General features: G+C 39.1%; 3 protein-coding genes across 3 annotated transcripts in view; all 3 read right to left on the bottom strand.

Moving 5' to 3' along the window:
* Positions 1-447, bottom strand: part of rraga (Ras-related GTP binding A) — a 7,914-nt gene extending 7,467 nt beyond the window's left edge. The window contains exon 1 of the mRNA XM_063000385.1: positions 368-447. The gene's annotated coding sequence lies outside the window, so the exon portion shown is untranslated. The remainder of the gene's footprint in view (positions 1-367) is intronic.
* A 4,925-nt stretch (positions 448-5,372) lies between these two features.
* Positions 5,373-37,417, bottom strand: LOC134319297 (fibronectin type-III domain-containing protein 3A-like). Its single transcript, XM_063000386.1, has 26 exons — positions 37,260-37,417; positions 29,943-30,072; positions 18,721-18,796; positions 18,528-18,604; positions 17,850-18,054; positions 17,504-17,737; positions 17,253-17,317; positions 16,996-17,162; positions 15,790-15,849; positions 15,525-15,663; positions 15,009-15,062; positions 14,731-14,855; positions 14,140-14,323; positions 13,966-14,052; positions 13,732-13,870; positions 13,026-13,088; positions 12,800-12,918; positions 12,595-12,700; positions 11,541-11,716; positions 11,056-11,169; positions 10,802-10,951; positions 9,984-10,270; positions 9,691-9,894; positions 8,641-8,807; positions 8,269-8,390; positions 5,373-8,174 (listed from the first exon to the last, which is right to left on the bottom strand). Exons 2-26 carry the CDS (start codon positions 30,039-30,041, stop codon positions 7,863-7,865), a joined length of 3,531 nt encoding a protein of 1,176 aa, XP_062856456.1. The 5' UTR covers positions 30,042-30,072; positions 37,260-37,417; the 3' UTR covers positions 5,373-7,862.
* Positions 37,418-42,121: 4,704 nt separating this feature from the next.
* On the bottom strand, positions 42,122-46,939 carry cysltr1 (cysteinyl leukotriene receptor 1). The gene is made up of 2 exons (XM_062999711.1): positions 46,840-46,939; positions 42,122-43,338 (listed from the first exon to the last, which is right to left on the bottom strand). Exon 2 carries the CDS (start codon positions 43,336-43,338, stop codon positions 42,319-42,321), a length of 1,020 nt encoding a protein of 339 aa, XP_062855781.1. The 5' UTR covers positions 46,840-46,939; the 3' UTR covers positions 42,122-42,318.
* Between the last annotated feature and the right edge of the window lie 25,150 nt (positions 46,940-72,089).

Below are 72,089 nucleotides of genomic sequence, written 5' to 3' on the forward strand. Positions count from 1 at the left end.
GTTTACCTTAGTAGCTGACAAGCTAGCTGTTTCATTAGCGTCTTGCTAACGACAAGTATTAACTGGTCACGTCTTACTTATTATATGTGTAAGTATTATATGTTGTCTTGCGACGAGTAACTTACTATCGAGGAAGAAACTAACTTTATTATTATTATTTTCTAATTTAAATTAAAGGCATTAAAGCAGTATTATTGAACAGGCTGTGTGTTTAATGCTAGTTAGCATAAGCTTCTGTAAGGAAACTACAGCGAGTTTAATGCAGCAATAAAAAAACACTCGAACTAAATAATTTCGCAATTGACATACAATCGTTTACATTTCTACAATATGAAACAAACCGATAGAGAAAATAAAAATATATAACCTTAGAGAAAAGCAGATCCGAGTCTCATTATCAGCTCAGTGCAAAATTCCTTCTAAAATACAGCAGCATGTGACCCGCTGTAAACATGAGGGTTGTTCGAGCAGACTAATGCTGCGTTCAAAACACGCAAAGCTGCGCAGATTGTATCATGGTCAGAGCAGGAGCTTAAACAGATCAACACACTCATACATTCACTCGCAGATTTACAGCGAGAAGCAATCGGTTAATGTAATGCATGTTTTGTGAGGTGGATGAAAATCAGTATATTCAAGGAAACCCATGCAGACACTAGAAGAACATACAAAACTCTCCACAAACCTTGATCAAATGCAAGAATTAAACCCAGCTCCTAAGGACACATGCTGTGCCGCTGCATCAGTGCTGAACAATATTTGAAACAGTGGAATGTTTTCAACATAAGAAGTGGTAACGTTAGTATCAAGACACTCTTAAATGTTTGCTTCTTATTTTCACTCAGAAATAGTAATCATATGAATCTGTGTTTAATCAATGTAGCAATCAGCAATAATAATGTTTAAAATAGATTTTTAGTACAAAGTTACACACTGATCTCCTTTATTCCCTATCTCTGTGCAGGCACCATCAACCAGCCATCAGAGGTTATTACTGCAGCAGTGATGAAGAATTCCTTTGGTCCAAACACCTTGCAGACGTTATGCAATCATGTCTGCGGCATACATTAGTAAATCATGTCTGCATGTAGACACTTGGCTGGCGGGTTGCAGAGCTAAGATTGTAACTCACGAGCGCGAGATCTCAGCACTGAAGCATCAGATGGATTGGTATATAGCACACCACCACTGGACTCTAGAGCAGAGAAAACGTTCTGTGGAATTATGAATCATGCTTCTCTATCTGGTAGTCTGATGGATGAGTCTGGGTTAGGAAAATGCCTGGAGAGTGTTACCAGCCTGAATGCATTGTGCCAAATGTAAAGTTTGCTAGAGAAGGAATACGGTTGCTATAGGGTTGTTTCTCAACCTAGGCACCTTAGTTCCAATGAAGAAATATGCCAAGCATACCAAGACATTTTGGAAAAGCCATTTTCTTGTCCAGCATGACTCCAAAGTGCCCCAGTGCACAAAGCAAGGTCCATAAAGGGATGGTTGGATGAGGTTGGTGTGGAAGAACACAGAGCCCTGACCTCAACCCCATCAAACACCTTTAGGATAAAGGCAGGCCTACTCATTTAACATCAGTGACTGACCTCACAATTGCTCCTGTGGATGAATGAGCACAAAATCCTACAGACATACTCCAAAATGTTGTACAAAGCCTTCCTAGAAGAGTGGAAGCTGGTATAGCTACAAAGAAGTAGGAAGGCAACTTCATATTAATGCCTGTGGACTGAAATGTAGGTGTAATGTGTAGGTGTCCCAATACTAAACTGTTGCTAAGATCAGTGATCAAGACTGTACTATATGAAATTAGATTTTTGGGAGAATAGCAAGAAGCCAACCACTGTTAACCAAAAGAAACACCAGTGCTCATTTCACATTTGTTATAAAAACATCCAAACAATCAACTGGTGTTTTAGGATAATGCTCTATGGACAAACATAATAAAATCTCATTATATCTGGTGAAAAGCAAATCTAACATTTTATAATAATAGCATTATAACATCAGTCAAACATAGTGGTGGTAGTGTGTGTTTTTTGGAAGGGGGGTGCTTCATCAGACAAAAACACAGAAAAACAACCACAGGAGTCAAGAGTTAATACACAGAATGACTATAATTTATTTACCATATTAAATATATTATCTATGATTGTTACAAGTCAGTTATAACATGGTGCATGGCAGTCCTTAATGTGAGGTGTTTTTATACAAAATAACAAGACAAACGGAAGCTAATAAATATCTTTTGGAATGTACTGTATGAGTTTGTATTTCAAAATAAAATGATATTCTGTATAAAAGAGTGTGGTGTAAAAATACTGGCAGGATAAAATGATCTGGCGCTTGTAGATGATTACACACATGGAATAACTGCTACTTGATCTATTAACCAGGCGTCAGTCTATGGATGCATCTAAAACACAGAAATCAACCAGGGCTTATACTGAAAAAACTAATGAATGCTTCATGGTGTACATTCTCAGTTAGTTTTTAGCAGCTAGCCACAGCCAGATGGACCAGGCTTCTCTTTATGGCTTTTTACACTTTACAACAGTCAGTTTTTTTTTTTTATCATGATGTCAAAATAAAAATGAAAACGAGAAGCTGAGTATGAGCACAGTAAACGCGGTGCGTAACAGTCTGTACCAGCTTTGGTTACATTTTCAGAACATGGAGACTGTTTGAAATCATAAACAAGGAGATTAATTACAGATTTAAAGCACAAAAGTCCCAAATATTGAGCTAGAAACATAAATGCTACAAGTATTCAGCATATCATATTGAGAGTTGTTTACAAACAGTCCTGGAACATGGCGGCCTCGAGTTAAAGCAGTTTTATGTCCAGGATTTACAAAATTTGCACAGTAGACTCAACAACAGAGTCAACATTAACACATTGGGCTTTGTTTCAATCAGGTGCACAAATAATACCGGTGTATTGCTAATGTAGTTGGGTGTACAACAGCTGACTATATATTATTATTATTTAATATCCAATTAGGTTGGCTCGGTGGGTAGCACTGTCGCCTCACAGCAAGAAGGTCCTGGGTTCGATCCCCAGGCGGGGCGGTCCGGGTCCTTTCTGTGCAGAATTTGCATGTTCTCCTTGTGTCTGTGTGGGTTTCCTCCGGGAGCTCGGGTTTCCTCCCACATTCCAAAAAACATGCAGTCAGGTTAATTGGAGACACTAAATTGCCCTATAGGTGAATGGGTGTGTCTGCCCTGCGATGAATTGGCGCCCCGTCCAGGGTGTTACTGTGTGCCTTGCGGCCATTGAAAAGCTGGGATAGGCTCCAGCACCCCCCATGACCCTAACTGGATAAGCGGTTAAGAAAGTGAGTGAGAGAGTGAGTGATATCCAATTAGATCATTTATAATTTGCCAATAAATTCATTAAAAGACTCACCTAAATGTTTTACCGTTGCATAAATAACTGGCTTACTGACACAATTCCATGTTTAATGTTTACTTTTGATCAGCGTGAACCTTCTGATTTTCTTTTTCATTTTTTATTGTATATTACGCAAAATTAGGCAATTTCCAAAGAAATGAGCAATACTAGTGTAATACCAGCATATTATTGTTGTTGCCTTGTGAAGACAAAGTCCATAATGCCCTACACCTTAGAGAAACTTTCGTCAGCAGCCAGTCTTAATATATTTAGTGTTTTTAAATGACATTCAACATGACCGATAGATACCTTGAGATAAAAGCCCTAACGCTAAAGCCAAGCATGATGAAGAAATACTCTGAATGGCCGGGTGACTAACTGATGAAAATCAACAAAAAATGCTAATAAAAAACTGGCTTTTGCACCATGACATGGGTATAAAGAAGCAAGTATACACAAGTTTAAAACACAAAAAACCCTTAAAAATATAATAAAATGCTAGCAGCTCTATAAAGACATCTATATCTTATACAGAAGCATCATAGAACGTGCGCTGGTCCAGGATCAGCTCTACTCTGAGATTACAGTCATTAGAAGTCAAAAAGCAAAATGCAATGACAGAGTGACAGAATTCAAATATACGAAGCCTCAGCATATTTGATGCATTTCAATGCTGCATAAAATGATATTTTACTATACTTTATATTTAGCATTTTTACTTAAAAGAGCACTGTTAGTTATGTCTGTAGAAAATGAAGCTTCTCTGTAAGACGGAATAATGTGAATTGGACGTGGGTTTGACAATTTTCCTTCCATTTGGATTAATTTGAATTAATTTCATGACTTACTGACTAGCAAACAACATTAACTGTACTAAAGGCTTGGGTTGTGTAGCGGTCAAATGCAGTAGGTTGCCGCAGTGCCACCAGCCTGATAAGGAGCTCTACACACAGTGACCACCTTTAGGAAAGAGAAGGCCCCCTCAAAGAATCACCTACTACTGTCTGACCGAGGAGCCGACACTTGTGGTGGAGGTACAGAAAGAGCATAGTGTGTTCCTCCAAACAAACTTTCAGTAGGAATTCTCCACTGTTATATTCAGATTTGACAAAAAATGCTAGTCTGCTGCTAACAAGCCAGTTTGTGAGTGCAATGGGGAATCTGATGTCTAAACAGGAAAAAGGAGAAAATGCCCCTCAAAAAAAACCCAAAAAAAAAACCAAAACCCAACAAATATAAAAACAAAACCAACCAAAACATGTAGTTATTATTTGGCAGTAGAAAATAAGTAAAAATGAAAAAAAAAAAATATAAATAAAAATGAAAATAAATAAATAAATGCATGCTGTAGCACCCAAACTAATTTAGGAATATGCCCCCCCGTCACTGGCACCGCCGTTTAGCAAAAGCCTTTGATATTTTCCAGCATGTTTGAAATGTTTAGTCATGTATTGTCACCGCACACAGCCAATGAGTTAAACAGCCAATCAAAGCAAGAAAAAATAAATCTGAAAACAATTAAAGTATGTTTAGCATGTAATTTTTCCAGCATTAAACATTTTCTAAACGAGCTGTATCAGGCTGCACGTGGGGCAGAGGGTAGCGAAGACAGGGCTACTACTTAAAGCAGAGTATGTGGTAAACAGTATGTTGTTTAGTACACAGCCCTCGAGCTCAGCAGCTGAAGCAGCATCTTTGTCCTGCTCTGTGAGGAGCAGGATGGGAAATTAGATTCAAACATGTTATACTGAGCGATAACACGCACCATGTGAAACAGCCCTCATTGAGTCGTGTAGTGTGCACTGTGTAACATATCACAAAGGTAGTAGACAGAGTTAAAACTCCTAAGTGTTTGGTTTGGTTGGTTTTAAAGGTGTCTGTGCTAGCTTATAGACGAAACAGCTAAAGTAACGAGTCTTAATATTGAGATGAGAAAATAGTGTTGAAAGAAACTGAAAAAATAAAACTCTTTATAAAAAGCTTTACTGATGGGACTACACTGCTCAGTTTGAGCTAAATAAAGACATTTATAACAAATGCATATCATTAATATATAGAAGGCTTTCGGTCTAACTCAATACTGCAGTATCTGTACACACAAAAACACAGCTAATGGTTGTTTACTCAATCACACAGGAACACGCTGAATGTTCCTGAATGTTAAAATCGAGCTCTCCCAGTGTCTTGAATAAATGAGTAATTATATATGATGTGGTTATGACGTTATGAAGTTGTAAAACATGAAAACATATCTTATGCTGAAGTTTTGTACAAAGTTTGTATGGTATGTATGAAAAATTTGGCACCGTCATCCTTTTTAACACTTGCTGATTAAACCCGGAACACTGCCAGTAAATGAGATGAGAAATTATTTTGTTCTAGGCAGTACAAAGCACCCCGGCCATGAATTGCACTTTATAAATCAACTTCTTTTTCCATTTCTATTTTCCACTGTAGTGCTGAAGGCAGTAACACAGAATCAGACTTTTTTCTTACTAGATTAAAGTTTGGAGAATCTGGTGAAGGATTTTGGCTTAAAGGTGGGTAGGAACAAAGAGAAGATAAATAAGTTCAAATCTGAGGTCAAATTAAGGATGGTGACTAAAAGCATGCAGAAGGTGGATTTGCTGCTCCAAAATGAGTGCATCCATGCAGAACTGTTACTCATTATACACTTAGAATTCTTTGGCACTACAGTGGAAAAAAGGCCATGATGAAATGAGAACGTCGTATGATTTCCAAATCAGAAAAAGGTCTCTGTGTATCAAATACCAGTCGAGCTCAGTAAAGCCACTGGCTTTAGTTATGAGAAGCTTCCATTACTTAAATCTGAACTGAATATAGAGTGATGTGAAAAGTATTTGCCCCCTTCATTTTGCCTGTTATTGCATATTTGCTATACTTATGGATTTCAGAGCTTCTGCTACACAAACTGGACTTTAGTTTAAACACAATTTGGAACACATCATTTTATTTGTTTAAGAATTATAGTCTATCATCCCCTATATCACCCTTGTGGAAAAAAGGGTTAGTTGCTTTATTCGGCCACAGACTGAAAGTGAAAATGAAATATAATAAACTCTTGTTCAAAAACTCTAACTTTTGTTAGAAATAATAAAAGTATTTATACATATCTGGTCTATTTCATCAACTGTACTGAACTTAATTAACCTCAAGGCCACCCAAGGAGAATAGGTTCTGTTGAGCCTGCATGGTTCCTCTTAAGGTTTCTGTCTTGTACCTGTTAGGAGGTTTCCCATTGCCAGTGTTGACCAATTAAAAATAGAACTTATTGGACAATAAGTGTCTTCTTATGTCTGCTTAAAAAAAGTGTTACAATAGATGTTTTGTTAGATCATGAACCAGACAACTTGTTGTTATTAGAAGTGTTATTTATTCCACTATTTATGAGAAATTCTTTGTTTCTATTTTATTTATGCATTTTCTCACAATTTATTTTTATTTATTTTATTTAACCAGGAAATTAATGTAATTAATTTAGCGTAGTCAATTTGTCTTCCACATAGTCCGGTCATACCGCCCTAGCACAACTGTGTCTGTTGCAGGCACTGCCAATTATGGCCGCTAGATGGTGCCCAGCCGACCGGTGGCAACGCAGAGTTTTGAACCAAGGAGTACTAGCGAAATATCCTGCTGCGCCACCTGGGCACCTCACAAGAAAATTCTTGAGGGAAATGTAAGGTCATCTGGCTGTGAGCTGAAGCTGAGGTGTTATTGAATTACGCAGGAGATCAACAATCCAAAACAAATGAATCCGAATGGCTGAAAAGAACGAAAACAAAATGAACATTTTGAAGTGACCAAGTGAAAGTTCTGATCTGAGCCAATAGAGATGCCATGGTGAGACGTGAAACAAGCAGCTCATGCCTGATAACCAGCAGTGTGTCTGATATCAAGCAGTTCTGTTCAGTGACACTAGGATTCCTCCAAAGTTATGTAAAATATTAATATTAAATTATAGAAGGTCACAGTCATTTTTACTAAAGGTGGCACAGCCAGTTCATTTCAGGGTGATAAAGGTGTTGGATAGCTTTGTCTCTTAAATACATATAATTTAACAAAATGTGTTGATTCTCTTTCAGTCGTATCATGTTTAAGTTAGTGAGCCGAAATCATTTAGTGTAACAGCTATGCAATAAAAAGGCAATCAGGCAGACTTTTTCACAACACTGTATGTATACGAGATGGCACATGGGTGGCATTCTGTCCAATTTGTCACAGTTTGCAGTTAAAGTACCTGCTGATGCCAAATATAAATCCTTCCTTCCATGTAATAATGCTAATAATAATAAAAAATTATAAAATATATATATATATACGTATATGTTGGGCATGTGTGCTAATCAGTGCGGCAGTGTGCTACGAGGCCTGCTCTGCTCTATCACGCCGCTTCCTCTTTCTTTCTATTTTTCCTTTTTTACTCTCTATTTTCTCTTCCTCCTCACTGCACCTCGATGATGAAGTACTGAATGAGCACAGCGAACAAGATGGCCAGTACGACGAAACCCAGCAGCAACACAGTGGCAAACGGCTCATCGGCGAGTGTCCAGCCCTTCTTTAACTGAAGACTGTGTGAGTTGGAGGACTTGGGCTCTCTGGATGGCTCGGTGGTGGGTAGGGCTGTGCTGAGGCTGGTCTGACCCCAAAATTCGCTGCCATCCTGAATCCGACGGCCAGCACAGACCCGCAAACGACACATAGCGCTCACTGTGGAGTTCTGCCATATGTATGAGGTCGCGGAACCTTTGTACAGCTGGAAAAGAGAAGAACATGTAAAATTATGTAAAATACTACGATTCTCTGAACCTCTGCGGTATATGTAGGTCATGTTTAGGTCATTTTCATACCTGCTCCACCTCTCGGCCCCTCAGCAGTTGCAGGTTGTACACCATCGGATCTCCTTTCATCGTCTGCAGAGTCTCCCATGTTACTGCATATTTATTCCACTCCAGAAGTTCCACCTTCGGGGCTGTCAAACAAAAGTTTAAACATCAGATTGTAACAAAGGACGAAGCTGGTAGTTTTTAATTCATAGGGTGGATAAAAGAATGGAAATGTATAACAATACACAACATTTTGTAAAAGCTAATAATAATTAAGACAATTCTTTATCACCTGATCAGTTTTAATTCTTTTTTAACTGCTCTCATACAAGTCTACACTCAAAACCGCCTAAGCACACTGAGCAATTTGTGAGGTAAAGTAAAATAGAAGCTTACGTCTGAGCTGGGGTGGAGGAGATCGAGTGGTACTGAAGGTGTAGGGTGGAGAGAGAGGACCCATACCCGCCTCACTGTGAGCCTGAATACAGAACTGGTACTCTGTAGCCTCACACAGTCTCTGTACTTTAAATGTATGACAGGGGCCGCTGTAGATGCACACTGACCTGCAACACAGGAGATAATAGGTGGTGTAAAAAAGTATCTGCCTCCTGTCTGGTTGCATTTGTTAATGCATAGTCATCCCATTGAATAATTTCGAATACATCAAACAAAAAGAGCATGACTATAAACGTTATATAGCACCCATATCACCAAGCCCTCTCAATTTAATACTTGACCGCAGCACTAATGTCAGCAATGACTGCAATTGAACACTTTTTAAAGTAAATTATTATTCTTTTAATCATTTTGGTGGAATCTAAGCTCCACTTGTTTACAGAACTGATTTCAATCAGACACAATAATGTTTTTAGCCATGAACTGCTTCTCTACTGGGTTCTAATCAGAACTTCGAGTAGGCCTCTTCAACATTTTACTTCCATGTACTTTCAGCCATTCATATCCATACTTGCTTGTATTTCGAATCGTTGCCATACTGCACAAACCCATTACACCTCAGCTACAGCTCATGTACAGATGACCATGAAGTCTCCTCAATAATTTTATGACAGAGTGGATATCATTGTCTCCTCAATAACAGCAGCAAAGCATCATAACACCATCACAATCTATCAATTGTTGGATTTGCTTTTCACCAGCATTTTGCAGGCTTTGCCACCTTTAGGTGATTCCCTATTGTTCTGAGTTTCCTTTTATTTGGAGATAATGGCTTCAATTGTGGTTTTGTAGGAAACCTAGAGTCTGAGCTTTGCAACCTTGCATTTCCCTAAAAGCTTTGTTTAAAGATCTGAAATCATTCAGTGTAAAATCATTCAATACGCAACTTTTATACACCACTGTGTATCTTAACGACCAACAACATTAAATTTACTTTATTAATTTCTCTTTCATTCTGCTCGATTTGAAAGTGAGTAACTAGGCAATTACCTATCAGTGCCAGTCTGCATATGCAAACAGTATTGCTTGCCGTGGCCATTCTGGATCCGGTCTGCCCATTTTAGCTTTAAGCTCTGAGGTCCTGCCACCACACACTCCAGCGCAGGGGGGTCCGGCGGCAGCGCCCGCGTCCTCAACTTCAGCACAGAGCTGAAGGGTCCAACGCCCACACTGTTCACCGCCTGCACTCGGATCCTGTACCACAAAACATTGTATAATCACAGATTTATTTTGGTTTATATATATTATAAAATACATTTAGAATTAATTCTTCATCCTGGTACCTGTAGGTGGTGTTGGGCTGGAGCTTATCCAGTAGGTGGTAATTGGTCCTCCCGACAGACAGAGGGTGCTCTTCGCCAATGTCGATGTTATAGCTGGTGATTTCTGCTCCGTGACATGGAGGTTCACTCCAACGTACAGCCACGCTGGTGGTTGCGCTACATGACGAGTAATCAAACTGGGGCTCGGTCCTGACCTCCTGCAAACGCTCAACTGCAGCGGGGACTGAGGCAGGGGTCGTTACCATGGCAACATCACTTAAAAGGCCTGCCCCAACAGCATTGACTGCCTGAATGTTTAATCAAGACATCATGTTAGTCACTTTATTACCCATTCTTTTCTGTTCATATACTAAATGGTTAAAAGTATGTGGACACCCCATTTCATAATAATAACAAGTGTATGAAAATAATTACATAAACAGTTTGGGGAAGTTTTGGGTTCTGCTTCAATAGGGCAAATGCAAGGTCTGTAAAACATGGTTTAAAAGGTTTGGTATGGAGAAACTCTGAACTCAACCACATTAAACACATTGGGAAGACTTGGAACCTCAATTGTGAAAAATGGCCTTCTTGTCCAACATCTGTGCCTAACTTGCAAATGCTCTTTTAGCTGAATGGGCACAAATGATCATGGACACAGTCAAAAACCCTCTGGAAAGCCTTCATAGTAGAATATCAATGATTTATAATTAGGATATTGTGCATTTTCATGCTTTGGTGTCCACATACTTTTGCCATATAACATATAAAGAGCATGAAGCGACGATGAACAAGAAGACACATGAATCATTCAGCTCTAATCTGTGAGATGTTCCTACCTGGACTCTGCAGTAGTACTGGGTGCCTGGCCGCAGATCTCTGACTTCATACTGACACGAGGAACCACAGTACAGTACCTCCAGATCACCTTCATCCAACCCCCACTGCATCCGAAACTCACACACCTCCACCCCGTTACATTCTGGAACCTGTAGAAACAATAATAGAAAAATGTATTTTGTATGTTTTGATTCTTAGAAGATATGCTGGATCATTTGAAAGGAAAAATAAGTGGTGTGTAAGTCCTGCTCACCTCCCAGGTAGCCAGCACACTGGTACTGGTGTCTAATGTGAGATTTGGGATGCTGCACTGCTTGGGGGGTCCTGCGGCTGTAGAGGCCTGGCACATTTCAGAAAGAAGTCCCCACTATAGATGAAGAACACACACAAAAGAAGGGAGTACATTTAAGATAAAAGTATATACCGTACATGTAAAAAAAAAACATTTGCACTGGCCAAAAATTTGTGGACACCTAACTAAGAGCTTATGCATATCCCATGGACAATCTAAAATCATGGTCACTATTATGTCCACCTTATTAGTGGCTTTTACAGACTTTTCTGGGGAAGGCTTTGGAGTGTGCCTGTGGAAATTTGTGCCTTTTCATTTGTAAGATACATTTGTGAGATAAAAAACAAAAATGAGACAAGAAAGCCTGGCTCCAAATCTGCATCTTCTATTCCTGCTGTCTACATGGGAACGTTTTAAATCTTGTTTTTAGAATTAAGAAGACGTACCCCTGCTGCATTGCAGGCCTTCACCCAGAAGAGGTAGGTAGTACCAGGATTAAGCTGGTTCACAGTGCAGAATGGTTCTGAACCCTGGAACACCTCGTGATGGGAACCATCCACTGATTCAGCCATTTCCACACAGTACTGAGTCACGACTGCACCCCCATCACACCTCGGGGGATCTAGAAAATGAACAAAGGAATAATATTAAGAAAATTAAACAAGTTGATCAGTATTTACAGTTAAGACCATGTACATGTACATGCTCAGCCTTGAGATTTCAATGCGGTTTTTCATGCCCACCCTCCAATATTATGATTTGCTTTGAGTAATGTTATGATCTGTCAGTGTTACCAGCAGTTGTTGATGTGGCAAGAATGTTTTACAACGGCAGAGAACCCTCCTCCGCACCACCACGCACCCAGTAGGTTTGATCCCCCGCAATGTTCAATTCAAGGCTTTAACATTGCTTCTGGTTACAGACTTGATTTTTCAACCTAACCAAACAAAGTATGAGCTATCTAGTTTGCAGGAATGTGTCTGTATTGCTTCTCAACAGACCAGGACTTGGATTTGTGCTTGCGGAATAAAAGAAGTAATTAAAGCAAGAATGAAATTATAACCAAGAGTGGCTTATTAGTATGAACTAATAAATTGTGATTGTTTACTTATTTATTAACATCATGTTTTACACACATTGGTTACATTCATTGTACTTCTTTTTGTAAGGTGACAGTGCTACCCACTGAGCCACCATGCCACCCAATTGTAAAACTCTTGTATAACAGCATTATCACATTTAAGGTCCTGATGTTATACAAAATATCAGCACATTGTGAATGTGAACAGCACTCAGCTCTCCCTCTCATGTGATATTGCTAACTTCACCACATTAATCATGTAATTGCTGTATTTATACTTTTGATCCAGCAGGTTTCGTCATACAATAAAAGACAGTTGCAGATATGACTAAAGTCTTAGGACATTATATAAATTCATGTTTGTTAATGCTACCGTGTTAACATGCTCTGCAGTAACAATGCACGGAAACGTCTCTTACCCCACGATAGTGAGATCTCTGTGGACGTGGCTTCCCCTGCAGGGTGAAGCATTTGACACGGTCCAGGAGGCAGAGGAGCTATCTGCACTGAAAGGATCTCTGATGTCTGAGTGAAAAAAAAACCCATTTATTTAAACATATTCCATTATACTGTAGAGTTTTGTAATTTGCAAAACTTCAGAGCCCCTTTTACTTGTTCCCTTACCTCACTTTGTCCTCCCAAACTCTCACAGTACACCCTCAGTTGGTACCATGACCCCTCCAGCAGATCCTCACAAATGTGCTGTCTGACAGGACCACGGTACACCACGTCCCACTGGTGTTCTGCACCCACATTCAAATTAAAGTGATGTCATTAGATAAAAACCACATGCTGGCTTTAATATCATAAACCAGAAATTATGTAGCGATGATCAGTAAACATCTCTCACCATTCTGACTGAGTTCCAGTATATACTGAGTGACGGGAGAACCTCCATCATTCTCTGGTGCTTCTGATATACAAACAATTGAAGAACCACAAGACATTAACAGCCTGATCATTTGTTTTTAATTTTTTAGCTTTTTACAGAGACTAGCTCTGTTTCTACACATACTGGTCATATACTATTGGAGAGTATTCTTTAAATAAATCAGTTAACCAGTCATGTGGCAGAAGCACAGTGTATAAAATTATAGACATGTTTAAAGAGCTTCAGTTCATATTCACATCAAACTTCAAAACAAAACAATATGTGATCTGGTAAGATTTTTTGGGATTTTTTCCCCCCAAAAGTCTCTAGACGAGCCAAAAAAAATGGGTCGCAAGAAAAATAACAATAACAAAAATAAACTTGTATGGGAACGCCCCCTTGTGGAGACTTTATGTTACATCTTGTAAATCACAGTGGGACAGGGTTGTGCAGAGAGAGTAAGATGCATTGTTTGTGTTGCCTGGGTCACGTAAAAAATCATGGACAAAATGTGGGCCGTTTAAAAAACGCTGCTCTAGACTTTGGATAGGATAGTGTAAAGATTAAAAAAACATCCAGTGAGCAGCAGTTCAGACCACTTCAAGCTGTCAGTAAGGCAACTTAACACAAAGGCTATGGTAATACCACTCTTCACAACCTTATAAACTAATATACTGGTTCTTACCCCAAACAACATGCAGGCTGTGTGGTTGTGCTGTATTATGTAAAGAAGGTTTTCCTGGCCTGCCTGGTCGATCTGGTTGAGTTCTGTACTCCACCTCTGCACTCGGAGCACTGTGACCCTCCTGTCCAGCTACTGATACCTGTTTACACCACAAGAACCATTAAGCAATTAGAGAAATATAAAACACACATTGTGACAATAAGTTATGCATTAAAGTCTCCACTGTTTACTCACCCTGAATCTGTAGACTGTGAATGGTCTAAGCTCTCTCACTGTACACGACTGTTCCTCTCCTCTATACTTCAACTGAAACCCACAGCCCTGCACAGAAAAAAATCGGATTTAGCACAGGATATACTGTATATATATATATTGGTGTTATGGTAGTGTGTGGTGCTGGTCACTCACCTTTCCAGTCTCTTCCATCTCCAGGATGTAAAAGAGTGAATCTTGGCCGACTGACCCATAAGGGGAGCTCCACTCTAAATTTAGCCACGTTACACCTGCCTTCACCAGCATAGGGGGAAGTGGAGGGGCAGAGGGTGACACCACACAGCTCATCGTGCAGCAGCTCAGTACAGAACTGAAGGCACTGGATAAAAGAAATTCATGTAAATGGCACTTCACACCCGAAAACAAGCAAAATGTACACAACAAACCGAATATACAGTACATCTAATACTATGGGTGCACCTAAAATGATCAGAACGAGTAAAGAAATCAATTAACTAGGTTTATTTGCATGAGTGTCGACAATACAGAGTTGGCAAAGCATTAGAAAATACGTGAGGAAATATATTTATGGTGGGGATGTATACAAGTATTTGGTATGGAAGGGAGCTCAGTATTGTGATGGTGAGGTTGGGGGGTTAGGATGGTTACCCACTGTCTCTGAGGCTGTTGACATATTGTTATAAACAATAACAATTGCTGTATATTTCAGTAATCGTTGCTGTGTGTCCTGACCTGAGGAGGATTTGTAGTTTTTCTACCACTTACCTCTTTCCTACTTCATTTTTAGCAGCAAGTCTGAAGGCATATTTCGTTGAAGGCAGCAGGCGTGCCACTTTATACTGCTTGGCGAGGCCACTGTAAATTTCCTTAAATGCACTTTGTTTTCCCTGCTGATCAGAGCAAATCCAAAAAAAAAAAAAAAACTAAACAAATGCAATTCAAATGGTCACAAAACGTATCAACAACATTAAAATACCATCCAGCACTGAGAAGATAATTAAATATAAACAATGCGAATGTATATTCACATTGCAGATAGTTACCTCATGATATTCTAAACTGAAGCCGGTGATTTTTGAGCCGTTGTCATTGGGGGACTAAGGATGAAGAAAGCATAATAATTAATTAATTATAATAAATAATTCAAAGTATCTGGACACCTGACTTTGAGCTTGCTGAACATCCAATTCTGAAACCTGGGCATTGATATAGAGTTGCCACCTCTTTGTTGATATAACAATGGTCACTCTTCTGGGAAGGTCACTGTACAGGCCAGTTAAGTTCCCCTACACCAAACTTCTCATATGCGGAAATGCTCCTAGAGATGGAAAAGGAAAGGCACTTTCCCGAATTGTTGCTTCAAAGTCCCTAATTTATTTTCTAGAATTTATTTTATAAACCTGTGAGAAATGAGGGTGGCAGAATCACTCAAACTTGAGTAATTTAAACAGTAATTAGAAAAGGTGTCTACATACTTTTGGTGAGTCAACATTAGATTTGGAGTAAAATGTTCTCAGACTGTTATGTGTAATAGATGATACTGTGTGTGGTATCATTACCCTCCACTGAAGGCTGATGGAGGTGTGGGTTCGCTGGATCAGTCGGGGTGCTGCAGGGGTATCGGGTACACCGCCCAATGTAATAAACGTTACACTCTCTGACGGGGCACCCTTCATCGAACTGCATGCCACACACACCCTAAAACACAGTCAGGTCAGATCAAGTAGTTTTATTTATCATGTGCCTGTCAGGCCAGAGACATTTGTAGATTGAAATGTTTGTGATAAGACATAAATACGATATTTGAAAATGTGTGTGTCTAACCTGGCGTAATAATGTGTAGCAGGTCTGAGGTCACCCACCATGTATGTAGTTTCTTTCCCTCTGGAAAAGACAAAATCAGCTTTACACATCCATTAAATATTCAAACAAACACAGCCAAGGTGCTCACAAATAAGACTCAGGACTGTTGGTAAAAAGCTTTTTTTGTATTGTGTCTAATGGATATTTTAAATGCACAAAAACTAGGATGTCGGTGCAGAAATACGTGTAGAAATACAGCGGATGCAACTCAACACTCAGTCAGTGTAATTCACTAAATATTGTGCATTAAGTAAAAAACATTTTGTGCCTATTTTATTTCACCACCCAAACGTAAAATCAGATGTAATTAATCTTCTGACATGCTTCTGAAAGCAGCTTTCAGTCTGAATTAATCCTGATAACCACAGACACATTATATATATATATATATACTGTATATATATATATATATATATATATATATATATGTATATATATATATATATACATAAGCATTTTACATACATTAAATTAAGTCTAGAATAAAATAGGTCACTAGCAATCAAGTCTCCTCTGATACATTCCCATTTGAATTTCTCTTTATGCTCCTGAATTAATGTGAACTATACAGCCAAAAATATGTGAACACCTATAATTAGTTTCATAGACATTCATCTACAAAACTATTGACATTAATATGGAGCTACCCCCACCATTCAACGTGTACCCACGTGTGAGAATTTGTGAAATAAGACAGTGATGTTGGACAAAGGAGCCTGGCCTGAAATTGAGATTTCAGTTCATCCCAAAGGGGGTTGAGTGTGCCACAAAAAGTTTCTCCCAAACTCATCAAACCAAATCTTTATGGACCTTGCTTTAGACACTGAATTGGAATCAAATACGGCTTTTTATATAATTAATTTCATAAACCTCTTGGTGAAATGTGTAGCTAAAACACCTGAACTCAGTAATCAAGAGGGGTGTCCACAATCTGCTGGCTATAAAGCCTAAAACAGTATAATATAAAACATACACAAAATAATAATAATAACCTAAAGTGGTATAAATCTGTTTCAAATGTCAAAGCAGTATAAATTTCTATTATTTATTAGCTTATTTACAGTTTTATTATTTCCTTATTATATTATAATTATAAGTTATTTATAAGTTATTTTACATATACTTCAATGCTGATTACCAATTGAGGAAGAAGAAATAAATCCTTACTGGTAGACGAGTTTAAAATCTGCATCGGTGCCGCTCTGGGACAAGGCCAGCTCGTAGCTGAGCGGAAGGACAGACTGTGTATGCGAGTGTAAGTGTGTCTCTGTTTCCGAAATCAGGGGAGGTGGAGGCCAGGACAGAACTGCAGAATGTGACGTGATGTTGCTCACCTTATCAACAGTGAAAAAAGGTATCAATTAAGACTTTGTACCTAAAATAACCGGTACCTGGTATGACATGTAGAAGTGTTCAACACTTACTGTTGGTTTGCTGATGGTGGACAGAAGCTCCTGCACTCGCCTCATTTCCTCCTCAGGATCCACAACTTTAAAAATATACATAACAAAAGCATGTTTTTATTCAGATCAAGTTCTAAACTTTAGTCCTTTGTCAAAGACACAGAATAAACTTTCTGGAGCTTAGTCCTGACCTCTTAGATTCTACAGATACCTATATAGTTTGTCAATTGTTTATGGCCTGTGTTGCAAATGTGTATGCATATATACCTCACCTTTAGGATTATAATCACTGGGACTGCAGACTCTGTTGCGAACAGCGTGTTTGAGTCGAGGAGGGGTAGACGAGGACGTCATGTCCGTCCGAACTTTGCTGTACCCATTGTGGGTGAGTGGCACACCATTTGCAGAACCCAGACTTCCATTCTTTAACCTTCGCTGCAACTGCTCCTGCATTTTCACCACTCGTTCTTCATGGATGGGCATTGACACACTGTGACACATCACGTCTGGTTTCACATACACACATGCATACACACACACACACACAAACTCTTAGCCACAAGTGACATCACGTTACATTATGTGTCTTAGATTTGGCCGAACTTTGCTTCTACTTACCCTGCTCAGCGTAAACGGGAAGTGCAGGTAACTGGTGGATGTAGTGAGGGGTGTGTTCTGAGGGGTAAAACTGTGGGTAATGCAGCATGGCTGGGTGTGGTGGGCTGTATAAAGGGAGATGTGCAGGTACGGGTGGTACAGACGGGTGGAAATCCACCGTATGGGGCAGAACAAGGACTTTCCACATGCCGTTCTCCTCCACCACCTGCAGGGGGCATAAGAGACCACAAAAACAGTTCAGAACAAATAATAACGACATGATATCGACATGACATCTATATCAAATGTAACCTCTGATGCTGGTGTTGAAGCAGTCTGTTACGTTAGCTCACCACCAAGTTTCAAGTCTTAATGGTGCTACTGGCCTGATTAAGCAATCAGCTGACACAATTTGTAATGTCTAACAAACTGAAGGCTGAATAGTTAAGCTGGCATGAGGGGTGTAGAAACACATGGAGTATAGCACGTTCCTCCATATGTGTTAAAGCTCTCTGTAAGAATCAATCACTAGCCAGTGTACATAAATGGCCAACAGATTTAAATGCGGCCCACCTATGCCAACAAGGGTTTCATGCAAGTGGCAGAGGTAAGCAGAGTGGGAGTGAGACAGGAAATCAAATACAAAATACATGACTACATGATGCTGGATCAATTTAATGATGGAAGAATTAATAATACCTGAGAAATGTAACCAGGAGGCACAAAAATAGGAGGCACTGTGCCATTAGGAGACACCATGGGTACCTGTGCTGGACCTGCACAAACACAACAAACAGAACAAAACTTAATACATAAAGTACCACTGACTGCAGTGTGTGTGTGTGTGTGTGTGTGTGTGTGTGTGTGTGTGTGTGTGTGTGTGTGTGTGTACCTGTAATACACTGTAATTGACCATCTTCTGTGTGTATAGTAAATGTCTCTCCTGGATTCACCTGCACCACGACCATCTGAAAACACACAGTTCAAAATATTATGAGCACACAGTACATAGAAGGGTTTTCTTTTTTCATTTTTATGGTTGGTTCCACCCTGAAACACTGGGCACAAGGCAGGAATACCCTGGAATAGCCTGGGTGTCAATCCATTGCAGGGCTTTGAGTGCAAGTGCAATTAGGGATTGGCAGCTGATGACAATACAAAAATGATGAATTCTTTATAAACCACAATTTAACTTAAACTTAACCACAATCTTCCCTGATTATTTATTTATTAGGATTATAACGTCAAGTTTTACACATTTTGGTTACATTTATGACAGGACAGGCAGTTACTGAGTTACACAAGATTCATCAGTTCAAGTTTTTAATGTCAAATACAGTCATGGACAATTTGTATTTCCAATTCACCTCACTTGCACGTCTTTGTACTGTGGGAGGAAACCGGAGCACCTGAAGAAAACCCACACAGACACGGGGAGAACATGCAAACTTCACACAGAAAGGACCCGGACTGCCCCACCTGGGGATCAAACCCAGGACGTTCTTGCTGTGAGGCGACAGTGCTAACCACTGAACCACTGTGCCGCCCCCTTCTCTGATTAAGAATCTGAAAAAAGCAAAGTGATGCCAAGCTAACTGACGTGCTTCTGGCTCACTGTTTCCACTTCCTTAAACGTCACTAGGAAATGACAGTTGAGGGGAGCTGTGCAAGTCAATACAAGATCTGGAAAAGTCTCAGAACTGCTTCATGCTGGCCAAAATTGGACAAAAAAAGACCTGCAGGGTTTGCAGGCTCAGCTGACGCAGAAATAGTGGTGCATCATCGCAAGATAACTACACAAGTCAGAAGAACTTTGAAAACAAGTACAATGAAAACTGTTAGTAACAATTTCTAGTTAAAAGAAGAATAGATTTTGCTACATATCATTCATATATTAAATTATTTATTAATTTATTGTTTGTTTTATAACCAGTTTATCCAGTGGTCCATCAAAGAGCACACACACAAACATGCACACACACACTATTAAGGCAATTTTTAGTAGCTCTAGTTGGCCTGACTGCATGCGTTTTGATGAGTGGAAGAAAACACAGAGAGAACATGCAAACTCCACACAGAAAGGACCCTGGCCGACCGGCTGTGAAATCAAACCCAGCAAACGCACTACTCACTGCGTCGCTGTACCACCCCTACTTCAAGACATTTGTGGACAGATCTTAATCATGACATAACTTACATTTTTACCCTACTATAATTATTTTTTAAAGTGCACTAACATTCGTTGCATATGTTATTATTGCTGCAGAAGCTGTGTTTATTTTTTTCACTTCAAAAATCACTGCAACACGACAAGACCAGAGGCGTCCGAACGCCTGCATACGACCGTAGGTTATTTGAGGACACAGGGGTGAGTAGGGGCCCTAAAAAAGGAGTCTGCCTAGTGTCTGGTCATTTAATCCGTCCTTGCAAATACCCAAATTCCAGCAAATGAACACAGACAGTCAGAGCAGAACATTTCCAGGCTGGTGTGAGATTCAGCTCTGAGCAAACTCTCGTACACACACTCCACAAAAAGTGTGTTAGTTTTCTTTATGGTGTGTGTACAGAGTCACGTCTCCTTTCAACAAACACCACTGCTGCATGGGAAATGTACACCAGCCCAGACGGTACACACACACACACTCATCCAGCACTTTGTTAGGTACACATGTGGTGTCTACATTCATTAACTATTTTATAAACTTCACCAACCATATATGTAAACTTTGTGGGTATACAATTACTGATTATAGCACATCTGTTATTCTCTACATTTTGTCAACCTTTCTGTCACATATATCCATTGGACCCTCATTGATCAGATGATGTTTGGGTGGTGGACCAACTTCACGGCATGGTTGTCTGTTGTGTTTAATATGAGTGTATCAGGTGCAGCAGTGTTGTTGGGATTTTAAATACTGTTTTAACTTTCTGGTCTCTTAATTAGAAACACATACCCTGTTAGCACTGGTTTTAGATTTGCAAGGCTCCATAGCTCAGTGGTTAGAGCACTGGTCTTGTAAACCAGGGGTCGTGAGTTCACCAAAATTTCCCTTCGGGGATCAATAAAGTAATCAATCATACAGGAGCATTTTTTTTTCATGCACAGTGGGTGTTAATCTTCCTCTGGTCTTTTATCAGTGGATGCCTTTTTGATCACAGGACACTGGACGCTTTTTATTTTTGGACGGAGCACTGTTCTGTTTCCTGCATCTCACTTATTACAGACAGTGGTAGCTCAGTGGTTAAAGTACTGGACTTATATTCTGAAGGTTGCAGGTTCAAGCCCCACCACTACCAGGTTGCCACTGTTGCCCTGAGCAAAGCCCTTAACCCTCAATTGCTCAAAAATTGTGTTCAGTCATAATTCTAAGTCGCATTGAATAAAAGCGTCCGCTAAATGCCGAAAATGTTTAAAAAACCCAACAACATTGCTGCAGCTGATACACTTACGCCATTAAAACACAGACTAGGATGTTATTGCCATGTTAGTGTCATTGCAGTTAGCATTTAGACAGTGGGATCCTATTTGTGGTCCTTTTTGACTGATAAATGGGGAACAGGCATTATTTTTGTTAATATGTGTATTACTGTATAGACACACACTTGATCTGTATGGCAGTTGTAGGACAGTTGTAGCCTAGCGGTAAGAGTACTGGGCTAGTAAGCAGAAGGTTGCTGGTTCAAACCCACCACTGCCAGCTTGCCACTGTTGGGCCCTTGAGCAAGGCCCTTAACCCTCAATTGCTTAGACTGTATAATGTAAGTCGCTTTGGATAAAAGCATCTGCTAAATGCTAAAAATGTAAATGTATGGTAGGTGTAGCTTACATAACAATCAATGAATGTACCTCAGTGTTATACGTGCTCAGTGAACGTATATCTCAGACTGCGCACCACTATTGCAGCACTGGGACAAGTTTTCCATTCCGATCGGATCAGAGAGCGAGAGCGAGATATAAAGTCAGAGGAATGAAAAGAAAGAATGGGGGAGGAATTGGACGGGTGCTGGTTTGGAGAGGGGGGGCAGTATGTTTGGAATGCAGGATACAGACTGTGGAAGAGGGGCAGAAGAATGTGCGGAATGTGCCGACCAACCCCCAAAGCCAATGCCATCCCTTTTATTTCTGAGGCCCCGAACCAGAGGTGCAGCTAAGAAATAAAGAGAGGTGAGGAGGAGAGGGGAGAAAAAGAGGAAACTGGACGGGGGTGGAAAGAAACGATGGACAAAAATTCAGTTAAGAGAGGATTTGTAAACTGATGATGGTCGAGAAGGCCCGGATTACAATCAACGTCCCAATGCATCCAAAATGAAGGTGCTCAATGAGGTTGAGGGCAAGCTTGTCAAGCCATGTCTTTTGTAACCTTGCTTTCTGCACAGGGACACAGTCATGCTTGAAGACTCTTCCCCAAACTGTTGTAATAAGCATGGAAGCATATCAATAATTTTACTGAATTAATTGTATACAGCTTTTACAAATATGTGGTCAAAAGTGTGGCCAAAAGTGGACATTTGACCCAAAATTTAGATTTCAGCTTATCACCACTGAGATCTGGGTTTGAATCTCAGCAGTGCTGTCAATCAGCCAGGCGCTACACAGACATGATTGGCTATGTCTAAGGAAGCGGACGGCCAAAGCCCTGCAACGAACTGGCGCCCTGTACTGGATAGTATTTTCTTTGTGCCCAGTTTTTGCCAGTGCAACTGGGCCTGCTGTAATCCTGACCAGAATAAAGTGATTGATAACAAAAAAATGAAATTGGAGTCCTTAAGAACCACTGATCAAGATAGATATAGCTGTAAATTTGAGCCCATATGATTTAGGCACAGATTCCCACAGCCAAACTCCAATATCTTGCAGAAAAAAGAGGCTGGCATACACTCATAGGAGTGGGAGGAGCATCTGCATATTTATACACATGGTTTTAAAATGAACACTGTCTCAAACACCAGTCTGTGCTTTAGTGGGTGTGATTTCACATTTTACAAAAACAAAGATCAGAAATGATGTAAAAATACTGATGTAGCAGTCGCGAAGGGTCTGGAAAATCCATGTTTTGTCCGATTTTGGACCAAAAACCATGAAATGGTCTCAAGTGGCGCCTCATCGGTTGTAAAACAAAAGAAAATTGCACAAGTGTTTTGGCTGATGAAGCAGTTTTGAAGGTGCGGTGTAAATATTTTGACTATATTACGGAGAGTGCTCGGCTGATCCCACACATGCGCCGAGCAAACAGCACAAGAAACGAAAACCTTTTTACACAAAACACAATGTACTTCAAACTAGAAGCTATTTATCAGCCAACGTCCAGAACAAAAGCATCCAGTTCTAGTACCGAATGTACCAGATCAGGTTTGCAATCAATCACAGATGAACACTTTGTGGACACCTAACCGTGTGTTTGTTGGACATCCCAATTTATAACCATGGGTATTTATGTGGCATTCCAATCCCCCTGCACCTATAATAGCCTCCATTATTCTGGAAGGCCTTCCAGAAAGCACTTTGTAGTTCTACAGTTACTGACTGTAGTCCATCTGTTTCTCTGCATGCTTTGTTAGCCTGCTTTTATGCTGTTCTTCAATGGTCAGGGCTCTCCCAGGACCACCACAGAGCAGGTATTATCTGGGTTGTGGATCATTCTCAGCACTGCAGTGACACTGACATGGTGGTGGTTAGGGATGTCCCGATCAAGTTTTTTTGTTCCCGATCCCGATCTTTAATTTTGATCCCGATCCGATACCGATTCTCAAACCGATACTTGTATTTTCTAGATATTGTCTAGATAAGAACTAGATAACACTGTTTACACACTTGAAGTACATTACAGTTATTCAAATTAATCCAATGTACATGTTTAACAACTGAATAGCTCTGCAGTGCTGTAGGAAGAAAATTGCCTGCATCCAAGCTATTGCTTAATGTTCTTTTACAAAATAAAAGTAAACAAACCTAGTGCAGCATTGTAGTAAAAATGAAGTGAGATAATTACAGTTTCACTTTGAACTCTATATTCAAAGAACATAATTCTGTTTAATGCAGTGATACACTAAAAATGAACAAAAATCTCCACTCACAAGTGGTGTAGCAGCTTAACTTGAATATAAAAAAACTAATAAGTTACTTAACAGCATTACAGTAAAACCTGAATACCAAAATAAAATGGAAAGTCACTCTTTTGTTATTAAGGTGTTCTTAAAGTGCTTGTATTGTGACAATGGTTTGATGGACAGGTCTACGCAAAGTGAGTGTGTTTTGACCCTTTGGGGCTTCCATAGTGCATGGGATAGCGTGCTCGGCTCTGGCTGTCCGCTATTCGGAACAGAATAAGTTAATAAAGTGTTTTGCTCCCGACAATTTGTGAATATACCGTGTATTTTATTTCTTTATTAAGCGAGTGCATCACTACGACGCTCGGTTACATAACTAAGCCAATCAGAGAGCTTGATACTGAGATGTCGTTCAGTCTTGTAACACATAAACTCGTAAAAGCTGTATGTTATGGTCCTGAAGTTTACATACTCGGATTAAAAGTTATTGTTTTGTAAACCGGAGTGATCCTCGACTCACACACCATATAAACAGTAAAATTCTACAGTAATGAACGCAGCTCTGCTCCTACCGCCTCGTGAAACGCTCGCATTACAGACATTACACCGCTGTTGGACTCGTTTCACTTTCCAATTTAAAGTATTTCCACACAGCGGACATGCTGACGTAAAACAAAAGATCGGGTTATGATCGGCATTAGTAAAGCCGATTTCCGATCAGTTAAAAATGCCTTGATCGGCCCCGATCCCGATCTGTGAGATCGGATCGGGACATCCCTAGTGGTGGTGTGTTAGTGTGTGTTGTGCTGGTATGAGTGGATCAGACACAGCAGCGCTGCTGGAGTTTTTAAACACCTCACTGTCCCTGCAGCCTGAGAATCGTCCACCAACCAAAAATATCCAGCCAACTGCGCCCCGTGGGCAGCGTCCTGTGACCACTGATGAAGGTCTAGAAGATGATTAACTCAAACAGCAGCAATAGATGAGCAATCGTCTCTGACTTTACATCTACAAGGTAGGAGTGTCTAATAGAGTGGACAGTGAGTGGACACGGTATTTTAACTCCAGCAGCGCTGCTGTGTCTGATCCACTCATACCAGCACAACACACACTAACACACCACCACCATGTCAGTGCCACTGCAGAGCTGAGAATGATCCACCACCTAAATAATACCTGCTCTGTGGGGGTCCTGGGAGAGTCCTGGCCATTGAAGAACAGCATGAAGGGGGCTAACAAAGTATGCAGAGAAACAGATGGACTACAGTCAGTAATTGTAGAACTACAAAGTGCTTCTATATGGTAAGTGGAGCTGATAAAATGGACAGTGAGTGTAGAAACAAGGAGGTGGTTTTAATGTTATGGCTGATCAGTGTATATAGTAAAATAAATCATCTACAGTCAGGCACTAATGTTGGCTAAGGAAAACCTGGCTCACATCCCCAAAGGATGCAATTCATCTCAAAGGTGATCAGTTTCCAGGCTAATCTGAGTGACGCTCTCACAGAGATAAGGTTGCTAAACTACCCTGTCTCTCCTCCTCCCGTCCCGTCATGTCCCGTCCTGTCCCGCCCTCTGCCCTAGTCTTGTTCTCGGTGTGGCCTTTGATGACGGCACCGTGCAGGTACACAGAGGCACAATCAAGTTTAAACAGAAAAAGTTTGGGCTCTCCCCAAACTGTTTCCACAAGGTTAGACGCATATAATTACAGAGTAGCTGAAACATTACTACATAATTATAATAATAACAAAGAAAAAAACAAATTCACTATGACTTTCTAAACTTCTTTAAAAAATGTCAACACTTACAAACACACTAATTCCTACACAAGACTCCGAAGTGCCCAGCACCAGCCTGGATGGCACACGATCAAAAAACAGGAATCATTTCTGGTAAGCAGTGTGTGGGAGTGTTGGGAAGTTCAGTCGCTGCCGGATTGAGTCACAGCCTTTAATTAGGAGGAATAAATCGTGCGTCTCTCATGGCCTTTACCAAACTTCTACTCCTGTAAAAGTTACTCATTTATTACGTAAATCAGAAACCCTGTGGATGTTTTGCTCACGTGAAGCTTTAGTTTAAAGTCGAGCCTTTTGTTTATGACGAGGGGTCAGTTGGAGTGCGTGTTGGAAAACATCCGACAGTCTAGCAGCTAAATAAAGACGAGATGTGATAGTGATCTGCTTCCTATAGCAGGACAGGACTGACAGACTCTGTGGTGGGACGGATGGATGCGGTGACCTGTCGCTCTCAAGGTGATAAACTTGCTAAAAGGCCCCGTCCCTGCCCGTCCCGGCACGCCCCGCCCCATGCCCTCGTCCTGCTCTTTGTGTGGCTTTTGAGCAGCAGCAGGCTTTGATCTGGGGGCCAAATGGTGGGAAAAAGGTCTGGAATGTGGCTTTCTGTTTCAAGGGGGAGAGACATGAATGACTGAATGAATGAATGAGTGAAAGAATTAAGCAAACGTGTTTTTCTTCCCCCCCCCATGCTGCTTTGTACACGAACCGTTTTCACATGGAACCAACCTGGGAATAATCAGAGTTACAGGTTACTCACATTTTTACAGCACGTTTATATAAAAATGCACTATATGGACAAAAGTATTGGGACAGTCCTTTAAATCTTTATATTTCTGTGTTCCAACTTTCTAACTTTGCAGCAACAGTTTAGGGAAGGCCCTTTCCTGTTCCAGCATTAATGTACCCCTGTGCTCTATAAAGACATGAACAAAAGCTTGTTTTATTTTATGTGTGTAGCTGTAATAGATTAGTTATAAAGGAAACTATATCCTTCCAACTTTGCAGCAACAGTTTAGGGAAGGACATTTACTGTTTCAGCATTAATGTACCCCTGTGCACAAAGCAGACTCTATAAAGACTAGGGATGTAACGATGCACCACAAGACAGTTAAAAATCGATTCACATGTGTAATGATTCAAATCGGTTTACATGTATAATGAATCGATATTCACCTTAAACAGCAGAGGGCGCTGGCGATATTCACCTTGCCTGGTTGACGTCACTACAGGGTTACCAGGTTCGAAATTTTCCAGCCAAATTTATTTATGTTAGGATACTGTCTTTATTTGTATTATTCATTTATTAATTTAATGTGGGATTTATTTTATTTGGTTTTTTTTTTACACAAAAAGGGAAATGTGCAGCATTGTTTTGCATAGTTTGTACCTCAGAAATAAAAGGACATTCATTATTTAGATAAATAAAATATAAGCGAAAATAAGGTATTTTATTTTATTTTTTCAAAGAGAAATAATAAAAGGAAATCATAATGTCATAATTTGTCTTCAATTTCATTTTGTTTAAAAAATCAGGAAAAATATCGCATCGTGAACCCAGTATCGCGAATCACATCGCATCATGAGTAGAGTGTATCGTTACATCCCTAATAAAGACATGAACAAAAGCACACATTTATGTGTTTTCAGTCACAATTGCTAACAGCTGTAATTAATCAGTTATATAAGAGAAACTATATCCTTTCAACTTTGCAGCAACGCTTTAGGGAAGGCCCTTTACTGTTCCAGCATTAATGTGTCCCTGTGCTTTATAAAGTCGTGAACAAAAGCTCAATTTAATTCATGTGTTTTCAGTCATAACAATTGCTAACAGCTGTAATAAATTTGTTATAAAGTAAACTATATCCTTCCAATTTTGCAGCAACAGTTTAGGGAAGGCCCTTTACTGTTCCAGCATTAATGTACCCCTGTGCACAAAGCATGACATGAACAAAAGCTCTGTTTATAGAAACTTCAGAACAGCAGCTCATCTGGTACCACAACCATCACTGGGGTCACATTTTATCTCCATTCTGATGTTTGATCATGAATAAAGCTTTTGGACCATGCCTGTATGATTTTCTACACTATGCCAATGTCACATGACTGGTTCATCGAATAATGGCATGAATGAGCAGGCTTACAGCTGTTCATATTAAAGTGGCAATAAGTGTATAATGTAATACTTTAATACAAAACTATTAGATATGACAATCATCAGATAATATTGTAATCGTGACAGGCCAATCAGTGATCAGTAATCTCTAAAAACAAAAAGGAGTGAAAGGAGTGGAAAATCTGCTTCTCTGCTTTCTACAATATGAAAAACCCACAAGTGCTTCATATTTCAATGTGTAAGAAGGTTGAGAACACACACACACACACACACACAGACACACTCGCAAAGTCCAGCACCCTCCCATCAGCGGAGACTATCAGGACAGAGTTCCGGATGTGTACACTTCCAGTCCCCCCATACCCCTCCTCCCCTCTATTCGCCTCCTCTTCCTGGAAATGGTGCTGGCAGAGCATGATGGTGGGGAATGTACACACTACACACACCACACAAACCACACACACACACACACACACACACACACACACCCCCCACACACACTATGCACACACACACTCACACACACACAAACATACCAACACTTATACACACAAACCAACACTTATACACACACAAACCAACACTTATACACACACACTCTCACACACACTCACAAGCATATACACCCCCACACACACAAACCAACACTTATATACACACACTCACAAGCATATACACACCCACATACACTAACACTTATACACACACATACACAAACCAACACCTATACACACACATACACAAACCAACACTTATACACACACTCTCACACACACTCACAAGCATATACACCCCCCCACACACAAACCAACACTTATACACACACACTCACAAGCATATACACACCCACACACACTAACACTTATACACACACATACACAAACCAACACTTATACACACATACACAAACCAACACTTATACACACACACACACAAACAAAGCAACACCTATACACACACACACCCATACACACATACAAACCAATACTTATACACACACACAAAGCAACACCTATAAATACACACACCCATACACACATACAAACCAATACTTATACACACACACACACACACAAACAAAGCAACACCTATACACACACACATACACACATACAAACCAATACTTATACACACACACTCACACACAAACCAACACTTATACACACACACACAAACCAACACTTACACACACACAAACCAACATTTACACACACACACACACACTCACAAGCATATACACACCCACACATTTACAAGCATATACACACCCACACACAGTACGCACACACACTTGCACACAGTACACACATGCACACAATTCCAGATCCATACTGTAGCACGCTATACCACACATCATCCACATCTGTAGATTCCACCCTGAATGTTCCCCCAGGATAAATATTCATGGACTGTGATGGAACTAATGCATGAAAACTTGTTCACTAACAACCTTAGAAAACATGACAAAACACAAATAACTTCTTATAACCTCTGTAGTGCAGTGGATAGAGTATAGATAGATGTTTACTGTTATACACTATGTAGTGCACAGTAGTAGACAGTAACAAACCATTTGGGATTCAGCACACAGCCCACAGCAACCCACTGCTGCATCAAAACAATGGAAAAAGCAAAATAACAATGGTAAGTCAACACTCAGACAGCTGCACATGCTCAGTCCAGCCACTTGTGTTTCAGTGTCAAAGGAAGGAGTGATTTATACTATAGACAAACGTAACCCAAAAACCACCAAAATTGATTTGCTCCGTGAATCAACAGCTGCTTGAAGAGAGATTAAACTCTCCACAGCCAAACAAGCTTTACATTACTTTGGTCTCTGAGGCTGCTAAGGAAGAAAAGCTCATGCGTTTTCTTAATCCATTTCTAAAAGGTGTATAAAATCAGTTATAAAAATAAATGACATGCCTCCAGCAATGTGGCACCAGTTTGATGAAGCTCCTTTCTGATCTAATACTACTACACAAAGTAAAAAAAAGTAGTTTGATGAGTTGATGTGGAGGAACTCCACTGGCCAGCACAAAGCCCTGACCATAACCTATTAAACCCTTATGGGATGCCTGGATTTTCACTTCAAAACTAAGCCAGCTCTCTCCTTGCAGGTGTTCACATAATTTTGGAGTCCTGGTCACTCACCTGCTGCATGGCGTCTCCACTGAGCATGTGCGGGTGGAAGGGCACGTCAGCCAACATGGGCGCTGCCTCTAAAATTGGGAGGTGCTGATCTGTCATCATAGCTGAGGAGCGTGTTCATTGACACCAAGGCCTGTGTAGAAAGAATAAAGAAAATGAATACACAACCTACAAAAAAAATTAAATCATTATATTCCTACAAATTTAGTCACATCCAGTTCCCCAGTGGAACTGTCCTACGTACCACAGAGCCCCACCCTGATGTGTTTAATCAATACTTTCTTAACAGAGGATCTAGAACCACTGTTCAGTACCATGATACCTACTTCTGCCTCATTCCAAAAACTTTAGCCAACAAACACAGATTACTCAAACCTTCCCAAAGGTCAGTTACTCACCTACACACACCCACACCCACACACATTCCAATGATTTGATTTTTAACTGTTACTTATATGGCCCTTTATTTTCCAGAAACACGTTTATTATTTGCTAGCATTGTTATCCAAAGTGTCTGATTTTGGCGGTGTTGTAACAATAACTAGGAATGTAATGATACACTCTACCCACAATGCGATATGATTCACGATACTGCTTATTGTGTAAATAATGTCAAATAATGCTTACTGTGTAAAAAAAAACTGAAATGAAATTTTAAAACAAATCCAACATTATATATATATATATATATATAAATATATGTATAAATAAATGAATAATAAATAAATAATATAAATAAATAAAGTATCCTCACATAAATAAGCGTCTTTGAGTATCTTGAAAAGCGCTATATAAATAAAATGTATTATTATAAATAAATTTGGATGGAAAATTTTGAAACTGGCCATCCTGTAGTGACGTCAACCAGGCAAGGTGAATAGTGCCAGTGCCCTCTGCTGTTTAAAGTGAATATCGATTCATCTTAAATTAATTACCGATTTGAATCGTGGCACATGTGCACCGATTTTTAACTGTCTTGTGGTGCATCATTACATCCCTAACAATAACTTAGTTGCTAGCGAGCAAGTTGCCATGTGCATTTTAATACCAATAACCTGCGACAGACTGAAGCTGACCGATCATCAAACAGAAAAATTAAATCTTAAAAATTAAAAATAAGATATGTAATCAACATAAGATATAAATCAAATATCTTAATCAATATGTGGAAACTCTGGGAGACGTTTCCTTTTATGTTAAAACATATTTAGACCTAGCTACAATCTCCTGCAAAATCTGAAGCTATTTTCTGTAGAAACGGGTAGAAAGTGTGTGTCGACGGGCTGCACTGATGTGGTCTGAATCTCGTTTTCTTTCTGCTGTTCTGAACTTCATGCTGCATTTCCCATCTGGAGTCAATAAAGCCGTAGCGCAGTAAACAGGAAACACAGAAACACGTGTGATGTGACAGAAACACCGGCTCGGTTCCATGGCACCAAACAACCTGAACTCTCACGGAGTCGAGGGCTTGGACCACACACCCTTCTCCGTAGGGATCACATTCTGAGTCTAAGGTAAAGAAAACAGCTGGACAAATTAACAACCAATGGAACACAGTAAGCAAAAGTAAGTGCCCCCTTTCTGATTGCCTTGGTTAAGGCCTTTTTGTTACAAAGCATGATGTTACACAACCAAAGTTATCCAACACCGATATCACCCTTGATCGTTTTACAAGGCAGCTTATTTAGCTTAAATAATATCCTAATGCAAAGTGAGATTTGTACTGGACTAGTAATCGAAAAGTCGCTGGTTCAAGCCCCATCACTGCCAGGTTGTCACTGTTAGGCCCCTAAGCAAGGCCCTTAACCCTCAATTACTTAGACAATATACTGTCACAGTATATATAAATATAAAAATGGTTGCTAAATTAAAATTAAAAGGAAGAGGTGGCTAAGTTCCAGCATTGACAGTCTCAGTTGAATTGTATCCTGTCTTATTTTGTTTAGTTGTGCATATAACAGTCCTTTTACAGCACAAAGGACAAGTTTTTGAGTAGATATAAACCATTTACTAACTGTAGGAGGCAAATAAATGATATAAATTAAATATTTTAATCCAAATAAAATAAAACAAAAACAGTGAGTGAGTGTAAACACATTCATAGCTACAGCCGCTGCAGTAACGAGTATATGATTACACGTCTGAGAAGTTACACATGAAAGAAACACCACTACAGGTATGAAAATGTTTTCATTGGCAGTGATGGCTTGGTGGTTAAAGTACTGGAATATGATCAGAAGGTGAAAGGATCAAAGCCCAACACTGACAAGTCGTTGCTGTGAGCCTTTGAGCAAGACTTCTTAAACCTCAGCTGCTTGGATTGCAGGCTGTCTTAATTGCTAGGCTGCTTTGAATAAAAGTGTCTACCAAATGTAATAAAACGTCTCTGCGTCTCAGTGTAGACTTCACACACCCTGTACAACAATTACACAATTTTAAGATCATTGCTTTCAATAACGACCACTTTTATACCGTGTATAAGTGTCTATACGGTGGTACTTGCTTAAGGAACCACTGTTTTAAACCATATTAAATATAAAAAAATCAGCAGTGTTCATATGTTTCTTTAAGTATTATTTTTTTTTTAAATAAAGAACCAAAAGTCCTGAAAGCCTGTTGTGGGATTGTGGGGGGATTGTGAGTGAAGAGCTCTGGCAGTGCCAGGCGCCCCTTCGTCAACGGCCCCAGTCTCACACAATGACTCTTTGACATTGGCGTCCGCTGGTTCCTCCCATTCGCCTGCGTTTAACAGCTGCTGCAAAATAAAGCACCCTGCTTTACCCCTGCTTTAAATCACTTGTATACGTGTGCTGACGTAAACTCAGTTCATATTACAATATAAATGCAATCTTGATTCCTCTTTAGCAGACAATACTAACAATGGAAATGATTTGCTTACTCACACGTTAGGTCAAATTGTGGAATCACTTAAAACAATGCAACACCAAAGACAAGTGCATATTTTCTTTTTTGGATATGCTATAGATTGGATAGGCTATACATCTACAGAGAATATGCAGCTGGCATATTTACTGACGTGCACAAACACACATACTCAACATGCACTAAATCTTGAATCAAACGGCAGCTAACATGACACAACACTCACTTCTTGATTTCTTTATTTCTTATAGTCATATATAAAACTGTCTCTGTTCTTTTTGTTTTGGAAAGTAGATTATATTTATTTATGAAAACACCAGTTTCAAGCAGGCAATAATTAGCAGTATTTATTTATTCATTCATTTTCCAATATAAGTCATACTCAGTAATAAACTGGTTACAGTAGTGGTGCCAGTCTTTTCATTTAACATCAGAGCCTGACCTCATAAACACTCATTTGGCAGAACAGATACACACTCTAAAATCTTGTGAAATCTTCAAAAGAGTGGAGACTGTTATAGCCTTAAAGAGGTTTGGTGGTGGCTGGAGGCAATTTTAATGTCCATGGTTTTGGAATTGGATGTCCAACACGCTCATAGTCAGTCGTCCAGATACTTTTGGTCATTTAGTGAACTGGTGTAGTGTAGTTTCAGTACAAATCAGTACAAGAGCAAATTCACTTCACTTCACTTTGCAGGCAGTGATAGCTCAGTGGTTATGGTTCTGCACTAGTAATCAGAAGATTGCCAGCTTAAGCCTTACTACCACCATGGTGTCAGTGTTGGGCTCCTAAGAAAGGCCCTTAACCTTCAATTGCTCAGATTGTAGTCAGCCAAAACTGAAAGACACTTCAGCTAAATGCCACAAATGTAAATCTTTGCCACCTCTAGTTGTGTTTTAGGTTCTAGGTCTATGTCTGTAATGGCAGTGGTACAGAACTACTGATTAAAAACCATCCAAGTTCTGGCATTGCCAGGCTGCCACTGTTGGGTCAGATAGCACGGCTCTAATTCTTAACTGCTGGTAACTTTACATTTTATATATCTTCCTATCAGCCCTGCTTATACACTCATCCTTCACTTCTGAGTAATGTGACTGTGTGGCTGCTGCAAAGAAACTCACAGGAAAGAATGAGGGCAGCGGATAAGAATGAGGATAAGAACGAGGATATGAATGAGTTGGGAGTTCTAGAATACCCGAAGGGCATCCAGCATGAGGTCAGCATTATAAAGGTGTAATCCAGGATGTGGAGTAAGGACACCAAACCCTCATCATAAAAAGATAATGAAATGATGTTGTTCAGCTTCCTGCAACCACTCCCGGCTGTCACTTCAGGTCTGAGTTAAAACCATCAAACACAGACACACGAACCATACACACTTTTCTATCAGTGGTTTTAATAATTAGAAAGAAATTAGTCTGTGTTCAGTTTTATTATCTTTAAACATAACAGTTTTAATCATTAGTTAAAATGAATTCAGTTTTATTAAAATGTTTGTGAAATGCCACGTGTTTAATTCTGTAAATAAACAGCATATGTGCAATATATCTAGAAAATCGCTTTACCTAGTGATTGCATTCACTTACTTTACCAAAACATGGACTTGGACCAGGGGTTTCCAGACTTTTGCATAACCCTGTATGTGTATAAAATATTTCTTGCTGCAACCATGCCTCATTTTTGCACATGATCATTGTGTATGTGTTAATATATAGACAGAAGGCAAATAAAGCTTAAACCAACATAAAGTACACTATATTGCCAAAAGTATACAAGGACACGCCTCATAATTACAAGGTTTAGTGTCGTAGCCACATCCACTGTATAAATCAATTAAATAATTAAAAAAATAACAAATTACATGCTTCCACATTTGTGGAACAGTCTGGCAAATGTTACTTTCTGTTACAGCATGTATGTACTTCATCAAGAAGAACTTCATCAGCGCAGAATCCTGACTTTATCCCTATCCCTACTGAACACTGATGTGATGATTGAAAACCAGACTTTCTCATCCCATATCAGCACCTGAACCCACAAATTCTCTTTTGACTGGCATTGTCTTTAGTTGAAGGGGGGTGGGGGTGGTGGTAGTATCCAATGTCCTATTAATGCCATGGTTTGGGGATTGAATGCATAGCAACCTTATGGTTAGGTGTCCACATAGTACCTTTGGCCATATAGTAATATGCTTGGCCAATACAAGTCACTACAAAGAAGAAGAATTCCTTTTGCTTTCTAAGGAACTGTCCCAAACATGAAAACACCAACATCTAACATATGAGATCAGGGAACTCATGGCACCATTTTTATCCTCATCAAACATCTCAGTGAGCCTTTACCATGTGGATGGAGCCACTGTCATTATAGAAGAGACATTTACATTTTCAGCATTTAGCAGACGCTTTTATCCAAAGCGACTTACACAATGAGGCCTTGCTCAGGGACCCAACAGTGGCAACTTGGTGGTGGCGGGGCTTGAACCGGCAACCTTCTGTTTACTAGTCCAGTACCTTAACCACTGAGCTATCACTGGCCCTGAAGAGACCTGAATAAAATGATCCATTACATTATAACAAATTTCCAGAAAAGTTGGTATATTGTGGTAATAATAATCAAACTTAAAATAAAGTGATCCTACTCAGCATTTTTGTACCTTCTACAGAGCAAAGTCTGTTGGTAATTGCTTAGTTCCATCAAGCATAGATATGTTCCACTTGTATTTTCTTCAATTTGTCGACTGTATGTTTTGCACTACTTAGTAAAAAATCTACTGCTAAATGTTAGCTTTGTTTATCTTTTGTAAACTTTTGTAAAGTTTATTTTACAAGACCAAGGAAAAATTAGATGTGCTAATAAAAGTTCTTAAAGGTCACATGATCTCTAATAAAATTGACAGGATGCTATATATTTTATAGATATATATTTTATACTACCATGCCAATATGTCACTGTTAGTAACTTGTAGTTGTATAAAATTCAACAAGGGCAGTTTGTGTTCTATATCAATGCAGTGGAATTTCCTGACTTGGTGACAGACCCTGCTACATCACTACGCATCACTGTACCCAAAGCCAGTGGTATTTATAGCAAATGTGGGATTATTGTTCCTCATAAAATACAACAGTCAGATCTTTTATCTTATTACTTATTAGATGAACATGAATGTAAAAATAATTAAGCAACCTGATCATAGCATAATAAAACTGTTAATGCCAAACCATAGCAACTAGAGTTTATAAAGATAACATCATTAAATAAGTGATCTTTTTTTATTATTCAGGTTTGAGGGAGCAAAACTTACAAATCCTACATTTTTCAACTTTGACAACTTTGCTGCTCTTAAACAGATATTCTGAGAAATCTACATACTGAGTCAATCATGTAAAAAACTTATTAAAACATGTAAACGATTCTGATAGTCAGATCATGTGCATTTTAACCTGAAAATCAGATTATTGCCATTATCCACTGTTCTTTCATGATTATTATTATCATATTATTATGTAAACACACTCTGTACAGACACTTATTGGTCATGTGTTGTCTGGCTTTATTCTATCAATGTTGTAATTTATTTTAATTATATAACACACAGCCAAATCAGTTATTTAAAACTTCCAAATGTTCTCATTGGATGCTGATCCAGAGGGATACGTTATGATACAATGCAGAACTTCATGTTAAATCAAAGCAGACTTTTGCAGTGACATTACAGTTTTGCACTTAGGTGTTTTACAGGCTGTTATACTGGTAATAACTGTATAAAATACAAACAGTGTTGTCAGGGACATTTTCCACCCTCCAACCTCCATCTGTTCTCATATTTGCAGACTCATTTTAGAAAATGTGCATAAGTTTTTGACCCTGGTTGTGTTAGTAGATATAAAGGCTAGAACTTGTGTTGACTGTAATCCTTCCTTGGTTTAAAGTAAAGCAAAAGAATAAAGCAGCAGGAACTTGTTCTACCCGACGTCAGTGATAAGGAGTGTGAGTGGTGCATAAATAAATACAGCTGTGCCACGTACCCGGTTCTATTCTGCACACCAGTGATGCCCATTTTACTCTTTATAAACTCGTTTAGGCCGTAAAACACCCAAATTTGTGGTAATTTTAAGTCATTATTTTAGGTGCGTATTTGATAAACTTACCTAATATTGTGTCGCCAGAGAGAATGACTCAAGATGATCAATTATACCAAGATTACAGATTTTATTCGTAAGTGTCTTGACTCTAAGCGGAAGTTGGAGGCAATTTTAAGGGTAAAAACGCTAGTTTGTAGCACACAGGGCGGAGGCTGGATCATTAGTGTTACTGTGGATTAAACCAAAATGTAAAATGCGCAATGACGCGGAGCCGCTAATACGCGGATACACAGAGACACGAGTGATGGATGAGCTATGATGTAATAGGATGAAATCATTTTGTCTACCTACCGTAATAAAGGCCACACAGAGAAGACATGAGCGACGCAGTAAAGAACACAAAATCAGACTTAATCCACCCTGTTACCCTCCTCATTCAGCCCGGGTGCAGTTTAGGTTCATGGCCAGAACCTCCAGCGCGCAGAACGAGGAACATATGAACGCAAACGCTTCCACAGCGCCATCAGACTTCAGGCGCATGTGCAGTGCAAACCACATTCCACAGGACGGGGTGGTGGGAGAATCAGGAGGGAGGTTTGAACAGAGGAAAAACCGGGTCTAATTTAAACAGAAACTGCCTTAAATGTGTAAATACATGTACAGAAATAATACAATTCAACGCCATTATTGCATCAAATAAGCAAATAAAAATCTGTGTCAATTTATTACATTTTTAAAGCAATTGTGTAGAAATTTAGCAAATGCTTTTATCCAAAGCGATTTACAGTCGTGACAGTATACAATATAAGCAACTGAGGGTTAAGGGCCTTGCTTAAGGGCCCAGTAGTGGCAACCTGGCAGTGGTAAGGCTCGAACCGGCAACCTTCTGATTAGTAGACTAGTAACTTAACCACTAGGCTACAATACAACAAATTACAGAGGTGAAACAACTACATTTTTGTTGCCTTTATCCAAAGCGACTTACATTACAGTAAACAGTCTCAGCAATTGAGGGTTAAGGGCCTTGCTCAAGGGCCCAACAGTAGCAACCTGGCAGTGGTGGGTTTGAACCAACTTTCTGCTTACTAGTCCAGTACCTTAACCACTAGGCTCCAACTGGCAGCAATCTTTCAGTGGTGGGGCTTAAACCAGTGATCGTCAGATTACTAGCCCTGTATCGTAACCACTAGGCTACAGCCCTTAAATTAAGTACATTTTCATTAAAGTATTTTTCTGTCAGTGATTAAAGCTATGAAGAATTAAGATACCACTCTGACAAAGCTTAACATACAACAAAACAAAAATAATTAAATAATAGTAAAATGATTTTGCCAAGTAAACACCTGTAGTTTTTTCTTTCACATGTAAACTGAGGTGTGGGATTAATTATTGTTTAAAATTATAGAACAGAAAATGTGTGAGAATGTGAGCAAATAATAAAATGGACTATCACACACACAACCTACATGGACAACATGGACTATCACACACAACCTACCTCATGAACATTAAAATGGAACTGTATATCCAATGACTGCTGCTATGCATATTTGCACCTTAATACAATGTAAACAACTTAAAAATAACTTAAAATAACTTAATGCTGCTATATTCTTAAATTGCACAATTTTTCTGCACCTTAAACAACTGCTACTATGTGCCTCTTTTTACTACCTCAGTTTACTTTTATTTCTCTTTTTACTCATTGTACATAAGTTCTTATAGTTTAAGTTTATATTTAAAAAGTTTTTATACTAAGTTTTTATTCTGTTAGTTTAATTTTGTTTTATGTATAATACTTATTGACGTTTGGAGGACGTACAAAGTAAGAATTTCATTGTACAGTGTAACTGCTGGTTTTTCTGTGCACATGACAATAAAACTCTTAAAATTTCAAAGTAATCTTTACATGAGGGAGCTTACATATAATTAAAAAAAACAAGTAAAGTTGTGATTTATACATTTATATGATATCTTTATAAAATATTTGTAATATTTAACGTGTAGCTAAATCATCAATCACTATATGAAGACGTTAGAACGTTAAAAGACTGATGAACTAGATGATAGCACTTGGTCGCCACCTACTGGTGAGAACTAATACAATGTACTGACGTCTGGTTTATTTGTTTCAGGACGTCTTGGGTCACCGAATTTGGTGTCCAAAGTAAAAGCATACTTATATTGTCATCATTGCACGTTTTTTGTCCCTTTTCTTTCTTTTATTTATTCTACATGTGAGTAACAGGAGGAATAATAGCAACCCAACCATGACCCGTGTTTTCTTCAGGCTTTTTTCTTTCAGAAATGTGATAGTTTGTTTACAATACTTTTGTAATTGTTGTTCACCATTTCCTTCAGCTTTAAAAAAAAAAATAAGAACAACAATACTAGACAATTCAACCTGGAATAATAAAAACAAGGTTTTAAAGTAGAAGAGCTTTGCATAAGGGTTTGCTGCAAATTTAGTGCAGACTTTCTATGTTTTTAATAAATTAACACTGGAATTATAATAAAAAAAAACACTGAAACATTAAACAATTGATGTACACAAGAAGATGTTTTCTTTTGCAGCAAATAGAAAATTCATTGCAATACTAATATTAAGCTCAATATTAACCAATATGGATACTAAAACGATACAGGTCCTTAAGTAACCCAGCTAGCGTTTGTGGGCTAGCAAAGGACTGATGTACCTCTCGAGTTTGTGTCCTGTGTTCATGTGAATGGTTTATGGTAATTCATTCTTTTATTTATCATTTTTTTTACCAACCTTAATAAGGACTAACCCCATCCAACCTTCCCTCTCTCAGATACAGCCAACTGTGTATGTTCAGTGCCCTGGCAAGCTGGTAGCACTACTGACATTCACCAACCTCTTTGGCCTGGTCAGAATAGTGTTTGGTAGGTGCAATGTAAGCCCTGCACAGGGCCGTCCTTAGTTACTAGAGGACCTATGTACCTAGAGGACAACCATACAGATACAAAGAGAACATGCAAAACTGTGCTCATACATTCATTAACCTTGCAAAATTATTTGCAAAAACATTTCGAATTCTTACAGACATGACCAGAGGCAAGACTCAAACCCAGGTCCTCAGGACCCTCTTGCTGTGTGTCATTGTGCTACTGTTTATTCATTCAGTTTCAGTAACTGATGCATCCTGGTCATAGTGGTAGTTGGTCTGTCTGGAATCTCATTATTACAGCTTAAAGATAACCAATACTTAAAGATACTGGAATGATATTCTAACCCCCCCACACGTGATAATCAAAGCCAGGTTTTCAGAGCTGAACCTGTATATGTCAAAATCAGACACATTTACCGTGTAAAACTCAAATCCAATCCAAATCCACTCTCCTCATCAGGACCTCAGGATGTATATGGATATTTGACTATAAACTTGGACATTTAGTTAAAAATGGACATTAATACATTTGTGGCTACTCTTTAGTGAGGACTTATCACAAAATTATATTCTCTGTTGGAATTTGTGCCCATTCAGTCAAAGGAACATTTGTAAGGTCAGATACTGAAGTTGATTAGGAAGTTCTGGCTCCCACGTCTTAATGGACCTCACTTTGTGCCCAGGGACATGAATGTGGGGACATGAATAAAACTTTCTGAAACTAAAGCTTATATTTTAATAAACTATGTATGTTTTTAGACACCTGATAGTAATTGGTACTCAAAATTCTTAAAAATCGTAGGTTTCCTTATATCTTACACGCAGTTACAAAGATCTGCCAGTAAACGTCGCCAAAATACAACAGTTCAGAGGAAAAATCTCAGCGTAGCAGGACACTGTAAACTCATTTAATATTTTTATTTAATACCACATCATATAAATGTATTTCCATATTATATTTACCATACAATTTATAATATACAACAGCAATATTTGGTCTGTAAACCCACAGAAACAACATAGAATAATACAGTCGCCACTTGGTAAAATCTGATCAAATTAATCAGTATAAAAAAGAACAACAACAAATAATTTATACAAGTGGATTTAAAATTGCTTATAAACTGAGGCACCAAAGTGACCAGCTGCCTACATTAATCATAAGTGCTACATGAAAACGTGACATCATTGAGTTTTTTGCTAAACTTCATTTTCTGCTACTGATGTCTGTACATTATGTTTGGATTTGATTATAATTCATTTAAAATTATTACAAGAATTGTTTTACATTTTACAACAATAAAACATACAATTTGCATTTTAGACAACCAGGCCATCTGAATCCCTGGGCATCCGGCGTAAAAACTGTGCCAAATCGAGGCGGATCGTGATCCGCCGAGAGCCGACCCCGCAGCCGAATGGGACAAAGGCCGAGGAGGAGAAGACCATCTTAATCCCTGACCAGCACGTAGTACATCTCTGTGTGGTTTCAATTTGCCTGTTGTGTGTTCAGTGTGCATGCAGTTCCAGTGGCAATTTTCTTCATATATCTTACTGGCAATTTACACTAAAGTAAAAAAACAAGTAGGCTATATAAAGGCAGTACTGTGATTTTTAATTATTTCCACATCTATTCTTTACCTCTGATTAAATGACTGGAAGACATTTGTACAGAGCCCCCATTTAAAAGCCAGAACCTCAAAGCTTGTCTGAAGTTTGATACTGATCACATAGTCAATGAAAACTTCAGAAAAAAAGTTTAGATAAAAATGATTAGAACAAAGATAAAGGGTTATTTAGCTATAATGATCAAACGTGTGTTTGGAGGACAAAAGATGAGTCATTTGAACCCAACAACACTGTACCTACTGTTGAGCATGGTAGTGCCCCCTTCCCTGAATTTAGTTTTCCATATTACAATTATTTTGCTGCTTGCACCACACCCACATTATCCGAGGAGGCCTAATGACTACCCATTTCTGATGCGTGTTGAGTCACTGGCCGCTTCTTTACACCAGCCAGCAGTGGATTCTCACAAAGAGCCCTACGGAGGACCATGCTATGCCCGATGTGTTCCTCCATTCCTTGTGAACTCAAATTTATGACTGCCATGATTAACACGTCCCTTACAGGTGTGTGTATATGTGCATGTGTATAAATCTTGATCCTAACTACGGGTGACAAGAATTTACACCCCTAACCATCACACAGAAATCACAACCTGCCAATAATAATGAATTACAAATTTAAAGCAGCAGTATGAAGAATCTTGTGTACACTTATAGAATCTAAACAATCCTACATACATTTTCCTACCATTTTCCGTATCTTTATGCAAGCAGGCACCAAGATGACCACCCACAGTTTGACTTTCTTGATCGTAACACTGAGCTCACCTAATTGCACCACTCATCCTACATGTTCAGCCTGAGTACCCAGATGCAACTGTCTCTTCACTTATCAGTTTGGTGCATCCTCATCATCATCATCATCATTATTTTCTACTCGGGTTTATCTGCACTAACTGACTTCAACGGGTTCCTCTGAATGCTTGGAGATAAAGTGCGATTGCGCCTATAGCTGAAGGAGCTAACCGATGCCTTGCGGAAGGTGGACAACCGGTGACGGAAATTCTCTCCGGAGAAGAAGTAGAGCATTGGGTCAAAGCAGGAGTTAGCAGCTGCCAGGCAGAGTGTGATCACCACTGACTTTTGTAGATAGATCCTCTCTTTGCATGATGATCCGTTCTGTTTGTGCAGGTGGATGGTACGCTGAACATGGTATGGCAGGAAACTGATCAGGAACGCCAGCATGACTACTACGATCATGCGGATGGCCTTTGTGCGTGTGTTGCGCTGCTTTTTCACTGTGTTGGCATTGCGCAAGAGTGCCCGAACAATGCCGGCATAGCACAACAAGATGACCAGAAAGGGCACTATGAAGCCCACCACCAGCGACAAATAGTTGAGCACCACTAGCTTGGTCTGGCCTTTAACATCCTCCGGTGGCTCAAAGCACTTGGTCTTGTTAGTTCTAAGGTCTTTGTGCTCACCACGCACCAGGAACGGTGAGCAGGCTGTGCAGATAAAGACCCAAATGCCAGCACATACAATACGTGCCCGGCGTTCTGTGCCAAGCTGAAGGTTCTGGACAGGGAAGACAATGGCCAAAAAGCGTGTGAAGCTCATGGCCATCATAAAGTAGATGCTGCAATAGAGGTTAACATACAGTGCGTATGAGCTGATCCGACACAGGAAGTCACCATAAATCCACTCGCCCTTGTTGACGTAGTAAAGAACCCGCAGAGGCAGCGTGCACACGCACAGCAGGTCCGCCACTGATAGGTTCAGCATGTAGATGTGAAAGGCAGAGGACTGGCGGAAGGTCCGGATGAGTACGAAGAGCGCAAAGCCATTACCCGCCAGGCCAAAAATGGTGATGATGGAATAGGAGGTGGAGTAGACCTGGTTACGGAAGTCATCGATGGTTGTGTTGCACTCGGTGTTGTTTAGCTGCGCCATCTTAAAGAAAAAAAAAAACATAATGAGAATGTATTTGAGTTATTCAGCCTCTTGTTTTGGATTGCACATTAATTCACTTATGTTTAGTACTGGCTCTGTTCTGGTCAACATCACAGTGGGCCTAGAGCTTCAGGTCAGGTAACACTGTCTGTAAAGTAGGAATAGAATAGAATGCCTTCATTTGTCACATGTACAGTATTTAATACAGATTTATACAGGATTTTATACAGTACAACGAAATTCTTTCTTTGCATATCCCAGCTTGTTCGGAAGTTGGGGTCTGAGCGCAGGGTCAGCCATTGTACGGCGCCCCTGGAGCAGACAGGGTTAAGGACCCTCATGAAAAACTCATGAAAATACTATTTCAGAATAACGTCCAATGATAGAACGGTGTCTTTGAATAGAGATTTGTCTCTCTATGCAATATACTTGACCATTCACATTCAGGTATAGATCAACCATTAAGCTGAATTTCACAAAATGTACAAAACTGATGAACTTTCACTCGTAAATTTGCATCTGACCAGAAGGACAACTGATCTGCTCCACTATATTAAACTTAAAATGGGCAGGGCATACATAGATAATACAGTCAGGCGTCTGAATAAAACTGATTATGCTGTGTAAATGTTTCTTATGTTTGTCTTTGTTTGCATAACTATTACCTTAGCCTGCTAACTATGACTCTGACAGGTGAAACAGACAAACAACAAACTCCCAGTTAAAAAAAAAAACACCTTTGCAAACCTAATACGTATGTAAGACCTAATACGATCCCCCAAATGAATTTTAGGGCATTAACTTACATTTACAAAGCATGTAAACATAAAATGTATTCCCTGGTTACAAGTTAGCAACAGTTAAAAAGCTATGTCACAACTAATCTGCTACCTGAACCAGAGATGTTCACAAGTCACAAAATACGAGTCCGAGTCACGAGTCTTTAGGCTAGAGTCCGAGTCAAGTCACGAGTCTTTAGGCTAGAGTTCGAGTCAAGTCACGAGTCTTTAGGCTAGAGTCTGAGTCAAGTCACGAGTCAATATAATATACAAAGAACATATATTGCAAGTGTAGCGTAGAAATAAACAAATAATATGTAGTTTAGATAAAAAAACAACAACAGATTAGCGACTGTATTTTGCCGCTTTACTTCATGCCATTACTTTCCTAGGTACCAGTTAAAAGCTTAAACTGACATTTTGTTTTCATTGCAAATCACGGCACAGCGGCCAAAATCCCAAAAACAGCAATAAATCCATAATACTGCTTACAGAAAGCGGTTCTTAAAATCATCAGCACCAATTTTGTAGGAGCGTTTCATTCACATTATCTGTTACTGTGAAGTGCACTACGTAGGGAATTCCACCATTTTAAGTAGGGAACGACGCTTCATCACTTTGCAGGAAGCTGGAACATTTACCCATTGCGTGTGTTGCGGGTTAAGACGGCCGAAGCGTTATTAGAGAGTCGAGTCTGAAGTCGCTGTGTGTGACTTACGTGTGACTCGGACTCAAGTAGCAGACTCGTGTCCCCATCTCTGACCTGATTCTGGTAGTTTGATGCGTTGATGAGAAAACAGATGTTAGCTGCTGCTTCAAGTGTTTTTGGATGAGAGCTTGTTTTTCCATTACATTCATCACTGATGGGAATTACTGAATATTTGTCTCTGGCTGGCTGATGCATGATTACATTGAGACTGAGATCTGAGCATTCTGTCAAAGTTTAAATACAGTAAAATCTTTTTAAAGAATGACATGTAATTTTGCTTAGATGCGAATGATCTGTCAACACAATGTTCTCATGTCAGGAGTAATTGAATTTTTTCAGGAATAATTGCATTTTTGATGGATGCCAAGAACATCCATGTAAATGCAGCATGTGTGAATGTGACGAATGACCAATTAGTGCTGTTTAATCCAGACTAGTACACATTACTGAACATTTTCTATACTGTTTACATGTTGGACACAAAATGTAGTGCACAAAATGAAATGAATATTTTAAAGTCATGTATTAGAGTTTGGTTACATTCATGACAGGACAGGTAGTTACTGATTACACAAGCTTCATTTTAAGATTCAGTTTAAGTTCAATGTCAAACACAGTCATGGACAATTTTGTATCTCCAATTCACTGCACTTACACATCTTTGGACTGTGTGAGGAAACCCACGCAGAAAACCCAGGACCTTCTTGCTGTGAGGCGGAGCCACCCAACACTAGCATAAAATATTTAAATTTACACTTACATTTCATTAAAAATCATTTAAATAAGTAAAATTTGAAAATAAAAGGTCTATCAGAGCACAGCAGGTAGAGCAGGTAGCGGCACCACACTGCACCATGATTCGAAGCTGTACTTTAGTCACCCTTAGACACTTTTAGTTTTATAAGTTCCTTCTATGTCCATGTGGCTTTTTTGCTACACTGGTTTTCTTCCACATAGCATAACATCATTGGCTACTTAAGCTTGTTCCTAGTTTTGAATAAATAGCATAATAATAGTCTCATTTCTTTGTACAAGCATCGTTTCATGGCCTATAATAAACAATACTACAAGTATACTACAAGCCAAACTGACAAAATGAGTACAAAGTTTGTAACCAAAGCACAGAATCCATTGGTTAGGGTGCTACAGTGGCTTGGTGGGTAGCACTGTCATCTCACAACAAGAAGGTACTGGTTTGGGATCCCAGGTGGGGCAGTCTGGGTCCTTTCTGTGTGAAGTTTGCATGTTCTCCCCGTGTCCGTGTGGGTTTCCTCTGGGAGCTCCGGTTTCCTCCCACAGTACAAAGACGTGCATGTGAGGTAAATACAGATACTAAATTGTCCATGACTGTGTTTAATATTAAACTTGTGAACTGATGAATCTTGTGTAACGAGTAACTACCGTTTATGTCATGAATGTAACCGAAGAGTGTAAAACATGACGTTAAAATCCTAATAAATAAATAAATAAATAAATAAATTCCTCTCACAGCCCAAATATTTGTAAATCAGGTGAGCTGGAGATACAAAATTGGATGTGACTGTGTTTGACATATAATTTGAACTGATAAATCATGGGTAACCTGTAACTACTTGCCCTGTCAGGAATGGAACCAAAGTCGAAACACCAAACACCAAAATGTGTTGGTTATGTTTGCTTCAACCCGCATAACTGCGACTTCTCTTTACAAGTGCATATGATGTAAAGACGACGTGAACAACCTGAATTACTATTTGCGACAATATAAATAAGTTTATTTTATGTATTGTTGGTTCTAATCTATTCAACCTAAACACACTGTTGTGTGGAAGTTGTGCGTTTGCTGGATCTGATGAAGGTTTAGTCCGTTTTCATTTCGTTCTTTACACACAAGAACACGTTTGTCGGAGTTTTACTTCAGTTTTACTTCATTCTAACCATCCAAACATTTACATCTGTCTGTACAGTGCAAATCTGCAAAACACATCATTCAAAAACATCAAAGACTTCATGCAAAGATCAAAAGAGACGAACCTCTGAAGTGTAGATTCTTCACCTGCATGTGCATGCGCAGTGATGACCACAGCTGACCGTTTCTGTTTAGTGGTTCGTCCGGTCCGAATGCGCGGTCAGAAAATCTTCTTCAGTTAGTCTGAGTTAGTAAATGAGCTCCGGGTCCGAACAGATCGGATTAAAGCACCGCCTGCAGCCCAACATGAAACGCGTGTCATCGTAATACATCACAAACACCACGTGCTTCCCTCTATCAGACCAGCAGAACGATTAAACATCTGCACATCTGCATTTGCATCTGCATGTCCTAAAGTATGCAAACACTTATTAGCACATGGTTGATGATGGATGGCACAATGGAGGTAAAATAGCTATTGAAGTGTTGCGTTCCTCTTGCGTAAGTAATACAAGTGAAGAATACGACCTACAATATTTAATTTATTAGGATTTTAACGTCATGTTTTACACACTTTGGTTACATTCATGACCGTACAGGTAGTTACTGGTTACACAAGATTCATCAGTTCATGTTTAATGTCAAACACAGTCATGGACAATTTTGTATCTCCAATTCACCTCACTTGCACGTCTTTGGACTGTGGGAGGAAACCGGAACTCCCGGAGGAAACCCACACAGACACAGGAAGAACATACAAACTCCACACAGAAAGGACTTGGACCGGCTCACCCGGGGAACGAACCCAGGACCTTCTTGCTGTGAGGCGTCAGTGCTACCCACCGAGCCACCTTGCCGTCCTGACCTACAATAAAAGTTTATCATGGGTTACCAGTTAATAAAGCATGTTTAGATATAAAAGGTCTTGCTTCTCTGATTCAGTCTAAAACTTTCCTCACAATTTCCGAATTTACTACATTTTAGATCAAATCATGCACTGGATGAACAAGCAATATATTCACCTTCACAAACAGCTTTAATCTGGTCTGAGTCTAAGGGCTGAATATTTTTATACTGAATATTTATACTGAAATAACCCAGGTAATCAGGCCCCCAATCAACGAATTGATTGATTGCCGCCCACTGTATATTTTGATAGTTAATACAGGGTTTATCATACTTTCAGTACATCCAGCCTGTACTGTGAACAGCCCTTGTCCTTGTGTCCACTTTCTTCTCAGCCATTAAAAACCTGGCAAAAGTTTAAAGCAAATACAAAATTCCAGAGTCAAATAAAGATTAAAAAGGAATCTTAAGTAGTAATAGGAAAATAGGGAATAGGGACGCTTTTGGGCTTTATGCCATTAAAAGGCTTTGTTTGTGAATGACTAGTCAAAGTTCACAAAAACAACAGAGTATTAATCTTCACTATAGTATGTGGACACCCTCTCTAATTAGTGAGTTTAGATGTTTAAGCCACACCTAGTGTTAACAGGTCTAAAAAAGCAAATATATACAATAGATTACATGCTAGATTACATTGGGACAATCGTTTCAAAAAGACCCCTTCTTGTTCACCATGACTGTGCTCACGGTGACTAAATGAGTAGCACTGTCGCCTCAGAGCTAGAGGGTGGGGCAGTCCAAAGAAGTGCAAGTGAGGTGAACTGGAGATACAAAATTGTCCATGACTGTGTTTGATATAACTGATATAACTGATGAATCTTGTGTAACCAGTAACTACCGTTTCTGTCTTGGATGTAACCGAAGGGTGTAAAACATGATGTTAAAAATCCCAATAAAACAAATAAAACAAAAAACAAACCATGACTGTGCTGCTGTGTACTAAGCTCTCATAAAGAAACACTAATAGCCCCGACCTAAACCCTAATGAACAGCTTTGAGATGAATTGGAATGATGATTGCGAGCCAGGTCTTTGATCCACTATACTGACCGAATAGGCACAAATTTCCACAGACAAAACCAAATCTCTGCATTGTGTACAGCCTTTATACAGTGAGTTTCATACTGATGTGTTATGTGTCTGTGATGCTTCCTGTCAATTTAATTTGTTTTATATTCACATTCTTTTGTTTTTTAGTCTCTACTTGCTCAAGTTTTGGATGTGTGTGTGTCCCTGCACCTACATGAGCATTGTCATATGGAACTACAGTGAAATGACACAGTTCTCTAGAACATCACTGTATGCTGATTTCCTTTCAATAAAACTACAGAAGCACAACCGAACCAGTAATAAGCGGTGCAGACTATTGTATTTCCTCCACCAACATTAGTCATGTGGTAGCCAGCAGCTCTCTGCTTGTACTTGTTAAACTCTGTGAGTATCTTATATTTACATTACATTTACATTTTCGGCATTTAGCAGACGCTCTTATCCAGGGCGACTTAGAGAAGTGCTTTCATAGTAAACATTACCTTACTCTAGTTTAAGTAGACAGCAGTACAAGAACACAAATCTGCTAAAACCTCTTTTTTTTCCAAGAAATGAATAAGAATAAGAGCGTTAGTAAGTAAGTAAGTAAGTACAAATCAGCTTAAGTGCCTAGTAAAGAGGTGATGAAGGTTTTTAATCATTTTTTAAAGACAGCAAGAGACTCAGATGTTCGGACAGAAAGAAGAAGTTTGTTCCACCACTTGGGTGCCAGTACAGAGAAGAGCCTTGATGCTGGTCTTCCTCGAGTCCTGGGTGGAGGATCAAGTCGGGCGAGACCAGTGGCTCGGAGGTAAGTTCTTCAACTTATGTTATGTTCTGTTCTTAACTTTGTGGCAACAGTTTGAAAAAAGCTTTCCTGTTTCTCCCCTGCACAGCAAACTTAGTCTGGCACAGAACCAAGACAGTAAGAATGTGCAGTTGAGGTCATGTTAACCAGTAACACAAGTACACAAGGAAATTAGCAGGTTTTAAAGCATCACAAAAGTCAATGTTCATTATAATTCAAACAGGAAACAGTGAAGAACAAACACGGATGAGTCCGACACACCTTGAGACATGATCATGACATGGTTCTACACCATGTTCACACACACTCAACTTTACTTTATTTTCAACCCAATACAAAAGCAAAGACGTGTCAATAATGTATTTATATACCACCCCCACCCCAAAGTAAGAGTTACCTCAAGAGATTGGAGTCAGTCTGTGGGAATTTATATTGCAGTTTTTGTATCTAGAACTAGATTTCTTTTTTTATATAAACTTTTCAGAAATATATTTGCCTTTCCCTAATTAATTGCTAATATATTTATTGATATGCAAAAAGAAATACTTACTTCTTAATCTCTATTTATAATCAGAAAACATTGTGTCTGTAAATGTGAAGTGGATAAGTGTACTAAAGTACACCAACACAAATGATTAAATACTGGGTCCTAAAACCTTACTGTGACACTTCATTTGGGTTTTATTTTTATAAGTTGTTACCTTTCCACATATCACTTTAAATCACTTTAAGTGTAAAAAGTCACATTCATTTATAGATATTCAAAAAATGATTTCCTTTTCATGAAGTTGAACTCGTCAAAGTCAGGAACAAAGGGGAACTCTTTCTAATTCTCTATCCAAACATTAATAATGACATATATGTATACTGGTAAACGTAATGGCATGTATATGTGTGTGTGTTTGTGTGTGTGTGTGTGTGTGTGTGTGTCAGTTGTACCCTCAACCCCGGACAGAAACACAATAACACAGAAAGTCATGAAGTATCAAGCTGATTGAAAATGCTCAGGATGGTTTGTGAGCTGTTAAAGAGGCTCTGGGGTCTCAGGGACCCCAAACAGAACACAAGCGTTAATATAAAATAACCTACAGCTTATAAATCAAGTAAAGTAGAAATGCTGTACAAGGTACATGGAACAGTGGTCTCAGAAAGAAAATATAAGAAATAAAAGATCAAAGCACTGTGCCCTGCTGCTGATTCTTCTGCTGATCACTGCTCTCATTGCTTTGCTATCCTTTCATGAACTCACTGCAATACAGAGACTCACTATTACATCTGGCCCTTATTGTGGGTTAAACAGTTATATGATTTCTGAATCAATTTAGTTACATTATGCTCTTGGCTCTTACAGAAATGATGCTTTAGTTCGTTGTTGTGGCTAAACACTTAAAGTGTTTTAGCTGATGGAAGGATGATTTTTATCATATTCATGGTCTAAAGTGAGTGGACCCATAAAATTACATCCGTTTACATCCATTAATATGGAGTTGTTGCCTGCTTTGCTGATATATCAGCCTCTTCTCTGGAACATTCTCTGCAAGGATTTGTGTCTGCATAGCCATAAGAGTGTTAATGAGGTCAGGTACTGATGTTGGGTGATTACCAGTCAGTACAAGTCTTTAATAAGCTAAATTTAAAGCTACACTCATGAAACATTTGGAGAAGTTAAAGCCTTGGAGGCAGAAACTAGTTTAAGCAAGCAACAAACAAATGAACATTTTGTAGTGTAAGTGGCCTCACCCAATACGCCTTCATGGATAGTTTAATTAGTTAATAAGCCAAATTCAACTCTGTAGTCACGATTCTGGATAATGTTCCAAGCAATTTCCAGGAAACACCATGTTTAGGAGTATTCTTATTTGTTTTTCACTTCCATGTTTTACCACTTCTTTATCCTGGTCAGGGTCACTTTGAGTCTGGCTTTCCTGAAATCCCTGGGCGCAGTGCAATAACACACCCTGGACCGAGCGATAGCCCTGCTAACTCTGATTGATGATTATTTCTACAACATCAAAATCATCATCCAGGTCATCATCTAGCATCAGTGAATCTGCATCCCAAGACTTTAATTTATTTATACGAGATGCTAACAATATTACTAGGAAACTGACCCCGAAAATTAAATTATTGTACATTGTCCATTTCTATAATGTGCCTGCCGCTAATGGCTTATATTGGATAGCTCAGAAAAAGTCACACCCATTCACTCCCATCAAAGTTTCACCACAAACCATGGTCAACTCATTTCACTCCACAGTTGTAGGAGCATGACATTTACGTTTATGGGATTTAACAGAAGACTTTATCCCAAGTAACTTCCAAATGTAACAACATTATCGGCCCAAGCAATTGAGGGTCAGGGCCCTTGCTCTGGGGCCCAATAGTGGCAACTTGGTGGTGGGACTTGACTTGAACCAATTATCTACCAATTATTAGTTAATCACTTCAATCGCTGAGCCACCACTGACAATGGGATTGGAACACATTTGTCGACTCCTGCAAAAAGCATGATATACATATAATTTCATTTTCATCAACCGCTTTATCCTGGTCAGGGTCACAGTGAGTCTGGTTTAACCAGGAAACACTGTGCGCAACCTGAACAGGCTGCCAATCCATGGCTTCACCCAACACAAAATTGCCAATTGTGTCTGTGCCACCTATACACCCTGATATACATATTGTGTAAGTTTGTATTAACTTAAATACATTTTTCTGTGTGTTCAGGTTCAGCTTTTCAAAAGCCTGAACATTTTCCTAAGCTTACAGCCACAAAATGTCTTAATTATCTATAGTGTAGGTTTAAGAACACCACTCACATGGCTTCCAGACAGCAGAACAGCTACGGCTGTTGCACTGTCGTGCAAGAGAACTCACCACTGCGTCTGTTTCAAATCCAGAAATAGGTTAATCAGATAAGATCAACGCAGACACTTACAAAACGACCCCATACAAACAACAAGCAAGACTGAAAGTCAAAACTGTGCAAGATGAGAGTAGAGATATCCACCTTGAAGCAACCTGTGTGCTGAGTTTACATAAAAAAATGGGTCCAGCGCTGGAGAAATCAGGTTACCACTTAAAAGGTATCAATACATCTAATCAACAGCACTAAGTATCACTTTGATAAGTATGACAACATTTCCAGTATGATGTCTGTCACCATAACCATAATGAACCAATACATATCCAATACGCACACACACACACACACACACACACACACACACTATATATACACTGATCAGCCATAACATTAAAACCACCTCCTTGTTTCAACACTCACTGTCCATTTTATCAGCTCCACTTACCATATAGAAGCACTTTGTAGTTCTACAATTACTGACTGTAGTCCATCTGTTTCTCTGCATGCTTTTTTTTAGCCTGCTTTCACCCTGTTCTTCAATTGTCAGGACCCCCACAGGACAACCACAGAGCAGGTATAATTTGGGTGATGCAGTGACACTGACATGGTGGTGGTGTGTTAGTGTGTGTTGTGCTGGTATGTGTAGTATGAGTTTTTAAATACCGTGTCCACTCACTGTCCTCTCTATTAAACACTCCTACCTAGCTGGTCCACCTTGTAGATGTAAAGTCAGAGACGATCGCTCATCTATTGCTGCTGTTTGAGTTGGTCATCTTCTAGACCTTCATCAGTGGTCACAGGACGCTGCCCACTGGGCGCTGTTGGCTGGATATTTTTGGTTGGTGGACTATTCTCAGTCCAGCAGTGACAGTGAGGTGTTTAAAAACTCCATCAGTGCTGCTGTGTCTGATCCACTCATACCAGCACAACACACACTAACACACCACCACCATGTCAGTGTCACTGCAGTGCTGAGAATGATCCACCACCCAAATAATACCTGCTCTGTGGTGGTCCTGTGGGGGTCCTGACCATTGAAGAACAGCATGAAAGGGGGCTAACAAAGCATGCAGAGAAACAGATGGACTACAGTCAGTAATTGTAGAACTACAAAGTGCTTCTATATGGTAAGTGGAGCTGATAAAATGGACAGTGAGTGTAGAAACAAGGAGGTGGTTTTAATGTTATGGCTGATCGGTGTATATATAGCACCTTATTTTGTCCATTTTCATCATCTACTAAATAAAACCCATTCTGTACAGTGATATTTAATTTTGTACTGACTTACTGAGAATACACTAGAAGTTACAGGCAGGAATGCTTTAGCTTGTGCAATCGTTTTGACCCAGACTTTTCTGATTATGATTTAAAGTCTGAGAGCAAGCTTACATGCCCTGCACCCTGCTTATGGTAATAAATACTCATCCCTAGATCATGTACAACAGTTTGACCGGACTGAACACTGCTGGAAGCTATTTTAGAAGGTTCAGTTGTTTGTACATAAACATGTCATTTACATAATCATGTCAACTTAACAGTCAGCACAGCAGCTCGCAATAGTTCAACACTAGCACTTAAACGCTTTTACATATCCCTGCTTGAAGTGCATCACTTTTTAAACAAAATACCTTTTATTTTCCGTCAACTCTTTATGGATATGAGAGGACACTTTCCTAAAACTCCCAATCTTTAGTCTCTAAGTTTCTGCAAAAGTTTATGGGCACATTAAGTTGCACATTTAAGGAGAAAGAGATCCGAGATAGAGAAGCATCAGAGTTAACACATCTGTAGGTCAGACAAAAGTGGTGGAAACACATCAACACATGCAGTATAAATAACTGTTTCCAAATAAGGACAGACCTTATCTGTTTAGTTCAAGTGTCAGGGCAGAGTGTAAAATGCAAAAACAGTCTCAGAAGGTTTAGTAGCAGATATTTTTCAGCAGATGCATTAGAAGTATCAGCAGGGCTCAGCAGGGTATTGTAAATCTAACTGGTTTGGTGGACAGGGGACAATCTTCATTGCCTTCAACTCCAACTCTAAAACAGATTATCTTCCATTTTAAATCAATCAACTAGTAGAGTACTAAACAACATGTCAAATAATTAGGAAAATAACAAACAGTCTTTGTGGCATAGGTGTATAGAAGTACATGGGAGGGAATCTAGATATTGAGGAGTGATCCTAAGATAGTGAATTTCAATGTAAAAATCCTTTTTTTTGGGGGGGGGGGGATCTGGGGGATGATGATACCTGTATTTGGTTGTAGGGCAATGCTGGACTTTACAATCAGCGTTAGTATCTTTGGGTTTAATATAACTAATAAGCTTCAGTGCTAGCTAACTGAGAGGACTCTTTTAGGATTTAGCTTTACAGTCTGCAAATTTAAGGTGTAACTTGTCACTAAAACTGGTGGCTTTAAGCGTATAGACTGGTTTTAAGAAATCCTGTGGTATTGCCTTGCACTTCGCCAGCACAATGGATGCAAAACACCCGACTAAGCCACTCTATCCGAAATAAATATCTTTCATAGTTTTGTGCATTAAACTGTCCAAGAGGTTGGCAGGTTTTAAACAGTTGTCCTTATTCCAAGTGCTAGAAGCTAGGCCTGTCAAAACAAGCTGGTTTCAAATGAATTATAACAAAATGCTAACTACACTACACAAACAGCATTACTATGTTTACTATGAAATAAAGAGGGAAATTGACATCCTGGAGAGAGAGTGATAACAATGTTTGTAAGAAGAATGAAGGTGTGATAGAGTAAAGCATCTACACAGTATGGACACTGTATTAGGAGTGATGTTTACTGAGGTATTACTGAAGTATAAAAACATAAAACACATTCACTGACTTGTTTGGGAAAAGAGACACATACTGGAACACAAATGGAGATGCCAAAAGTATATGAACACCTGACCATGAGCTTGTTGTACATCCTTTCAAACACTGAAGGCATTAATATAAAATCCCCAAATGCAGCATCCAATCTACTAAAAAAGCTTTTCACAACATTTTGGACTGGGTCTGTGGGGGAAATTCCACCCATTCAGTAATAAAAGCATGTGGGAAATTGTGCTTGATAAAATTCCCTGTAACAACACTTGGTACAGAACAACTCTATATAGGTGGTGTGAGAGCATAAAACTTCTCTATCCCCCCCCCCCCCCCCCCCCCCCCCCCCCCCCCCCCCCCCCAACGATTTGGCAAAACGACAGCTCAGTGAAAACCAGGGAAACTGATTAGGACCGGTTGGAGACTAGAGGTACGTGTCACTTCGCGAGCAAAGGGCATTTTGCCAAGAGTATAAAAACTGATTGAATGCACAATACGGGGTCTGTGCTTCATCTTCCCGCTAGGGGTGAAGACTCAGAACGCTGCAGCCTGAGAGCCTGGGGAGAGCTGATTTCTTTGCAACATTTCAATAAACCTCTTAATTATAATATGAGTGTGTAGACTTGATCAATTACCTAGAAAAGATTCATCAGGTAAAACAAGGTCAACCACTGTTCACCACTGATGTTCCAATTTATCTAAAAGATAGTTTGGGGCTTTGAACAGGCCACTGGAGATCCTCAAAACCAAACTTGTTAATCCATGTTGTTGAGAACCTCGCTTTGTGCACCGGGGCACAAAAAGAAAACTTTTCCATGATATTGGAAGCATATCATTTATTTTCTATTATTACTTTAATAGACAAGTTGTAAAACTTAGGAGAAGTGTCTACATATTTTTGCAGATTAAAAAACAATATACAGTAATCCAATAAAAGAATAACATACATGTGATTACATACATGCATTAAAATCTAGGACGTGCATGTACCTTACAAGTGTGTTAACATTTTGCTTGAACTGTAGCTGATAACAGTTTTACAGTGATAGACTTATTTCCTTTTATTCATTTGAGCTAACCTGAATAGAGACTGTGGTTTTGCTGTCAAGACTTCCTCAGACTTTAAAGATAAACCTTTTTTGCAGCATGTCTGACTTGTGACAGACTACACTACCATAATACACTCATAACAGTATCACACACATGACCAGAATACACTACCATAGTACACTCATAACAGTATCACACACACACACACACTACCAGAATACACTACCATAATACACTCATAACAGTATCACACACACACACACACTACCAGAATACACTACCATAATACACTCATAACAGTATCACACACATGACCAGAATACACTACCATAATACACTCATAACAGTATCACACACACACACTACCATAATACACTACCATAATACACTCATAACAGTATCACACACACACACTACCATAATACACTACCATAATACACTCATAACAGTATCACACACACACACACTACCATAATACACTACCATAATACACTCATAACAGTATCACACACACTTCCATAATACACTACCATAATACACTCATAACAGTACCACACACACTACCAGAAAACACTCATAACAGTATCACACACACTTCCATAATACACTACCATAATACACTCATAACAGTACCACACACACTACCAGAATACACTCATAACAGTATCTCACACACGACCAGAATACACTACCATAATACTCTCATAACAGTATCACACACACAACCAGAATACACTACCATAATACACTCATAACAGTATTCGTCCAATCTTCCTGAACCTGCCTGTCAGGTTACAGTAGCACATGTAGATGTTTACCCAGACACACCGCTGTATTATTTAATAACTGTTGCCTAAAAAGCAGACAGGTGACAAGTGAACAATGGAAATTCCAAAGAACACACCCTGAACTGTCAGTGTGTTATGGCAAGATCACATTGTCATAAAGCTGGCATGATTACACTTTCATATATAGTAGCATGTACTAGTATAGTAGTACTAGTATTGGTGATATTTATTTATTAGGATTTGAACGTGGTGGTGCAGCTAATAGAATGAGTACTATACACCAACATGGTCCTGAGGACCTAGTTTGAGCCACACTTCCCAGTTATTTTGATTTCAGGTTGTCTGGTTTTCTCAGACTTACCTTTTTTGGCTTCTCTAAACTGCCTATGTGTGATTGAGTGAGCAGCCATGCTGATGTATTCTTGACTCATGCCCAGTGTTTCTAGGCATTGCTGGACCCACTGCAATCCTGACCAGGATAAAGTGGTTGGTACAAATGAATGAATACATTAATAAACAAATATAGTCATGCTCAGTAAGTGTGTGTGTGTTCAGTCTTTGTGCTTTTATTTTCTTTTATTTTTCACTGAGGTTCCACTCATTGTACCCAAAATTCAAACTTAAAATGATAAACTGACGAAACAACATAAAATAGGTTAAACTTGTTCAGACTTGTACAGACGTGGGATTTGAAGTTCTTCTGAATGAAACATGAGCATTCTGTTTTTTCAGAGTAGTAGATCTGTATTTCTGAACCTGCTGAACTGATATAACGGATATAATAAAACTTTTATACAGTATATATAGTGCTTTATACACTACTGTATAGATTTCCCACTAAAGACAAATCGTTTTGTTAAGTTTATAAAAGTACACTGTACTTTCACATTGGTGAAACATGCAGATCAAGTTTCAACTTGTTTTCTGACCTCTATAACTACTTGCAAAAGAATGTCTCATGATTCGACTTCCTGTTTTATTGTGTGCTTTCTATTCTTATTATTCTTTTGCTAATCTCACGATGAAAGTGAAAGTTTCAGGTTCAACTAAACTCTTCTGTTCTGTTTGGATTCGGCTCATCCTGTAGGCAAATGTCCTGTAAGTAGTATAGCACTAAAGGTGTTGCTTGATTTATTGATTGATCATCTGATCTCACTAACAAACATAATAACCGCATTTTAAAATCACTTTTTGTTGAAGAGATGCAAAGATTTAAGTAAAGGGGATTTAAATAAATGCCATGAAGGAAATTTATATTTAAATATTAATATACTGACTATACGGTAACTGATTAAAATGGGAAGAAAACATTCTGGCAGGCTGAAAAAAGTTGGGACCACATGTGAAATGCTTATAAAAAGAGAAACTGATCATCCACAAATTCTCTTTGACTTGATATTAAATGAAATGCTTTATCCTGTTAATTTTATTGGTTTCACGTGCACATTCTAAATGTGATTCTTGTGACATGTTATAAAAAAGTTAGTACAGCTTTTGTTTAACATTGTGCTACATCAACTTTTCTATTAACTACAACTTATTGGTTGTTGGGGACTAAAGACACCAACTGCTCCAGTTTTAAAAGAGATTTGTTGTAATTTCAGGGCACAATGTTTATGTACTGTATATTCCTCTTCATAATGCAACACATGCTTTCAATAGAATACAGATCTCAACTGCAGGCAGGCCAGTCTAGCAATTTCTGATTACAAAGCCAGTACATGGAAATGTACAAACTCTAATACATGGAAAATGTGCCTGAACTGAGTTACCTAGTTACCCATGAACCTGACTTTTAAACAGCAGGCGGCTAAGAGTCCAGAGGTATCATTTTTATTTTAAAAGGTGTATTTATTAGACCTCAATATACATTTCCACTGTTTATCAGTCCATTTTCTTCTATTGAAAATGTTGGTTCAATATGAAGAGCAATATACAATAACAGAGGCTGTAGAGCAGCTCAAGAGTTATATACAGCAAGAATTGAAACAAAATTCCACTTTCACAACTACAGCAATTGATGAACTCAGTTTCCAAACAATTCCAGAACATAGTTAACACACAAAGGGCGATGTAAAACAGGGCTAAACATGTCCCTGTTCCAACATCTTTAAAACAAGTTGTAAATACAAAAACAATAACTTTTTAAGCTGAGATTTTTAATATTTTTTGTACAGATCGTTTAGTTGAATATACAACCCCAAATCAGAAAAAGTTGGGACAGTATGGAAAATGCAAATAAAATAAAAACACAGTGCTCCTTACATTTCATTTACTTTGACTTTTATTTAATGTCAGACAGGATAAACCTGAGATATTTCATGTTTTATCTGGTCAACCTTTATTTCATTTATTAATAAACATCCATTCCTGCATTTCAGGCCTGCAACACATTCCAAAAAAAGTTGGGACGGGGGCAATTTAGGGCTAGTAATGAGGTGAAAAAACTAAATAATGATCTTAAGACGTGTTTGCAGGAAGAATGAGACAAAATAAAAGCTGAAACACTAAATCACTTGGTCTCATCTGTGCCAAAACGTCTTTTAAGTGTGGTGAAAAGGAATGACAACATTACAAAGTGGTAAATGCTTTACCGTCCCAACTTTTTTGGAATGTGTTGCAGACCTGAAATGCAGGAATGGATGTTTATTAATAAGTGAAATGAAGTTGACCAGACAAAACATGAAATATCTCAGTCTTCAATCAAATAAAAGTCAAAGTAGATGTAAGAAACGTAGATTTTTTTATTATTTGCTTTTTCCATACTGTCCCAACTTGGGGTTGTGGTTGGGGTTGTAATGCTTTATTTTATGCACCTGTTACATATACATAATTTAATGTATGTATAATCATATCTTTGTTTATGATTACACATACATACAGTATGTAGTTGTTTATATTTATTAGAAAGTGGAATTCCATTTATCTGTACCTGTACGTCACCATGATGTCACCAACATATTAAACCAGGTAAATCATACAGTATGTCTCAGACTTTACTGGTAGGTAAAATGCCAAAAACTAATCCTATAAACCCCAGAGAATCCAGTTAATCCAGAGTATCACTCTCAGTGTGACTCACTTAGATAATTATTCTGCAGCCATAACGGGTGTAAATGTAAAAATGTGAGATGACTGGGGTTTCCACCTGTGGGATTGGTTTCAGGTTTAACCAACCTGTCTGGTTACAGCCGTTACTAAAGATTGTATAAAGATAAGCTGCTCAGGTGGCGCAGCGGTAAAAACACACGCTGGAACCAGAGCTGGGATCTTGAATACATCGTATCAAATCAGCGGCCACATGTTGTTCAGATGGGGGCGGGACTAAGCCGCATGTGGTCTCTCTCTCATGACTGGTGCAATTACAACCTCTGCTGGCTGATTGGTGGTGCCTGCACAGAGATAAAAAAATAGTGCTCTTAGGGTGTGTCTCTCCGAACACAACGCTAAGCTGCACTGCACTCGTCAAAGTGTAGGTGATAAGATGCATACGGCATGCTGCCCACGTGTTGGAGGGGGCGTGGGTTAGCTTTGTTCTCCTCAATCAGAGCAGGGATCGGCATTGGTGGAGAGGAAGCATGATGCAATCGGACAATTTGACGCACTAAAATGGGAGAAAAATGCATAAAGAAAAATATATATAAAAAAGATTGTATAAAGATTAAAATAAAGATTGAATAATTAAAGAAAGAAAGAAAGATATCCTTTATTTGTCATATATACATATACAGATGTACAGTACAATGAAATTCTTTCTTCGCATATCCCAGCTGGTGTTGGAAGCTGGGGTCAGAGCGCAGGGTCAGCCAACTTACGGCGCCCCTGGAGCAGACAGGGTTAAGGGCCTTGCTCAAGGACCCAACAGTGGCTACATAGCAGAGCCAGGATTTGAACCGCCAATCTTCCGGTTGATAGCCCAAAGCCCTACCCACTAGGCTACCACAGGCCCCAAGCAAACCTGGTGCACCTGGTCGTGATTTGAAGAGCCAAAATCACAGGAATGATTTTTCACAGCAATGGATCTAAATATTTGTTTGTGTTTTCACTTTGTCATTCTTGGTGATTAAGTGCAGATCGATGAGTAATAATTACAATTATATTAATTTAAAATCAAATCCACAATTCAAAGTGTGGAAAACCCCAAGGGGTCTGAATACTTCCTCAATCCACAGTACAAATAATTGACTTTATACACCTTTATACAAACTTAATTATTAGGATGGTTGTCCACATACATATTTACTGGCCATATAGTTTAGACCAAACATTTTTTCATAAGTAGAAATACTTACTCACAAGGCCGCTCAGGTGGCGCAGCGGTAAAAAGAAACGCGCTGCAACCAGGGCTGGATTCTGAGAAGCGTGGTATCGAATCCAGCCTTGCTTTACCGGTTCGAAGCTGAGTGGCTATATGAGCAACGATTGGCCGGTTGCTCATGTGGGGGGTGGGACAAAGAACCGGATGTGGGTCTCTCTCTGTCAGAATGCGATTGCGTTCTCTGCCGGCTGATTGGAGGCGCTTACACGGAGATGGGAGGGGGTGCCCTTAGGGTGTGTCTCTCCGCATGCAACGCTAGGTGGCGCCAAACTCGTCAATGTGTGGGTGGCAAAGATGCATCTGGCTGCTGCTCGTGTTTCGGAGGGGATACGGGTTAGCTTCAATCACCTCCGTCAGGGCAGGGTTCGGCATAGACAGAGAGGAAGCACGATGCTAATTGAACAATTGGATGCGCTAAAAGGGGAGAAAAAGGGGTAAAAAAAAAAAAAAAAAAAAGAAATACTTACTCACTGTGAGTGAGCTCATTACTGGTTGTACATAAGAAACTTTAACATCTCATTAGCTGTTCCACCACAATTCTCCACTGAAACGCCATGAGAATCATCATACATTTTTCTCCATATTATTACACCAGCTAATGTGTAGGAGTGGTGCTGTTCTGCCTGAGTAAATTGCTTTTTAATGTTTTACCACTGAGCTGGTAGGTTAGGAACAGACACGGATGCAGGAACCATGGGTTTAAGTGCCTGGTGTGTTATAATAACTGCATTATAGTATTCATATGGTAATGCAGTCTTCATAGATCAGTATTGACACTATAATGGATTGTACTCATAAGTGGCTCTGTCATAGGAAGCAACCTATTTTTTATTTTTTATAAATCCTTTTTAAATATTTTATTCATTTGTTCAGTTACTGTCAGGACATGAGAAATAAAAACCTCTAGGAGCAACACCAGCTCATCCATAAAGGTAAAAAAGCCTTATGCTGAAAATCAGCCTGCAGTTAAAACTAATATGCCAAAAGAAAGCCTTGTGTTAACCATGCCCAAAAGTGGCATTGAGTTCTCTTGGCTCTGTGGCATCTGATATGGAACTATCACTCATTGAAAAGGTCTTTTTGGGTCTACTCAATCTGTATTGTAAGTCTTTTTTGGAAGAAATGAATGCAGTTGTTTATTTTATTGGTTTTAAATAAAATCCTCATAATCCTGAAGAGAATCTCAGTCTAGTAGCTTGAGAAAATCATTCAGAACAATGAATTCGATAAACGTATACCCACCCTGCCCTTTCTTGGTTAACAGGACGTGTAATCGGATTAAACTAATGACCTGCATATCAGATCGAATTCTGTACCACTTATTTACAGCACAGCTACAAACTGAAGTTAGAAATTTGCAGTGTCTGTTAAACACTCTTGTCCTGGCCTTGTTAAAGGAAATAAATGCACAAAAAAGTGTCTTTCTTACTTACTGAGACTCCTAATGACCTTCTGCATGCTGACCAGAGAAACTCACAGTTGTCCAAGGGTTCTGTGACCCTAAGATAATAAATCGTTCACGGGAAGACACCAAGAAGACAATCAGGAAAAACAGGAAACATTTAATACGGGCCCAGGGGAGAGGGACCAGATAAGTAAGTAAAAATAAAGATGAGACAGACCATTTTAGGCAGTGATAACTTAATGCTTACAGCAATGAGGCTGAGAATCGAAAAGTTGCTGCCAGTTGCCCTTGATCAATCAACCTCAATTATTTAGATTGTATTTGGTCAGTCTCTTTGGATCTATTTAAACTGGAAATAAGTGTTATATTTGAATCAAGAAAGCATTTAATAAGCAAGAAAAGGTATTAATTTATTTATGTTCTTGGTCAGGGTCTTGATGCATCTGACACCATCCAGAAACACTGACCACAAGACATCCTGGACGAATATACCCTGAATTTGGAGCCATGCCATAAGAGGGTATGACACCCCACTCATGTTTCTCATTTGGGCATATTGGAGGAGCCAGTCTACCCTCTGGATGTTTTAGTAAGTGGGGATAAACCCAAGAATTCTCGCAGACAGGGACCACACCCAGGCTGTGCAACATCCACACGACCAGCTGTACTGTTAATGGATATAACATGTATTCGTTTTATTTATAACACATTTTTGTTGGACCCTTGACATTTTTTACTAAGTAAATGTAACTAAATGTTTTTTGTAGATGTCTAATAATGTAAAATGTAATAAATAAATGGAACTTGGTGTCCACATAATTTTGGTCTAATAGCATGAGTAGCGGAGGCTACATGTAAGTAACATTGGAACCAAGCGCCATCTAGAGGATGGTGGGTTATTTACGGACCTCTTGTATTTTATATTTATATTGTACTTTTACTGAAAGCATTATATTTAATTTAATTTATTAACTCTGTGATTGCATATTGGTCACACTGGAATGTTCTAAATCATTAAACTAAACATGCTAATAATATTAACTTTGTGATTAATTTCCCCCTTAAATAATTATTGATTATACCACCTTTAGCAGCAATGTCTATCCATAGGCCCAACAGCAGCAACTCGGCAGAGGTGGGGTTTGAATCACAAACCTCCTGATCACTTGACCACTATCTTAACCTCTAAGCTACCAATGCCCATATACACTACATGGACAAAAATATCAAGACTTCTGAATTTAGGTATTTCAGTCATTACAGTATATAAAGAAAAATTAAATGCCTTTAGAAAGAGTTTAGGGAAGGCTGTTTTATTTTCCTGCATGACTGTGCACAAAGCAAGCGCCACATGAAGAAATCTTGGTTTAAAGAAACTCCAGTGGCCTCCACAGAGCCCTGACCTCAGCACCACTAAACGGCTCTGGAATGAACTGGAACTTCAACTGAGGCTTTCTTGACCACCATCAGTACCCAGCCATACAAATGCACAAATTCCCACAGACATATTTCATATCTTGTAAGAAGCCTTTTCACAAGAAGAGCTGTTGTTCTAGCTGAAAAGATCACATTTGTTTTTGAATTCTGATATCTGACAAGCTCATCGTCAAGAGTCCAAATACTTTTAATTATATCGTGTTTGTGGTACCATATACAGGATAGAATTGCTCCTGACTCACATTGATCCACTACTGTACTGGTAAAAGCAATAAAACATGTAAGGCCATGTACACTCTCCCTAAGTAACAATTAGAAGCTAAACTGGTAAGTGCAAGGCATGATGGGAACATTATATAGACTGGCAGACTTGCAAAAAGTAGACCGCACTTGTAGACAAAACGGTCATTTTAAAATTACTGATTAGATTCTTAAACGTCTAGAAGTAATTATTTACTGATCAGTTAATTGCTCCTGACAGTTTATCATCTTTACATTTGCACCCTTTCACCCTGTAAAGTTCAAGAATGTGATGTTTACGTGGCTCCAGGAACCAGGAGCTGAAGAGTTGCTGTACTTGCTCATTGTGTTCCTGCTGCTTGGTTACCGCGCCAATTAGCATGACCACCACAGAGCAGGGATTGTTCAAGTTCCCGGAACAAATCCATTAAAGAGAGTGTCTGGGGGTGGGGTAGGGGGTCCTGGGCATCTCTTTATGCCCATGTAGTAGATGACAATAGTAGTTTAAGTGGTGTGGTACTCTAATGGTTTAAGTTGTGTTCACCCGGAAACATGTGCTGCTTTAACATGTGCAGTTATTACATAACATTCATAAAACATTCATAACAGAAGCTGTTAGCTTTATCACATTTTTTTAAATTGTTTTTTGATTATATTGCCTTTATTAATTATATAATGTTCTATCTGCAGTTTTGGTTTACAAAATTCAGACAATTTTTTCTGAATATAGTCAGACAGTTTCATTGTCATAAGTTTTAAAAAATATATAACACAGCAAAGCGCTCACTTTTACAAACACCAAGGTTATACTATATAATTCATAGAATAGGGTTCAATCAGACCAAATATGATTGGTAACCTAATTTATCTAGCTGAACACATACACATAGCTGTATCACTTTAAAGTGTCTAAAGAGGCACTATGGCATAATCTAAAAAAAAATCCAGAACAGCAGAGAAACATTTTTAAGAAACTAGGACTCCACTGAAACACAGTGAAAGCCAGTAGCTTTGAATAAATGGAATGAAAGTGATGAATCTACCAACAAGTGGCCAACCTGCTCAGCGACAACTTATCAACAGTGGTTGTGAGTGTTGAATAATTTTGTTGAGTATATTTTTCTGTAAACTATGTTGTTTACCATGTGTGCTGTGTTGTTCCATGGTCTTAGATCATTAAGTGTAACAAATATGCAAAAAAAGAGTGCAGGGCCAGCCATTGTACAGTGCCCCGGAAGCAGACAGGGTTAAGGGCCTTGCTCAGGGGCCCAACAGTGGCTTTAAAGCAGACAATCGTTTTACTGATAGCCCAAAGCTCTACCCACTAGGCTACCACTATCCCAGTGCATCCGCCCTAAAAGTGTATTGCTAGATTATTATAACTTGCAGCAGTAATGATTAGATTTTACAATATGAATATCCCTACTTTTCTAACGTTTTCTGTTCAACACTTCTAAGTGAAAGACATTTTCAATTGTCCCCCTTTTTATACTAAAAATCCTTGTTAGATTTCTTTCAGTGAGCAAAAATAGGTACTTATAATCAGCATTTGTTTTACATGGGAAAGACATTGTGCACCCCAGGCAGCAGGATTCTTTTAACATTTCAGCTTATGAAAGGTTTCACTGGGATACTTTACTTCAGATAGTGGAAAATACCTCATAAATAAGCTTAGTTATTTGTGAGGTGTTACAGAATGAAGGGGGCGCTGAAGAGCTGGTACACCTACAGTATACTGTATGTGTAAGAGGAACATTAGTACTCATGGTGAGTTGGGCTCAGAGTTTCCTCATGTTACTCACATCCTTCTCACTAAATCCAGCGGCTCCCTGTTATGACTAGACGCTGCAGAGCTGAGTGATGATGGAGGCGTTTACACAGAAGCATATAATAATAGACGGATTAAAACATGTTAGCAGGATGTGAACTGGAGATTTGTTTGGGAAACCTATACAATCAGAATCACCCTTCCCTAACAATGCAGAATATGAATATACATCTGGAATTTAAAGCTGTTTGTAAACATTTATTACTCAGTAATGCTGAAGCCCTTTATCAATAGGTTTTGTGTGGTTCACTAAGACATTTTGATACATACATTGTTTTATTGTATTTTACTGGTTCACTAATGAGATTTTAATCTAAGTTTAAGTTTACGTTTTATGTTTACAGATGTTTCCCCAGTCTTGTTTAAATGTATGTGTATTATTTGTGTAGCTAATAAGAATGATATAATCCTATCCTAAACCAATTTCAGGGGGAACTCAAAAAGACATGTGCTCTCCTGATTATATCAGGAATTCATTCGATCTACCATGATTCTAATTTCATTTTTATTAACCACAAATGGGTATCTATCAAGACATATATCAAGTATCCAGGACCAACTAAGTATCCAGAAAATAGGGCAAATGCAACTACTGGTGTATTTTTTGTTTTATTCATTGACATGTTCATCCTTCTTTCATTTTCAATGTCTGTTTCCTTCAGATCAGGGTCACGTTGGGCATAGTGCCACCTGGAAACACTGGGCACAATGCAGGAAACATCTGGGACAGAGTGCCAGTTCATCGTAGAACAACACCCGCAGCTCATACTGCTGCATCTCGTTGGGAAACCCTGTTTTTGCACTTTCCTCTACCAGCTGTGCCACCATGCTGTCAAACTGCATTTACTGGAAATGACAACGTATTAAAATCACAGTTTTGAGACATACTTTAAAATTATAAAGTTTGAATAATTTAGAACAACCTATGCACCTTCTGCATGTTTTAAAAACTAAGATAAAACTAAAGTAACTGAGTAACCCATCTGCCCCATTTAAAAACTTCAGCAGCCAGAATGAAGTGTACATTACTCATTAAGTGTTTAAACCTGTTTGAAGCCTGTTTAGCTTTAGTTGAAACATGATTATTAATTTATTTACAATGTGTACTTTTAAACATAGTAAAAATTGAAAAGAAAATAATGTGAGATGGCAGCATGTTATGGGGGTGCTTCTTAGTGGCAAAGGCAGGAAGACTGCAGACGAATTATAACCTAATTATGGAAACACTTGTCTTTCGGTTGTTTCTGTTTCTTTCTACAGCCGGTTTCTTGTAGTTTTTAACATCTTACATATTTAAATAAAATAATTATAAAATGAGTTCTCTGAAGCTGGCAGATAAAAACTGGCATGTGAAATCTCATTGTATTCGGTTGCATTGTGCATTGTTTTGAGCCAGTGTGCCACCCCTGAGCAGGTCAGAGATCAGGTCTGAATGGCAGGAAGAGAGAAGCCACCCTCAGCAGTGAGGAACACAGGCCATGAGCTTTGGCGTCCACCGTTCAAAAATACCCACCACCCTGGTCTAGTCATGCAGACGAGAAGATCAGAGGAAACAGAACTCTGGAAAAAGAAGTGCCAAACTTCCCCATGGTGTGGTGAACCTTATTATTAGATCATGAGCTCAGCAATGGATCACAGACCTTTCAAAAGTATTTGGACATTAAAAAACCTTTTTTTGTTTAATATGATACTCTATAACGTTGTCACTATATCAATATTTTGGTTCACAATACCAATATCAGTGAAATAGTGCCAAGTTAATACCACAGCAGAAGTAAAAATTACCCATAATAATACCACAATATTTATTGTAAATGAATGGTAACAGAACTTATATCAGATTTATTTCCACATGTGGCAAAGAACCATCGATCCTTCTTGCCACAACAAGCTTCTCCTACCACCAGGGGGCCATTGCACTGCAGGACCAAATGACCAAAATATGAGAGAGATGATGCAGACTGTGATGGTGATGGCATTTCAACGCTGCAAACATGAATAAAATTCAAGAAAATTCTTCTGTGTAGTTCAAGTCTGATGTTAAAATTACTGATGACTGTTAAACCAGCTGCAACCACACAGAGCTCTGAAAAATAAATAAACTGCATATCCAACTCCTCTCAAGACTAAAAGTCTGCAAAGCTCTGACCCCGTTTGTGCCTGTTTATAGACCTTGGAGCAGTAGCTTAAATGTTTCTAGAATATAAGCCATGAACTAAAATAATTCCTGTGGTAAAATGATGTTGTTAATGTTGTATCCATTAAAACATGTCTAATGATTAAGAGAATGTTTTAGTTTTGATTTATACAAATGTCTCTATGCTGCTGCACAGCTACATGGATCCTGGGAACCCACCTTCCCAAAACATGCAGTAGGTGGATAAGCTGCTTCATTTGCACTAAAGTGTGAACGTGTAACACCCTGTAATGCAATGGCCCTCTATCCAGGGTGTGCTGCAACCCAGCCAGCAAATGAATGAAAAAAAAAAAGAATTAATCTAAATAGTCAATTACTGCTTGTTTACCATGAGGGTTATAGTAGGTCTAATGACACCCAAAAGCAATTAGAGCAGGGAAGGCTGCCACTCGAATCCATCTAGTGGCGTGCTGAGAAAATCAGAGTACCAGTAAAAACACACATGACTAATGCCAAACTCATCATAAGTAATGAATGGAAATGAGGGTTAAACCCAGATTCCCCAAATACTGGTGCCGTGTGGCACCTACAGGCCAACCAGCCAAACTTAGTCCCCTGTTGCGACCCGACAGGATCATAATTAGTTAAAGTCTTGGACTTAACTTTCATATACAAGTATGGTCATGCTTGAAGCTTTGCCGTCCTCTTCACACAGCTGCTGTAAAACACAAATGATGACACATTGCTGAACAGCTGTTGTAGAACATGGAGCTTTCCTTCTCCATATCTGCTTCACTAATTGTTAGTGTCCAAATCTCACCCCAGTTGAGTCTTTGAAATTTCTAGAACTCTAATCTCATAGAATGTCAGATGACAGAAAACCAGCAGTCACATCATGAAAAGGCACAATGGAGCATTGTTCTACATGGAGGACGTTCAGCCTAACACAAGCAATTAATTACATGGTTCTTCTCACTTCACTTAGATTTTCATCAGCACACGCATTGCTAACAGGTGTGCAACATTTATGGTAAAGAAATGATATGCTTTCATCTGTGGCAACAATTTGGCAATAACCATTTCCATTACTTACAAAGACAAGATGTGATGAGATTGGTGTGGGGGAAACTCAGCACAGCAGTGACACTGACATGGTGGTGGTGTGTTAGTGTGTGTTGTGATAGTATGAGTGGATAAGACACAGAAATGCTGATGAGGTTTTTAGACACCTCACTGTCACTGCTGGACTGAGAATAGTCCCATCAACAAAAAATGTATCCAGCCAACAGCGCCCTGTAGACAGTGTCTTGTGACCACTGATGAAGATCTCAAAGATGACCAACTAAAACAGTGGCAATAGATGAGCGATCGTCTCTGACTTCACATTTACAAGGTGGACCAACTAGGTAGGAGTGTCTAATAGAGTGGACAGTGAGTGGACACAGGATTTAAAAACTCCGGCAGCGCTTCTGTGTCGGATCTACTCATACCAGCATAACACACACTAACACACCACCACCATGTCAGTGTAACTGACCTGGCGAGAATGATCCACCACCTAAATAATACCTGCTCTGTGGTGGTCCTGTGGAGGTCCTGACCATTAAAGAACAGCATGAAAGGGGGCTAACAAAGCATGCAGAGAAACAGATGGACTACAGTCAGTAACTGTAGAACTACAAAGTGCTTCTATATGGTAAGTGGAGCTGATAAAATGGACAGTGAGTGTAGAAACAAGGAGGTGGTTTTAATGTTATGGCTGATCAGAGTATATATAACTGCACTAAATCTGAAATCATTTCTCTATCTTTTTAAGAGATGTTGGTGTTTAGATATCTTTTTACCGGACTTTGCTGGCTGCAGTCAGACTCGTTTCCGATCAGACATAACGGAACCTGTATTGCGCTGACGGAGCATGCATTAAGATTTTTCTCACTGCACAGGACTGAAATGTTTCCTTGTTTACTGCCTGGATAAATTCGGCTCTCTGTTTGCTCTCGCCTCTCTCTGCCCACAAAGTTCACAAAGTTCTCCTTCTCTCGCTTGGCTGGTACAGTATCTATCACTGTTCAGTTGTGAATTAGTGCTTGGATTCAAAAACTCAATGCCAGTTGCTCCCATTCTCAAGCTGCCTACATTAGCACACATAGTTTCATCCTGACAACGTTTAAGAGCCGAGCCTGAACCACCGTGAGCCTGAACCACCGTGAGCTTGTGAAGCCTGGCATTCTGGGGGTGGGGAGAGTGTGTGTGTTGGATGGTTACTATAATTCTGTAGGGGGTATTTAGTGAGTCTTGTGACACCTTTTGTTCACACTGATTTGCTTGTTATTGCAAGTACAGATCCTTTAATTTGAGCACCAGTATAAGAGTGACAGTCAATGTAGACTCAGATCAAGAATCATTCAGTTTTTACCTGACCTAGAAAGTGTGACTTTAGCTTCATAATGGGTCTGTTTGAAAACCTAGTGAGCTGCCTTGCTGTCTTACTGCCCACATAGGCAGCTGTCTAAGTAGAGAGGATTCTAATAAGTCATCGACTCATAAGGCAGGTTATTCAAACGCGCTACTTTGACAGCGATTCCACCAGTTTTCGCTTACTAAGCTAACACAGTTAGCTTCATGCCATTCAAACCAATGGGACGGGGTGGCACAACGTGCTAGCATGTCAACTAACATCTCTCTCTGCCTACCGAAAACGGTTAAATTTGCTGACAAGCCCGAATTTGCAAATAAAACCACTTGTACAAATTTAATAATAATAATTTATTTAATTATTAATTTATTTACGTTTGAAATTAACTCGTTTCTCCGCACCGTCCGCCATGTTATTTTTCTGTGAGAAAAGTTGCGCCGCACTGAATACTGGGATTGCCTTCACCGCTAAGACAGCATTGGATGCTCCCTCATTATTCTGTCAAACCGTTCAGATTTAAGGTGCCTTAGTAGGCAGCATTTTAAGGCATCTAAGAATTCGAACAGCTTACTTCTCGGGAGCGTGCGTAGGATGACATAAAATGCTGTCTATTTAGAGAGCTTACTAGGTTTTCGAACACACCCCATGTCTTCATTTTATTAGAATGGACTAAGATTACCTTAAAAAATATAAAACACAGTGAGCAGTGGCAATGATGAAACATAGTTAAGTAGTATGTAGTATTAATGTATGTAAACACCTTACCATGAGCTTTGTTGGAAATCACATTTTAATACTATGTGCATTAATATGCCTTTTTTAAATTTTATACACTTGTTAGCAATGTTTGTGGCTAAAATATCTAAAAACCATACTAAAAATAAGTCTGACCAATAGTATACATACAAGTGTAAGTAGATAAATTTAACATCTTTCTTTTGGTTGATAAGATTCTCACCTGCTATTAGAATCAAATCTGAGAGTAAATTTTCCCCTGGTACCCCTTCCGTAACTCTTGTGTAAGAAGACAGATGTTTGTATAATGTGTAAAGCTTATTATGAATTGGGACAGAGGCTCTTGACCTCCTTGGCTGCTGAGTTTTTTCACTGGCTCTGTAGCTGGAATGTGAAAGGGGTGGAAGCTGGAACAATGCGAGACGTGAAACATGTGATGATTCATTTCAGCTGTTTAATACAGATATTAATTCCAGCACCGTGGCATGCTGTATAAACAGATCCTGATAAACAGCAGATGTATATTTATATGGTTTCCTCTTTAAAATGTGTATAAAAAGAAAACCGAAAGCAGAAGG

Source organism: Trichomycterus rosablanca, chromosome 8, assembly GCF_030014385.1.
Source record: "Trichomycterus rosablanca isolate fTriRos1 chromosome 8, fTriRos1.hap1, whole genome shotgun sequence".
Lineage (NCBI taxonomy): Eukaryota > Metazoa > Chordata > Actinopteri > Siluriformes > Trichomycteridae > Trichomycterus > Trichomycterus rosablanca.

Bases quoted from the DNA above. Each gene is read 5' to 3' on its own strand.
- LOC134319297 (XM_063000386.1), bottom strand. From the start codon at position 30,041: ATGATGACAGATCAGCACCTCCCAATTTTAGAGGCAGCGCCCATGTTG. The intron at 12,919-13,025 runs GTGAGAGATGTT...ATGTGGGTGCAG, and splicing joins ACTGGAACTCAGTCAGAATG to AACACCAGTGGGACGTGGTG. The intron at 10,952-11,055 runs GTGAGCAGGACT...TTGTTTCTACAG, and splicing joins GTGTGCTGGCTACCTGGGAG to GTTCCAGAATGTAACGGGGT.
- cysltr1 (XM_062999711.1), bottom strand. From the start codon at position 43,338: ATGGCGCAGCTAAACAACACCGAGTGCAACACAACCATCGATGACTTC.